The sequence below is a fragment of the Phalangium opilio genome, unplaced genomic scaffold (genome assembly GCF_054372755.1).
Source record: "Phalangium opilio isolate 3A_F unplaced genomic scaffold, DU_Popi_V2 ptg000217l_1, whole genome shotgun sequence".
Classification (NCBI taxonomy): domain Eukaryota; kingdom Metazoa; phylum Arthropoda; class Arachnida; order Opiliones; family Phalangiidae; genus Phalangium; species Phalangium opilio.
In genome coordinates, this window is record NW_028324218.1 from 5178904 (window position 1) to 5231851 (window position 52948).

General features: G+C 35.4%; 6 protein-coding genes and 1 long non-coding RNA gene across 8 annotated transcripts; 2 read left to right on the top strand and 5 right to left on the bottom strand.

The window, feature by feature from the left end:
* Positions 1-239: 239 nt before the first annotated feature.
* LOC149615854 (glucose dehydrogenase [FAD, quinone]-like) lies at positions 240-5678 on the bottom strand. The gene is made up of 10 exons (XM_089856461.1): positions 5545-5678; positions 4050-4460; positions 3293-3424; positions 2814-2935; positions 2569-2739; positions 2338-2491; positions 2147-2280; positions 1672-1843; positions 1368-1584; positions 240-606 (listed from the first exon to the last, which is right to left on the bottom strand). Exons 1-10 carry the CDS (start codon positions 5624-5626, stop codon positions 393-395), a joined length of 1809 nt encoding a protein of 602 aa, XP_089712587.1. The 5' UTR covers positions 5627-5678; the 3' UTR covers positions 240-392.
* A 5943-nt stretch (positions 5679-11621) lies between these two features.
* Positions 11622-14390, top strand: LOC149615855 (deformed epidermal autoregulatory factor 1 homolog). Its single transcript, XM_089856680.1, has 7 exons — positions 11622-12206; positions 12407-12612; positions 12682-12793; positions 13472-13671; positions 13741-13872; positions 13934-14080; positions 14162-14390. The coding sequence occupies exons 1-7, from the start codon at positions 11816-11818 to the stop codon at positions 14327-14329; spliced, it is 1356 nt and encodes a 451-aa protein (XP_089712806.1). The 5' UTR covers positions 11622-11815; the 3' UTR covers positions 14330-14390.
* A 1507-nt stretch (positions 14391-15897) lies between these two features.
* Positions 15898-23985, bottom strand: LIMK1 (LIM domain kinase 1). Its single transcript, XM_089856677.1, has 9 exons — positions 23928-23985; positions 23716-23812; positions 23183-23629; positions 21294-21617; positions 20798-21227; positions 19978-20043; positions 19678-19905; positions 19435-19589; positions 15898-18060 (listed from the first exon to the last, which is right to left on the bottom strand). Exons 1-9 carry the CDS (start codon positions 23935-23937, stop codon positions 17724-17726), a joined length of 2094 nt encoding a protein of 697 aa, XP_089712803.1. The 5' UTR covers positions 23938-23985; the 3' UTR covers positions 15898-17723.
* A 130-nt stretch (positions 23986-24115) lies between these two features.
* LOC149615857 (uncharacterized) lies at positions 24116-34200 on the bottom strand. Of its 2 annotated transcripts, none has more exons than XM_089856679.1 (3): positions 34182-34200; positions 26250-27590; positions 24116-25006 (listed from the first exon to the last, which is right to left on the bottom strand). In XM_089856679.1, the coding sequence occupies exons 2-3, from the start codon at positions 27564-27566 to the stop codon at positions 24443-24445; spliced, it is 1881 nt and encodes a 626-aa protein (XP_089712805.1). In that variant the 5' UTR covers positions 27567-27590; positions 34182-34200; the 3' UTR covers positions 24116-24442. The 2 variants fall into 2 exon arrangements, with proteins under 2 accessions (XP_089712805.1, XP_089712804.1); XM_089856678.1 differs by lacking the exon at positions 34182-34200 and adding an exon at positions 27761-27873.
* Positions 28981-34150, bottom strand: LOC149615858 (uncharacterized). The gene is made up of 2 exons (XM_089856676.1): positions 33922-34150; positions 28981-31468 (listed from the first exon to the last, which is right to left on the bottom strand). The coding sequence occupies exon 2, from the start codon at positions 31442-31444 to the stop codon at positions 29156-29158; it is 2289 nt and encodes a 762-aa protein (XP_089712802.1). The 5' UTR covers positions 31445-31468; positions 33922-34150; the 3' UTR covers positions 28981-29155.
* LOC149615859 (uncharacterized) lies at positions 33497-34036 on the top strand. Its single transcript, XR_016375898.1, has 2 exons — positions 33497-33736; positions 33811-34036. It is a non-coding gene; the product is annotated as an uncharacterized LOC149615859 (long non-coding RNA).
* Positions 34201-34926: 726 nt separating the features above from the next.
* On the bottom strand, positions 34927-44545 carry LOC149615860 (branched-chain alpha-ketoacid dehydrogenase kinase-like). The gene is made up of 9 exons (XM_089856284.1): positions 44222-44545; positions 43670-43957; positions 40265-40333; positions 38116-38226; positions 37610-37657; positions 37407-37526; positions 36881-36979; positions 36527-36822; positions 34927-35728 (listed from the first exon to the last, which is right to left on the bottom strand). The coding sequence occupies exons 2-9, from the start codon at positions 43874-43876 to the stop codon at positions 35419-35421; spliced, it is 1260 nt and encodes a 419-aa protein (XP_089712410.1). The 5' UTR covers positions 43877-43957; positions 44222-44545; the 3' UTR covers positions 34927-35418.
* Between the last annotated feature and the right edge of the window lie 8403 nt (positions 44546-52948).

Consider the following 52948-nt stretch of genomic DNA (forward strand, 5'->3'; position numbering starts at 1 on the left):
GCGGCATAAAATCCTCAAATTTGTTCACTAGCGCCAGGATCTATTACCAATGCTAGAGCACTTCACTTCTAGTCCCTTGTTTTACTTCTGCTCGAATCTATGACCTACCTCACTCACTTTGTGACAAGCTCCAATTTGTAACCAATGACAAACTTATGGTAGGAACATATCTTATAAACTTACATTATTACACTACAATTTCTTAGGCCTAACCGAGACAAATAAATTCAACAGCAACAAACTAGTAGACGTATCTGATTTTAATAAAGAGTTTAACATACTCCAATAATATTAAAACAAGAATATATTGCAACAACCCATTAAAGGTCGACAAGAAAAAAAAAACAATGGATCGTTTAACAGAAAACGTGTAATTGATCAAATGATCCGATTTAGACGGTGACAGATCCGGCTGAACTAACCCTGTAAGACCTACCAGCAGGGACCGTGTTAATCTTATCATCCTTAACAAACTGATAGAACGATTCCTTGATCATGTCTGCAGCCTTCTCGCCAATCATAATGGCCGCGGCGTTAGTGTTACCCGAAACGAATCCGGGTATTACAGAACTGTCCACAACTCTCAGACCAGTAACTTTCTTAACCCTTTAAATAAGAATATTCGAAAATTGTTTAAAACTATAGTTTAAAACATAAACCTATATGCTATAGACCCAACCAGGGCCGAAAATAAGAAAAATTTCTCATAGGACATGTGTCCAGTGGTACCCCCTTTGAATGGAAAATTGATGGGACATTGTCCACTGTGGTGCGCAAAAATTGTGACTCGTCTTCATAGTCAACTTATCAAAACTTCGGAAAAATTTATTGGTTAAAATGTCCCTTAGTTTTTAAAAAATTTATGGGACCTTTTTAAATTTTATTTAACAATGTCCAGTGCTTATTTCCGGCCCTGGACCCAACCAACAAATAAATAAATAAATAAATAAGTTGGCTTGGTCTCGTCTCAATCTAAGGGATAGGATCGTGACTACCAAAGTTGACTGTAGCACCATCTGTCGTTGAGCGACGAAAATAAATCTCTAATTTTTCTGATTGGATTAAAGTCTGACTCTTGGGACAAAACAGGTTATGCGCGTGGCAAAATCAAGCCAATCAGGTTATCCCTTCCTCGCCTCAAAACCCGAGCCCTTGTAAAAATTCAAAAGATTTGTTGGGTGGGTCTATTCTCCATAAGTATGCTTGGGAGTCTCAGTTGGAGGACAAACTATTAAACAACGATGGCGCAGCTATCTTTAATGGACAATGCCAATAAATTTGTCCCATACTTATGGAGAGAATAATGGGGTTGTTATTGTACATTACCAATAACAACAGGTAAGAACTTAAAAGTCAACGGTTTTTACCTGAGTTGAGGATCAACAACGGAGTTACTATCCCCATCAGGACCCATACGGCAAGTACCAATGGGATGGTATAAAGGCGCCGTGAAGGTACGGACGCAACAGTCCAAGTACTCTTCGGAACCAAACTCAAATTTGATATTGCAAACGTTTAAAATAGGCTTAGCGTCGTATCTTTGGAATGGAGGTGCTAAACCAATAGCCAGGGCTAGCCTGAATCCTTAGGTATCAAAACAATCGTAAGATAAGTTTTTATTGGGGGGGGGAACAAAACACGGCAGCCAATAACCAAGCGCCATTTGCCTACCTTCTTTGAGAGTTAAGAAATCTTGCTCGTTACCAAATGTATTGGGATCAATGATTGGTTGATCGTAAGGGTCAGTTGTGTTCAATTCAATGTAACCTACACTCTTTGGACGAAGCAATATTGGTCCTAAACTGTACATGTCGATGCCAGGAACAGGTTGACGACCAAACAACTTTTATCAAAATAAAACATAATGACTCATGGAACCATATGATACGAATAAAGCTCATTAAAAGCTTCAAAATGAGACCAACAACGCCAAAATAGACCCAAAAATTAGTAAATTACGAGGAAAATAAACTACTGATGACGTCAACAAAATATTTTGTGCCAAGTCATCGACTTCAAAAAAACCTCCATAACTTTCTTAGTTTTTGACCGATTTTTATCTACTTGGTCTTATTTTGAAGGTCTTGCCAAGATCTATCCATGCATATACCCAAACATCACCGGATATGTAAAGTAATTGACTTACCCTATCAACAAACAACCCCCCACCCATACTGGTAACGTAAGTAAACTGAATATCAGGATAATCGTCGGTTAGGTTTGCGTATTTCGTTTTAACGAAAGCCAAGCCTTGCAGACCGTAAGGCACAGTAAGAGGCCCTAAAATCGTTTCGAATTAGCAAAAAACAATTCGCAAATATTGCAACAACGATTCACCTTTTCCCAGACGATACTGTTCCATATAATAATCCATGGAATACCATAAATGATTAATAGCCTCGCTAACATTAGCTTGAAAAGTCGCTCCACCAGCAGCAACATGTTCTTGTAGATTCTGACCAACAGCTGGTAGATCAGCTACAACTGGTATCTACAAACATTACAGGCCAGACTTTCAAATACCCGCGACTTAAAAATTACTCAAGACCTTGTTATAAATAAACGTACACCCAATGACTCCAAATGATCCTTGGGTCCAACACCAGACAGCATAAGTAACTGAGGAGAGGCGATGGTACCAGCGGACAAAATGACTTCACGCTTAGCGAAAACCTTGTATGGTTTCCTATCAATTTCGTATTCAACACCAATAGCCCGTTTATTATCATCGAACAAGATCTAAAAAATGATCAACAATATTGTAATACGTCCAAAGGTAAGTGTCCATTCTTCGCAATTGGTATATTGCATACCTTTGTGACATGCGCGTAAGTTACAACTTCAAGATTAGGTCGACCATAAGCCGGTCGCAAAAATGCTTTTTCTGTACTGCAACGCGAACCATCGCGAATTGTGGCTTGGTTTGGTGAAAATCCTAAATTTATACACATTTAGTAAGACGTTTGGGTAGCGACATAATAGCCTGGGTTCATACAACTTTTAGAAAGCGATTTCCCTGACATATTAAGGTTTTTTCCCCATATATTTCCCGGACATTTTCCCCCATACATTTCGCGGTGCAAGGCCACCACCTAGTAACTGCTGGAGTTTCGTTGTAATAACCACTGGATTGGTTATTTTAGTTCCAGCAAACCCCTTCAAAACAAACTTACTCGAGCCTCACAAATTTCCCTGAGCTTTCCTAGAATTTTTAGTCAACAATTTATTTCCCTGACATTTCCAGGTTTGTATGAACCCTTCATTAAAGTAGAAGTGTAGGCGCATATCATACCGGATTGCGACCTTCCGTTATAATCGAGAAAGGTGTAACCAAACGAATAACCAGCTTCAATGAAAACGTCTTGAAGACGAGTCGAATACTCGGGCCATGAAACGGTTAACGGTCCATCCTCGTTATGGTATTCTAATCATGTTTTAACACTCCTTAAAAACTCATTCTTTCCCCCGAGACCAAAGACATTATTCCATTAATTCCAGTTAAGAACAGCAAACACCACAGGGGTAGAGTAGGTCGCCTTCTAGGGCTCCAATAAGCACCCACCGCATGTGGGGCTAGCCTCCCGTCATACGTGTAGTGAACTCTGGGCTTTGTCTGAGGCTGTCTCTTCTTGGAGCAGAGAGAAATGGAGTGGTAACCCCCATACCTATAACGATGCCTCTGTACCCCCACCTACGAAACCGCACCGAAGTCCTCCAGCATCCTTAGTGGCGTTCACGTAGGGTCATAGTAACGCCCCCTCTGTCTTAAAAGCAGATCCTAGCTCTCATACAAATACAATGGTGCTACAACGCGGCAACACTAAACAAAGGCCTACCTAAGGATAGGAGCGCGCATGTGCGAGGTTGGTACACTGTGAGAGTGTCAGTACCGCAGATCGCCCATCATCATCATCATCATTACCACTCCATCTTACCTTACTTCTCCCTGGTCTCTTGGTGCCAGGAAAATAACCCAAGATGGTAACCTCCCACCACTGTGTGTTGGTTTTCCAGCAAGGAATTAATGGAATATTGTACACCAAACGAACCTTCTCGTTCCGAAGGTTTAATCAAAGGTGCGTTGGGCACCCTAAAGCCTTCCGACTTCTTAAAATAAGGCAACAAGTCATCGTAACCCCAGCCTTCATTACCCATACTCTTCCAATGATCGTAATCCCTCCTGTTACCCCTGACGTAGTTCATGGCGTTGATGATACTGGTACCCCCCAGTACTTTGCCACGAGGCCATCTGGCTTTTTGATCCAATACCCCGAGGAAGCAATTCTTCTGAGGAACAGTCGTGTACTTCCAGTCTATTTCTGACCCAATTAACTTGGATCCCAGTAAGGGTATGTCGCTAAAGGCGCTTGGGTAACCGCCGGCTTCCAGAAGTACAACGCTAAGTTGTTCTTCCTCTGTTAAACGGCCGACTAAGGTCGCTCCAGATGAGCCTCCACCAACTATTGGGGTTCGAGAGGTTTTATGGGGGTGTTTATATAATACTTTTAACCATCACCATCTTAATTGGTGTACATTGTACTGGTAACTAAATTATCGAAATTCATAAATAATCTTCAGATTCAAAATAGCTTATTTTCCCATGTATTCACTGACTATTTTCTGAGTTTTTCCATGACTTTTTAGTACAAAGTTTGTCAATTTATATAAAAATCCCCTGACTTATAAAAAATATCATTATATTAAAATAACCAGACTTATAAAAAATATCATTATACTAAAGTAACCCGACATATAAAAAATATTATTATATTAAAATAACCCGACATATAAAAAATATTATTATATTAAAATAACCCGACATATAAAAAATATTATTATATTAAAATAACCCGACATATAAAAAATATTATTATATTAAAATAACCCGACATATAAAAAATATTATTATATTAAAATAACCCGACATATAAAAAATATTATTATATTAAAATAACCCGACATATAAAAAATATTATTATATTAAAATAACCCGACATATAAAAAATATTATATTAAAATAACCCGACATATAAAAAATATTATTATATTAAAATAACCCGACTTATAAAAAATATTCTTATATTAAAATAACCCGACTTATAAAAAATATTCTTATATTAAAATAACCCGACTTATAAAAAATATTATTATATTAAAATAACCCGACATATAAAAAATATTATTATATTAAAATAACCCGACTTATAAAAATATTATTATATTAAAGTAACCCGACTTATAAAAAATATTATTATATTAAAATAACCCGACTTATAAAAAATATTATTATATTAAAATAACCCGACTTATAAAAAATATTATTATATTAAAATAACCCGACTTATAAAAAATATTATTATATTAAAATAACCCGACTTATAAAAAATATTATTATATTAAAATAACCCGACTTATAAATTTCTTAAAATTTTGACCAGATGGACACTCAACTACTTTACCACATTAAAGAGACGGTAAAACAATATCTAAGGTCGTTACCAGCACATGACCCTAATAATTAAATAGTTTAAAACGCTTACGTACCCACAATGTAATCGTACTCCTCATTTTTGGTCACACCGTAAGCCCCAATTACAAAGAGACTTAGCAACAAAAACCAATTCATAGTCGTTCTTATGTCTTGATCTACCCGATAATAAACAAAAATACAGGAGTTATATAAGAGTTTCGTCGCATTCTGCTGATTGAATCAAGTAGCGAAATAAAATAACGACAAAAATATATAGGATACAGTCATACAAACGTAAGCTTCGCGCGACGAACACACCTGGAAGAGGTAAAAACTATACATTTACTTCCGAAGCTTTGATAAATAAAAAACAAGTTGGGGAAACCAAAATAAACCTCTCCAAGTCAAGACGAGGGGCTATCTACCCAATTAAGAGGTTTTTCTTAAATAATTAAATAAATATAATTGATATTAATTATTTTAATCGGCAGTAATTTACCTTAATTCTAGTTTAATCGTTTTAAGAAACATTATTCCTAAAATAATTTTAAACATAGCTATTGTTGACGTTTGAATTCTAGCGTATTCCTCTTTTTACATTTTTTTGGTAAATTTAGGGTATATAAGGCGATTGATTCATCACAGTAAATGATAATAAAAGCCGCAATTGCGTGAACCTTTGGTGGAAACCCTGCTATTGGGTGGCTAGACGTTTCTCATAACCCTAGCCGATCGCAGCGTACATCTTAACCCTAACGATGATAATGGAGTAGAAGCCAATATAACTTTCTGCGAAGGTTTGCTCCGATTTGTCAACTGCGAACGCAGTGACAGACACACAGACAGAACCGTCCAGTGTAATACCTCTCTGTGACGTCATCGTCACTCTAGAAGCCAATATAACTTTCTGCGAACGTTTGTTCCGATTCGCCAACTGCGAACGCGGGGACAGACACACATACAGGTATGTCCAGTGTAATACATCTCTATGACGTCATCGTCACTCGGGGAGGTTTAAAACCAAGCATTGTCTAGTGCTAGTATCTCTTGCAACAAACACATTAATATATCTACACATAATTTTAAAATAAAACCTAATTTATTACCATAGTATAATTTATGGAGAATTCTTATTTTGTAATAAATTCTCTAGCAGGAATTTATTTGTTTAAAAGAAGCGAGAATAAATAACAGGCTTGACTGAATTCGCGCATCATATTTCCACCACAAAACCTTGGAGGAGAGAAGTGACATGGAGTACAAATTCCAAATCAATCCATGCGACACAAAATTGCAACTGTTGCACTAAAAGTGAAACCCGCCTTCCAGGTACTCATTTTAAAGGAAATTACGTAACGAACACAAAAATAAGCAAGTTAAAACCGCAAATAAACTTTTACCAAAGCAAAAACGCAAATATTAAAAATATAAAAAATCTCTATTTAAGTAACCTCAAAATTGAGATGATCTTCCAACGAAACCCTTCGACCAAAAGGACAAAATAATCACCCCGAGCCCAAATTTGAAGACCAAAAATTTATCAAATAATATATATTATCTACTATTTTGAGCCAATAGAGTGAAAGGTACAGCGAAATATTAAACTCTTAATGACGTCATAACGCCTACATCTCATTACTGCCTTTATTTTCTATTGGTTTCTAACCCATAAACTGATAATAAAATTAATATTAAAATATACACTGTATCAAAAATCGCTTAAGTAAGACTCAATAGTAATTTAATATTCAAGATTAATACCAGATACGCGGTAGCGTGAGACGCTAGTAAATTTTGCAAACTAACGAAAAATTTAAATTATGCGCATTTTAGATTCCAAGAAAATCTGGGAAACCTAATTTTCTAATAAATAACACGATGAATCAATATTCAAATTATTTTGTAGGCTAGAGTTATTTCAATAGATTAGTGGCACTCAATGTTATTTCTCCATAGAGCTTAATACTGTTAAAGGTGAGGTTTGCTATTACTCTATTAAATAACAAAATTTAAAGGGTTAATCGATCATTAAATTTGCTGACTTTTAAAAAAACATCTTAATATCCTTTTTCAACAACAAGGACTGGTAACTTTTAACCCTTCCCAATCTAATTAACGTCTTTGTGTCCACATACCGTCCAATCAACGTTGCGGTATTAACCCTTAATTAAGCAGACGACACTGCTTGCCACGCCCCTTCTTGAAAAGGGTTTAGTTCTGATTAAAGTAAGTCTCAGCTGTCGTCTGTGGATTAAACAAATGCCAGTAGATGCCCCCATAATCGAGGGGTGGAGTTTAAAGGCTCTCTAAGCTTAGCAACTAGGTAAGTTTTAGCTCCGCCCTCATATACGATACGAGTTCTGATTGGCTCCTGAATTTGGCAAGGTAAAATCAGTGTTTAGAAGATGAGCCTGAATGTTAGGGGCGCCACAGGAGTTGACATTTTCTTTAAATAGCTTTTGATTTTGTGTGTTTGGAAGAAAACGAGCCTGTTAGAACGTCACCGTGTTTTGCTAAAGTTACTCCATAACACTACCCCTTTAAATCACTTATTAAAATATAACTTTTAGGTCAAATACGGTCAAAAAATAAAAACACGTGTTGCGACGTTAAATAATACAAATTAAAAAATAAGGCTAAATTAGGGACATAGCTAACGGGCGGAAGTAAAAATTTTAAATTATAATTTTAAACATTAAAGCTAGTGTTTGAAATTTATTTTATAAATTAAAATTGGGCGTAATTTTCTTTTTTTCTCTCTATTTTAGTTCCCGATTTTAACTTGACTCTACAAGACATAATATTTCAGTAAGAAAACGGGCTAAACAACGCTGCAAACTAGCGTGGTAACTAAAGTATAGAACCAGGGCGTGTTAGTAAAAAATTTTTAAAAATCGGGGTTATGGTTTGAATGAACTTTTACTCACAAGACTCGACGTGTAATTTTATAATAATGGTTTTTCTAATGCTTCATTCAAGAAAGCCCTGACTCGATACAAACTTAAATTTAAAATTAATATTACGGGCCACCTATTTGAGGTTTTTTTTATGTAACTTAAGACCTTCCATTTTGAAAAGCTAGCCAAACAAAACACAAAAGGGACCTAGCAGTACGGGGAAAACCCCTCCTACCAAACGTCATACCCCTCTTGGCCAATCAGCTTTACTCCCCCACTAGCCTTCCACTTAACAAAATCTCCACCATGTAGATGTAAATGGGAGGAGCCTTCTTCAAGCCCAGCCTTTTTGTTACTTCCCTATAGGTTTTAAAATCATAAGGTTCACGATTTTTAAACATTTAAAAACTAATTTAATTCAAGGTTATATAGTAATTAAGTAATTACATTACTTAATGGCATACAAAATGCATTGTTGCGTAATTTTTCGAAAACACTAATTGCTGTCATAAAATAAATTGCGTATATTTTTTTTAAAGAAAAATTATTTTCCTAACATAATTTTAAAGCGTGCATTTTGGGATATCGCAGTTGCCTTAGCAATTCTCACAAATTTTTTTTTTAATAAATTTCGAGATTGTAATACATTGTTTCGTGAAAATAATAATAAAACTAAGATTTTCCTATTTTTTTTTATTTTTCTAATTATTTAGCCGTGATTATCTTTAAGATTCACAGAATGTACGTCTAATTAAATACACTCAAATATAATTAAAGAGAAATTTAGTGCGATAAGCCAAAATTCACAACGCAAACTTAATTTTAATCATTAGGGGTTCTAGATAACTAAACGGTAGGTCATGATAGTGCAATTTAGAAAATAAAATAAACTAAATTTAATTGACTTAATAAAAAATAGAAATCGGCAGTATTCCTCAAATTAACTACACTTAATTAACATAAATAATTAAACTAAATGACAATCAAATAAAGATGGTGTAAAACTTCGGAAGTAAATGTAGATAACGCAAATGCAAATCAAACTCATCCATTCATTAAATAAAATTTCAAATATTAGTCTAAAAAAATTTAAACAATCGCACTTAATTACAATTAAAATCAAGCCAAATTAAATTAAAATTCCCATTTTAAATTTAGGCAAATCATGATAAAACTAATTAATCTGTCGCATAAATTAAAACATCAGCTATACCTCTAAAAATAATAACAATCTCACTTAATCATAATTAAAATCAAGCCAAATTGAACTAAAATTCCCATTTTAAATTTAGGACACTTATAAACTTCAAAAGTAATAGAAAACGCAAATCATAATAAAAAGATTAATTAATCCATTGCATAATTAAAATATCAGATATTCGGGAAAACAAAAAAAAATTAATAATAATCTCACTTAATTATAATTAAAAATTAAAAATCAAATTACCTTTACGTGTGAAATAAATAAAATAAATAATTAAATAATTTAATGAAGCGATCTTCAAACCAAGGTACCAGCAGTTAACATTGAAATGATTAAAATGCTAGAAGGGTTTAAAAGTGAATCTTTATCTGGGAAGCTCCTGAGACCAGAATGAAAACCCAATTCAAGAAAAAAAGTAAAGAAAACTAAATTTTCTTGACATCGCGCCGGTAAACGTAAAAACAAGAATTAAATAGGTAACAGGTTTTGTTTTTGTACTTAAATAAACATGGCTTATGCTTTTAATATCTATGAGTGTTCATAATGATTGTTACAAGGGGGTCTTTAAGTCTTGTCTTGAGTTTAAGCTACTATATTGCAAGGGTCACGTTGCGGACGTTGGGGGTCAAGCTACTATACAGTGGAAGGTCAATCAGAAATTAAGAGGGGTTTGATTTTTGGTCGTTTTTGAGTCGAAATTGTTAAATAATTTCTGTGACATTTGAATGTTGGAGTATTTTATGGATTACCCCTTTTACAATTAAATTAGTAATCATTGGCTCTTTCAATTTATTAATTAAATTTTTAAGGTATCATTCGTAAAAGCAGTCCAATCATAACTCGAAAGCAGTGTCACTTAAGAAAAAATGTCACAAATGTTACATTTTCGACTTGAATTCGTCAAAGAACACTGGCCTTATTGTTGACAGACCTTTGAGAACACCCTGTACAGCAATTTAGCAATTCATGCAAATTTTATTGAAGGTTCATAATTATAATTATATAATTTTTTATATAATATAATTCAAGAGCTGATTAAATTATAAGCAAGAGATAAATAATATTAAAAAAAAATTAGTTGATATAATTATTCATACGATAATTTTTGAAAATTCTTGACAAATTTCCGAATTAATTTGAAAATTGTTGACAAATTTTAAAGTTAAAATCAGTGGTATTAACCTTAACTAATTTAATAATTACTGGCCAAAGATTAAATTTCAATTAGTAGATATAAGGAGAAAGAAAGAGGTAAGTCGTTTATATAATAATGGCAATAAATGCTATCTTGTCATAGAACCTACCACGATAAAGGGCAGGGTGTTGCCAATATTAAAATCATGATATATCAAAGTCGACAAGTCTGTAGTAACGCTCCCCTCATGTGCCATCATAATCATAACTTATATTTAAATGATAAAGTGTTTATATCCGGTGCTACTACCCTTTAAGACCGTAAATAAAGACTCCCCAGTTCATTGCACCTTTCAATTTCTATAGAAGACTCGACATAAAACAAAGTTTCGCAGAATTTTCTATATTACTTTCCTAGGCATTGACCTTACACACGAGGATAAAAAATTATACTTGGTCGGAACAGGTTGTTGATAATGATTAGGGTTTAAGTACGTTTTGACTAAAATAGATTACAGGCCGGTATCAATCAAAGTGGTCCGACTAGTTTTAAAGAATAAAATTTACAAACGTTGAACTTTAAATTTTTTTTATCCCTCAATTCATGTCTTGGTTTAAAAACTACCGAGGCACATTTTCTTTAAGTCGCGTTTTTAAAAAAAGGCGGGTTTCCTAATCGCTCATTCATTGGCTCTCGCATTTTAAGTTCAATTCAGTTCAGTTTCTCTATAAAACCTGGGTGAAATTGTAATCAATAACTTTTCAAGTCAAATTTGACGGAATTTCGGTTCTAAAAAACTAAAACCGATCTCTAAACCTCAAATTCAATTATTAAAAAAGCAGAAACTAAGAAATTTAATTAATTTATTTGAATCAGAATGAACTCATTTCCGATTTCCCTCCTTTCGGATCCAGCTCGGGCTCGGGGATTCGTTAATTTCCGTAGTAGACGTATATGAAGTCTATTTTTACGTTACTAAAGTCAAGTTTGCGCAATGTTAGCCATTTTACGGCTATAATTAAGCCTTTCCAAACATAAGTTTGTCGCAATTCGTCCATTTATCTCAATTAAAAGCGTTAAATTAGGTTATTTTCATTAAAAAGTTTAAAATGGAAACAGACGACGCTACGTTCGTGTCGGAGTCGGAAAATATCCGAACCTCGCCCGAAGTGATTTTCACGACTTCGTTAACCGAGGAGCAGCAACAGCAATTAGAAAACGCTGGTTTTAAAACAATCGTAATTAACGGGCAAGCAATTGATATTGCCATTCCTAAGGATCCCGTTAATGTAACATTAGAAAATAGCCCCTCAACTTCGTCCGGTTTAAGTAACCTTAGAACTAACCGAGGCGATAATTTCCCACTTTCGTCAACCACAACCCAACAACAATCTCTCAAAAGAACCAAATATAATTGGGATAATTCGGTACACGACCCTGTTTTACCTGTCAGGTGTCGAAATATAAGTGGGGATTTGCATAAAAATAGATTTGGTTCGGGTAAGCAAAGCCTAAAATCTAAACCACTAAGCCTTGGCTGTTTGTTTACATTTTTATCCATACCATGGAGTAAGTAAACTTGGTACCAGGAAGTGTTATAGGCTTATATACGTACTCCATGTTATGATGCAAAATTCGTGCTAGGCCTATTTTAGCCTATTATTTCCAATGCTTTAAGATAAGGAATTTTATACGTACAGGGGGTAGGGGAAGGTGCATTAAAGTTGGTAGCACATGGTACACACCTTCAGAATTTGAAGCCGTTTGTGGTCGGGCCAATAGCAAAGATTGGAAACGCAGCATACGGTACGCGGGTCGAACTTTGCAATGTTTGATTGAGGAGGATTTATTGCAACCACACGCAACATCTTGCACATGCTCCGCGTGTTGCGACGATGAAACTGTGGTACTTAAAAAACATCAAACACTTTCCGAAGCATAAGGGAATAAATTATGAACCTTTACATATTTTAAGAGTGGGCCTGTCAGATTGTTCACACCTTATAAACGTCGCAGAAAAGATGAACTAAACCCCCAAAATAGTTTAGACAACGAAGATAAGTCGAATAGTTCACAAGATAAGGATGGTTAGTATGATTTTCAGCAAAGGGCATTGGAGTATCAAATACTATCTTCTGATTGGCTAGAGCCCAAGCCAATCATAACTACCCATACTCCTGATTGGCTAGAGCCCGAGCCAATCATAACTACCCATACTCCTGATTGGCTAGAGCCCGAGCCAATCATAACTACCCATACTCCTGATTGGCTAGAGCCCGAGCCAATCATAACTACCCATACTCCTGATTGGCTAGAGCCCAAGCCAATCATAACTACCCATACTCCTGATTGGCTAGAGCCCAAGCCAATCATAACTACCCATACTACTGATTGGCTGGAGCCCGAGCCAATCAGAACTACCAATACTCCTGATTGGCTGGAGCCCAAGCCAATCAGAACTACCAATACTCCTGATTGGCTGGAGCCCAAGCCAATCAGAACTACCAATACTCCTGATTGGCTGGAGCCCGATCCAATCAGAACTACCAATACTCCTGATTGGCTAGAGCCCGATCCAATCAGAACTACCAATACTCCTGATTGGCTAGAGCCCGATCCAATCAGAAATACCCATACTACTGATTGGCTGGAGCCCGATCCAATCAGAGCTACCCATACTCCTGATTGGGTGATTTTTAAGAGCTTCCAAAATCCTAGCTCAGATATTATATCCTATATTTTAAATTATGGGTTAAATATCACAGCGATGGTTGTAAGTCAAGACTCATCGGGAGGTCAGTTTCCTGACGCAATAGGCGTTAATCAAGCTAGTTTCATTAGTGACGACAGTGGCTCTGTTATCGTGGCCCCAGTAGCCTCAACGACCACCCAACAACCCGCTCGTAATAATGCGGCGGTTAATCTAGACTTTCAAGAGCAGAGGCACTGGTGGCAAATAGAGGAGGTATAAAAAATTTGCCACGCTAAACGTCCCAAAAAAAACCCCCAAAAAATCTCACTGTACACCATTCAGATGGTCAAAAACCTGGCACGTCAAGTACAAGAGATTCAAAAACAAGTAGAGGCGGTAAAAGCCCAAAGTTTGGAATCTAGAGAGATAAGCTTACAGCAATTGCGATTGCAAATGGAAAATGAGAAGAAAGAGGTATAAACCAGGTTAAACCTCGTGTTTCTCTTACAAAACCTCACATACACAACTTTTAAAGGCCCTAAACACTAGTCGAATTGAAGCCCAAATGAACCTTTCTCGAGCCATATTGGAAGCCCGTTCTGAAAAGGAACTCGCGGTTCAACAAGCCCTCCAACAAGCTAGATCCAATTTAGAAGAAGAAATTGAACCTACCACTGGCAAAGTACGTCCGTCAACCACTAAAATTTAGTTCCCACCCAATTCCTTGAAAACTTAAAACGAAACTTACACTTCGTTTTAACAGTTCTGCGCCAATTGCAATAGAGAGGCATTTTCAGACTGTACAATTTGTAACGGCGTTAGTTATTGCAGTTCATTTTGCCAGAGAAAAGATTGGCCTAATCATCGCAACGAATGCGGAAATTACTTAAATAAAGACGAACAGCAAATTATGGACGAAAAATCGGCATAATTAGCAAAAAAACTTATAAAACAGTATTTGTAAATAAAATATATATAAAGTTCCTACCAAATTTCCATTATTCTGAAACCTACAAAAAATAGGCATAATTATACATCGTTGATCAATTTACGATGGTTATAGGCTTACACTGAGTTTTATAGACTACGATGGTTATAGGCTTACACTGAGTTTTATAGACTACGATGGTTATAGGCTTACACTGAGTTTTATAGACTACGATGGTTACAGGCTTACACTGAGTTTTATAGACTACGATGGTTACAGGCTTACACCGAGCTTTATAGACTACGATGGTTATAGGCTTACACTGAGTTTTATAGACTACGATGGTTATAGGCTTACACTGAGTTTTATAGACTACGATGGTTATAGGCTTACACTGAGTTTTATAGACTACGATCGTTATAGGCTTACACTGAGTTTTATAGACTACGATGGTTATAGGCTTACACTGAGTTTTATAGACTACGATGGTTATAGGCTTACACTGAGTTTTATAGACTACGATGGTTATAGGCTTACACTGAGTTTTATAGACTACGATGGTTATAGGCTTACACCGAGTTTTATAGACTACGATTTTTATAGGCTTACACTGTGTTAACAGATCGGCAACACACATTTTTTTAAAAAAGATTACAAAATTTATAATGCGCCAAAAAACATATTTTACGATAATACATTTCATCATCTAAAGCGGTTGGTTGGTAATAATATATTCAATAGACATCTGAAATTTTACAGAACAGGGAATGGATAATTGGGGGATCTATATAATTATGTATTTATATATATTTAAAAAAAGAAGGGATTTTGACCAGCAAAAAACCTTACGTTTTATGTTAATTTTGTTTTGAAAAAGTATAAAATATTAGTATAAAGATATGATTTTTCTTTTGTATATTACGTTATGGGTACATTAATTTCAATGTTTTGCAAATAATGCATGAAGTTTTTGATTTGTTGTAATGATATTGCATGGGGGATATGTCAGTTAGATTGTCTTCATGTACAAGAAATTACGTCTTTCAATTTTAATTTCAAAGACTAGTTAATGTTAAACATAATTGTACCTTCAAATATTATCAATCAGATCGAAAGGTGCGTACAATTTTCAGTTATTCATTCGAACTAGTCATTATATTGCTTATAAGACGTTTCCGGCGACAATTCATGAGCATTTGTGACATGCATGATTGTCGAGTTTTTTGGACTATTTAGGCTGTTTAATTAACAGTATTTGTAAATTAATAAAGATTAGCCTACGTTACGTAGCTTTGTTTAAAATTAATTACAGTCTCGTTAGACTTTATCACTTTAATTAGATTGTTTTTATAAAATAGTGGTTATTAATCAGTCAGTATTAATTGGATCGTTAAGTACTTGTATGTATAGTACGTAAGTACTTGAACCGTGGTATTCACGGGTATTGCATTTTTGAGATTCGGTATAAGTAAAATCAGTCAGTTATTGCATCATTTAGAGCTTTTAAGTACTTAGCTTAGGTCCTCAAAACAATGGCTTTAATATGCCATCATGAGAACCTTTTTGGTTAATAATGAATACATTCAAGACAGTTGCCATTTTTAGAGATTCTTAAAATCTGTACTATTGCGCTAACCCAACTGCAAAATTATTGGCTGCAAATTACGTAAGTTACGCAAAAGCCATTGCTTAACCATTACTAGTAAAAATTTGTAACTTATGATGGCAATATGCGCAAGAAATTGCGGAAAACGCTGAACTATAGCAGCCAGCCACCAGCATAAAAAGCCCGCTGACCCAACTGCAAAATTAGTGGCTGCAAAATATGCAAGTTACGCAAAAGCCTCCGCTTAACCATTACTAGTAAAAATTGGTAACTTATGATGGTAATATGCGCAAGAAATTGCGGAAAACACTAAACTATAGCAGCAACCAACATAAAAAGCCGTGCAGAAATCGCAGAATAAAATGCAAGTGACTCTTTCGAACAATCAATTGCTTAACCATTACTAGTAAAAATTGGTAACTAATGATGGCAATATGCGCAAGAAATTGCGTTTAAACGGTGGAGTAGAGCCGCCACCAGCATAAAAAACCTTGCAGAAATTGCAGAATAAAATGCAAGTGACTCAATTCCTTCGAACTATCAATATATGTAGCAAACTTCGCATAAAAACGATACGCAATTTATGTTAACCTTGATTAAATACTGCAGATAATGGTTACGATTCGCACTACGCATTTAAACTTTCCGAGTTATATTACAGTGTGACGTGGTCACGTAAGTACTTATCAGCTATCAGGAATGTCACAGAATTGTAGTGAAAGGCTAAACCTTGTATTGTGTTCAAGCGCATAAGCAACAAGCATTAAGCAACGATTTCATAAAAGCATATGAAAAAATACGTAATATAAAAAATATAACCAACTAAAATTTAACTGAAACCATGGATAGGCATAACACATAAATTATTATCCATGTTCAAACAATTGATCAATTATTCAACACGCCGATTCGGATTTTCTAAAATAAACGTAATATATAGGCATAAATCTATTTTGTGTTACTTAATTAACAAAACTTCGTAACACTTCACTTAAAAAAAATCTCAGTCACGGTTTCATGGTCACCAGACAAAAGAAATCACCGGACATTAACCATGATAATTCAAACAACGCGTTAAGTACATAAACTTAATCAAAAACGGATTTATGTACTAAGAACGTCGGATCGTAGCTTTAGCCTCTAGTACCATCCTCGCATACTTTATTGAGAAACTTCGTCTGCTTAAATTTTGACTCCACCCATAAATTCGATCTCTAGAAGTAGCTATATACAGAATTTGTGGGTGGAGTCAAAATATAAGCAGACGAAGTTTCTCAATAAAGTGTGCGAGGATGGGTAGTGAATAGAGTAATGTCAGCGCTACCTATTGCAACGTCACTCCATAGCGTAATCTCGGTAGAGAGGGGAAAAACCAGTTTATCCCTCCCTTTAGGCGCGCTTTTGTAAGAGGGAATACTGAGCGCGCTTGTTAGGGGGGATGACACGTAGCTTGGAGATAGAAGGGAGTGACGTTGCTGTACGTAGCGCCGATACTACTCTCCATGCTCCGTGTCATCCCCCCTAACAAGCGCGTTCAGTATTCCCTCTTACAAAAGCGCGCCTAAAGGGAGGGATAAACTGGTTTTTCCCCTCTCTACCGAGATTACTCTATTTGCTACGTTCAACGTTCTTCTTACATAAATCCGTTTTTGACTTAATTAATTAAAAAGATAATGGAATGATTTCGCGCACAAATAATTAAGTGGCATAGTTATTATTATTTGCCTTTTTTTAAGTACTCTTTGAGCAATTATGGATAGAATGACTAAATACTTTCTTTCCGTGTCATTTTTACAAACGCGTAGACGTTACTACGTCAGCTGGTTCAGCCACTAACCTGGTTTCCGTTGTTACTGACATCGGAGTGTCAGTACTTGAAACTAACCTGTTACGTTCTTGACGCGGTGTTGAAGGTGGGGAGTCCGGGGTTTGTTCGGTGATTGTATCGAGTAAAGGGCAACATGGTTCAGGAGTTAGGGCCTCTGGCGTGGATTCCGCCGAAGAAGAAGGTGGTGTTCGACCACTATAGTTGCATATTTCGTTGATAACCTCAAAGGGTAATGTAGAGCCAACAGCAATGTGCATGGCCATGTTTTGTAACCATTGTACTAGTTGTTCGAAAGGTGGCCTAATAATAGTTTAATATTCGTTTAAGTTAAGTTTAAATACGACTAATACCGATACAATTAATTTAAATTATGTTTAATTAAGCCTAACATTTCGTTATATTTCAACGTAACAACCTAGCTACCCTATATTTTCGCTAAGTCTATTAAATTAGGTTTAAATACGATTATAACCGATTCAATTAATTTAAATTAGGTTTAATTATGCCTAATATCGATATAATTAAATGAAATTACGTTTAATTAAGCCTAATATTTACTTGAATATATTTTCGGTAAGCCTATTAAATTGGGTTTAAATATGCCTAATACCGATGCATTTAATTTAAATTAGATTTAATTATTCCTAATATCGAAAATGTTTATTGAAATTGTGATTAATTAAGCCTAAAGTTTCGTTTAATTTCAACTTAATAGCCTACCATATATTTTCCCTAAGTCTATTTTGAACAACGGCTTTTGTGACCAAGGCTTAGTCACACACGTGCCGCGAATGACGATACACATTTTAGTTGTGTCATTATAAAAAGGCTTAATTTAAATTGAAATGGTTTCTTATTGAACTCTACCCTTTTAATTTTACCATAATTTATTACTTTCCATAACTCAACCCGATTTAAAACTACTACTAACTAACACGATAACTTGTCGCGGTACCGCACCACGTGAGTTTATACATTTCTAAATTTCCCACAGTAAGTTACTACCCCGAGTCCCGGACGCGAGGTTTGTAAATGTCTGAAATTTGACAGAAGCCCTAACCGAGCAATCTTATTGGCTACTGAACAATGGCCCTTCTTTACCCATACGCTAGGCTTAAAATGGCTAAAATTTGGCAGATGCTATAAACGAGTAATCTTATTGGCTAAAATTTGACAGAAGCCCTAAACGAATGATCTTATTGGCTACTGATCAATGGCCCTTCTTTACCCATACGCTAGGCTTACAATGGCTAAAATTTGGCAGATGCTATATAGGCGTAATCTTATTGGCTAAAATTTGACAGAAGCCCTAACCGAGCAATCTTATTGGCTACTGAACAATGGCCCTTCTTTACCCATACGCTAGGCTTATAATGGCTAAAATTTGGCAGATGCTATATAGGAGTAATCTTATTGGCTAAAATTGGACAGATGCTATATAGGAGTAATCTTATTGGCTAAAATTTGACAGATGCCCTAAACGAATGATCTTATTGGCTACTGAACAATGGCAACTGCCAGAAGCTTTTTTCTAATACTATAAGCCTAGGAGGATGTATACTAAAAGCCTGGATTAGTTTTTATCATTTCATATGAAATTAGCGTGGTTTTTGATGATTAAATCAAGTAAAAACTTAACAAAACAATAAAAAGAATTAAAATTAAATGAAATACCTTTTATCTGGGTCCAGATCACAGCATAAAAAAGCGATTTTGTAGAAATTATCAGGACAATCTTTGCAAAATTTGTCCTTAAAAACGACAGTATTCAAACCAAAATCATTTGTTCTCGGTAAATAATCAGGATCAGCGCGTACCCTACCAATAACCTAACAGTACCACAAAGATTTTTATTTATTCAAATTAACTAACGCAATATTAATTAAACACAAAACTAACAATAAGAATCAAGCTTACTTCACACAAAACAATTCCAAATGAGAAAATATCAACTTTCTCGTCATATTTTTTGCCTTTCATCATTTCAGGCGCCATCCAATAAGGATTACCAACAACTGTGTATCTTTTTTTGCGTTCAAACTTTTTATGGCCACAGCGTTTACCAAATCTCTTATTGGGGACCTGATTACTCTGGTCAGATATTATTCTGGCCAGACCAAAATCCGCGACTACTACTGTGCGATCCTAACAATAATTAATTACTAATAATTAATTAATGTAAGGAGATATTAAATTATTTAATAAAAGACGACGTACTTCTTTGACTAAACAATTATTTGAGTTTAAATCTCGGTGGATTATGTTCATGGAATGTAAATATGCCTGAGAAAATAAATTATGATGTTTAATTTGAAAGATTACGTGTTTAGTATTTAAATTAGAGTTAAATTATAAGGATACGCGTATTCCCATTATTTCAAGCTTTAAAATGAGTACAAACACGACACGATTCGCGTAACTTTGAAACTCGTCATGTAGGTGATCAAACTCAACACAAACTCGTCACCAACACGAAACCATAGCTTCCAAGTACTCATTTCAAAGCTCTCAGTGAATAGATTGAGAATTTCAACATTTTAAGGTCAAAATCCCCATAGGATAAGCAAAATGTAAATATGCCTGGGAAAATAAAATATGATGTGTAATTTGGAAGATTACTGTGTTTAGTATTTAAATTAGAGTTAAAATATAGGGATACGCGTATTCCCCTTATTTCAAGCTTTAAAATGAGTACAAACACGATATGATTCGCGTAACTTTGAAACTCGTCATGTAGGTGACCAAACTCATCACAAACTCGTCACCGTGACGAAACCATAGCTTCCAAGTACTCATTTCAAAGCTCTCAGAGAATAGATTGACAATTTCAACATTGTAAGGTCAAAATCCCCAAAGGATAAGCAAAACACGTGAAAAAATCATGTAGGTGACCAAACTCATCACAAACTCGTCACCATTATGAAACCATAGCTTCCAAGTACTCATTTCAAAGCTCTCAGAGAATAGATTGAGAATTTCAACATTGTGAGGTCAAAATCCCCATAGGATAAGCAAAACAAGTAAAAAAGTCATTTACCATCCCTGAGGCAATGTCCCGGGCAAAATTAATACGTTGCTCCCAAGACAGGGGTTCCATTTGATCATGAAGTATCTCTTTCAAAGTACCGCCACTAATAAACTCCGTAACAAGATGAAGCTTTTTGTCCTTATACAGAACACCAATAAAGTGTAGGACATTATCGTGACTTAGAGAGCGGAGTACAGCCACCTCTTTCAGAAAGTTTTTTTGAGCTTCTTCATCAACCCTGTATAATTCCTTCAGCACCATGACTTCCCCCGTTTCTTTGTGCGTCACTTGAAACACTTGACCAAAGAATCCTTTACCTAATAATTTGCCTTGGACTAGATCGGAACCTCGAAAAATACGATGGTTCTTGGGTTCAACCCTGAATGATTTGGTTCTACTTAGATCATATGGTAAGGATTTTCTAGATGAAGTTGGTTCACTGAAAAATGAACTATTCATGAACTCCCTTCATGAACCAGTTAAAGGGGTTAAATGAGACCCTCACCAAGCCTGTAATCTAGGTAACGATGAGGCTCTTTCTTTATTATCTTTCCCTCTTCTCAATTGCCGTGACCGAACTGCAGTCTCTTCTTTTTTCTTATATAGCCTTTCCCTGTCAACAGGTACTCGAGCTGGCCTTTGGTATTTGAGATTACGACTCCGTTGTTGACTATTTGGGTCATGTTCTATTGTCAATTGTAGAGTTTTATTTGTGGATCTTATCAATTCCTCTATTTCTTTTATGGATTGTTCGTTAACGGGTTTCCCATTTACTTCTAATATTTTATCACCAATGTGTAATGCCATAAGATCTGAATTTTCATCAAGGCTAGATGAAAATTAAGGACTTATGTTAATGGAGATGAACTAAAGTGACCACGTCACACTCTCAAGTTGAGATTGAGAGTCCAACACATCTCAGAGTTTCACGTAACAGGGTTCATACAACTTTTGGAAAACAAATTGAAATTTCCCTGAGATTTCCAGGTTTTTCCCCATATACTTCCCTGAGTTTTCTAGGTTTTTCACCGGATATGGAGTATCATATGGAGCAAATGTTAACGAAGGACGGGGGACAAATCGGACTATAACATACTAAAAGGACATCCCCTTATCTCTAGTAGAACCAGAGTTATGAGCCACCAAAGTTGGGAGGGTATGTTTACGAACATTTTGCGTAATTACTCGGCCCCTGTTTGTTGTAGCCCTAAGTTTTTGGTATGGGTGAATGGGGGACAAATCGGACTATAACATACTCAAAGGACATCCCCGTACCTCTAGTAGAACCAGAGTTATGAGCCTCCAAAGTTCGGTGTAATGTTAATCCTATGGAGGGGGAATGTTTATGAACATTTTGCTTAATTACTCGGCCCCTGTTTGTCGTAGCCCTAAGTTTTTAGTATGGTTGGATGGGGGACAAATCGGACTATAACATACTCAAAAGGCATCCCCGTATCTCTAGTAGAACCAGAGTTATGAGCCTCCAAAGTTGGGTGTAATGTTAATCCTACGGAGGGGAATGTTTATGAACATTTTGCTTAATTACTCGGCCCCTGTTTGTCGTAGCCCTAAGTTTTTTGTATGGGTGGATGGGGGACAAATCGGACTATAACATACTCAAAGGACAGTTCAGTATCTCTAATAGAACCAGAGTTACGAGCCTCCAAAGTTGGGTGTAATGTTAATCCTATGGAGGGTATGTTCATGAACATTTTGCTTAGTTACTCGGCCCCTGTCTGTCGTAGCCCTACGTTTTTAGTATGGTTGGATGGGGGACAAATCGGACTATAACATAATCAAAGGGCATCCCCTTATCTCTAATAGAACCAGAGTTACGAGCCTCCGAAGTTGGGTGTAATGTTAATCCTATGGAGGGGAATGTTTACGAACATTTTGCTTAATTACTCGGCCCCTGTTTGTCGTAGCCCTAAGTTTTTAGTATGGGTGGATGGGGGACAAATCGGACTATAACATACTCAAAGGACAGTTCAGTATCTCTAATAGAACCAGAGTTACGAGCCTCCAAAGTTGGGTGTAATGTTAATCCTATGGAGGGGGGTATGTTTACGAACATTTTGCTTAATTTCTCGGCCCCTGTTTGACGTAGCTCTAAGTTTTTAGTATGGGTGGATGGGGGACAAATCGGACTATAACATAATCAAAGGGCATCCCCATATCTCAAGTAGAACCAGAGTTATGAGCCTCCAAAGTTGGGTGTAATGTTAATCCTATGGAGGGGGGTATGTTTACGAACATTTTGCTTAATTACTCGGCCCCTGTTTGACGCAAATTTCCCAGAGTCTTTTGTCAACTATTTATTTCCCTGATTATTCCAGGTTTTCCCTGTTTTCCAGGTTTGTATGAACCCTGCTGCGTAAGTGAAGTTGAACTTACTCAGTAATATGAACTCCCAAACATAACCCATTGCTGTCACTTATATTGAGGCTTTTAAGGTGATCCCGCGATAATTTAATGCTCCTTTGACCACCATTTGAGATGGCGGGTATTTCAACTAACTGAATACTGTGTGGTCGTTTTACAAATTGAGATGTAGGCCTTGAAAGTGGCTGCATATGTCTTTTATAACAAGAGCCACAATATAACTTTGACCTTTCAACCAAGGCGAATGAATCGCCATCCCCGATAAACCCGTTACAACTAGCGCATTTGAAACATTCAGGATGAAATTTATGATCTCCGGCAACCATAACAGGTCCGGAGATAATATCTCCGCAGTCTTGACATGCTTCTCCAAATTTCCCCCAATAGTCATTTTTACAGAATAATAAACCTTCTTTTTCAAAACACCAATTGTTTAAAGGACAATCGCAAACGGAACACCTAAAAATATTTAATTTTTCCTTGGTTTTATCAAAGAAAACGTACGTTACCTGTCCTGGAAACTTCAAATGATGACCAAGGCTTACCTGAAACACTCGGAATGCCATTCGCTGTTGATGGCTTCTATGTAATCGCCGTCTTCTATTTCGTTCAGGCATCCAGCACAAATTGAAGGCGCTTCGTCTGTTTGGTTTCATATAAAAATATACGTCAGAGAGAATAATTTGAAATTATAATTACTACAATTGCTTAATTAATTATTTAGTAATCGTTTAAAAAAGAAACATTTGGCTCGTACCGATATTCATGCTTCCGCCATGGTATTTCGTAATATTTCCGGTATTGTTTGAGGATATGACGTAACTTACTAATTAGATCAATGAAAAGTTGTACTTTTTGTCAACCGGGAAATTTGAACGTCAAAAAATTTACGACACTCTTTTGAACTTTGATTTCAAACTTTTATAACAAGCCAAATTCTTAAAGTTATGGTTTATTAATGATGTATTTTTATTTATAAGAGCAAATGAGAACAAAATTAGTTACAGAGGACAATTTTTTACAATATTTTGTTGCAAAGTTCAATCCACCTTATTCCCATTCGCCGGAAGTAAGGCTTAGCTCGGGATTCACGGGGGTGAGTATTTGAGTAACGGGAAAAAATTGGTCTGTCGTCCGCTACAGTACATATATTTGGCTTTTGTAGCAGACGACAGACGAATTTCTTCCCGTTACTCACCCCCATGAATCCCGAGCTAAGCCTAACTTCCAGCGAAAGGGAATAAGGTGGATTAGATTTCAGTATTCTTAGGCCTAGTCACACAAATAATCGGGAATGATGACTTCTTGTTTGACTGTAGTTGCATCAATAGGGGGTAAAGTTTCGGCCACCTCAGGAAGAACAACTTGCGACTCATGGTTCAGCTCATTTTCAGTAGGCCACATTTCTACTGGTTCACTCTTCACAGTGACATTTTGATCTAACACGTCATGTGAAGTTTGATCAATTCCATCTTCCTCTTGCAAATATGATGGATTTCCCATCTCATCATCACGGGCAATTTGATCTAACCCGTCATGTGAAATTTGATCAATTCCATTTTCCTCTTGTAAAAATGATGGATTTCCCATCTCATCATCACCATCGTCATAATCATAATCATGAGTGAATTCCCTATCATACATCCGATGTCGTACAAACTTCCGGCTATAAGAAGCTGGTAAAGTTTTGTCGTGTTCTATTAGGAAATGCTTTCGCAGTGAACTTAAATTTTGACAAAAAGCACCGCAATGATCGCAAACTATCGGTTTATATTTTTTATGGGTCCTCTTGTGATTACGCAAAGTGTTTTTGGAATAAAAGCCAGCCTCGCATTCGTCACACTCAGGCCCGTAGCCACGGGGGGGCACCAGGGGGCAATGCCCCCTCAAAAATATATCCTGCCCCCTCAAATAAGATTTCGGTTTGCCCCTAAATGCCCCCTAAATATTTTCCAATGCCCCCTTATCAAATTAACTTTTTATTTTGGTACACAAATATTAAAACTATTTAGAATGTATATCAACATATTTTAGACTTTATTGTCTTTATCTGTGTATATTCCTGATAAACTTGAATTTTTTTTAGCTTTTGTCGTTATCCTTGATATATATCGCTGGTTTTGTCATCCAGGACCAAAATATTATGTCGGGGTACAGCGAGGGGTCGGGCGTTTTGGAAAAAGTGTTCGGGATTTCGAAATCCAATTTGATTTCTTCGGATTCCGTTTGATTTCAGAATTCGATAAAATGCAATGAATTTCATCGAATTTTGAGATTTTTCCCATGATTCCGTCGGATTTTGCTATTTTTCTCGTTATTTCGACGGATTTTGCGATATTTCCATTGATGTCGTTGGATTTTGAGATTTGTTACGTGATATCCTCGGATTTTGAGAATTTCCCCTTGATTTCGTCGGATTTTGTGATTTCTTTGGATTTTGGATTTCGTGAATTTTGTAATGGATTTCACGATTTCTTTACTGATTTTGTGATTTCGCTTCTGATTTCGTGATTTTTATGTTGATTTCGTGATTTCTTAGTTGATTTTGTGTTTTTTTCCTGATTTTATGATTTCTTTAATGATTTTGTGATTTCGTTGCTGATTTTTTATTTGATTTCAAAATCAGCATTGATTTCGGATTTCTTAAGTTGGATTTCACGGGTAGCGTACGGGAATTAATGAATGACCGACCCCTCGGGGTACAGACTTACATTTGACGCCTCAACAGCGACTTGCGAAGTTGCGAGGCAAGCTTTTCTTGCCCTACTCGCGTATTTTCACTTTAACGACGAGCTATGTCACTTGAAAGAAAGTGAAACTTAACTTCCCTAGCCTACGAAAAAGATCTGACTTGAAATTTAGATTTAGAATTGTTTATTAACAATTTATTTTTTTTAAACTTTTTAAAAAAAGTTTGATTTTCAATTGTTAAATGAGTGTCAATAATGAAATACCTTCGGAAATATTTATTGTCTGACATTTTGATATTTATGTTATTCTACAAAAAAAATTCCATTTGCCATGCCCCCTCACAGAAAAATACTGCCCCCTCTGCGTAACGTTTCTGGCTACGGGCCTGGTCACACTTAAACTTTCGCGGTCTCCTTTCTTTGGGTTTAACTTTCTTCGCTTCTTTGTGTTGTCTTTTGTGTTTGGTATATAAATAATTAGAGTTGAAAAACTGTCCGCATATTTCGCACCATTTGACAACATCTTTCTTTACTGGTTTGAACTCCGAGACATCGTGCGTTTTCAAGTGTTGCTCGTAAGTGTATTTTTCGCGGAAAGCCGCTTTGCACATTGGACAATTGTAGTCGTATTCATTACAGGCAATTTGATCATCTAACCCGTCATGTGAGGTTTGATCAATTCCTTCTTCCTCTTGTAAATTTGATGGATTTCCCATCTCATCATCACCATATTCATTACGGGCAATTTGATCATCTAACCCGTCATGTGAAGTTTGATTAATTCCATCTTCCTCTTGCAAATTTGATGGATTTCCCATCTCATCATCATGATAATCATTACCGGCAATTTGATCATCTAACTCGTCATGTGAAGTTTGATTAATTCCATCTTCCTCTTGCAAATTTGATGGATTTCCCATCTCATCATCATGATAATCATTACAGGCAATTTGATCATCTAACCCGTCATGTGAGGTTTGATCAATTCCATTTTCCTCTTGTAAATATGATGGATTTCCCATCTCATCATCATCATCATCATAATCATGAGGGAATTCCATATCACCCTTCCGATGTCGTACAAACTTCTGTCTATAAGAAGCTGGTAAAGTTTTGTCGTGTTCTATTAGGAAATGCTTTCGCAGTGAACTTAAATTTTGGCAAAAAGCACCGCAATGATCGCAAACCATCGGTTTATATTTTTTATGGGTCCTCTTGTGATTACGCCAAGTGTTTATGGAATAAAAGGCAGCCTCGCATTCGTCACACTTAAACTTTCGCGGTTTTCGAGTTTTCTTTACGTTAGGTTTAACTTTCTTCGCTTGTTTGTGTTGTCTTTTGTGTTTGGTATACAAATAATTAGAGTTGAAAACCTGTCCGCATAATTCACACGATTTGATAACATCTTTCTTTACTGGTTTGAATTCCGAGACATCGTGCGTTTTCAAGTGTTGATCGTAAGTGTATTTTTCCTGGAAAGTCGCGTTGCACATTGGACAACTGTAGTTGTATTCATTACAAGCAATTGCGCTTGCGCTCTCGGGATTTTCTCCAAGTTTCAGTAGTAGTTGATTATGAAAATGTAAATGCATGTGTTCATCGTATTCACTTTCTTCTTGAAATATTTCGTGGCAAACTTGACAAGGATACGACATTACGTTTGAGTCCAAAAGGTGTTCCAAATGTGTGTTGTCATTCAGGGACATTGTGAAATTTTTCAGTCAATAACGCTGTAATGAAAATTAACCAACATGATTTTACCTCCGTATCCACAAAACCAATCAGAACAAGTTCGTAAGCTTGACCATACAATCAAATGAAATTATCGAAAATTATTTGCATTCTTTAATACATATTACAATGACCAGTGTTTTAGTATACAATTAAAGCTTGACCGCACCGAAGTTATTCCGAATCCAAAACATTCGGTATTATAGATTCATGATTTTCAACAGATTCAACTAAAACGGATGGAATTAATAATGGTTCGAATTCATGAGAAGCATATTCGAATGGCTCAATCTTAATTGTGTCTTCAATTCCATTTTCGTGTTGGTTACGTAATTCATTGGAGTCTTCGTCGTTAATGACGTAAAATGACGTATTTGAATCATCATCATCATGAATATAATGAGATGACGTATTTCGTTCATCATTATGAACATTATGCGATGACGTATTTGGCTCATCATTATGAACATTATGCGATGACGTAGTTGGCTCATCATGATGAACATTATACGATGACGTATTTGGCTCATCATTATGAACATTATACGATGACGTAGTTGGTTCATCATTATGAACATTATGCGCTGACGTAATTGGCTCATTATGACAATCATCATGCGATGACGTATTTGAATCGACTCTATCCGATGATGGTCTTTCCTGTTGTGTATTACGGTTTGATGACGCTTTTTGACGTTTATATTTGATTCTCTTCGGTGCAATCATAAAGTGAGCCTTTCTATAATGTTTCCTAAGCGATGGCACACTTGGGAAAGATAGATGACATTCGGCGCAAAATATTTCTCGACCCATTTTGTAAGGTAGTCGAGGATGTGGCACCCGTCGCCGCTTAGGTTTACGACGAGGTTTTTCGTGGCTCATCTGATGTTTCTTTAAAATGTCCCAGGATGGACAAACGCAATTACATTGACCACACTTATAAGATGTAATTGGTGGCATGATTGATTTCGAAGCATTCGAACCACCATTGTACAAGTTGCTGTCGCATTCCAAGTGTTCCTCGTGAAGTCGTTCGTGTTCACGAAGTAATAGTTCCGAGTAGAACCTAAAGTGACACTTGCTGCACTGATATTTTCTCTCAATGATTTGAACATCATTATTTGTGACACTTGGTACGTCATCAAATACAATTTGTGGTCGTTTATTCACTGTGTTATTAGCATCTTCAATGTCTTCCATTTTTAACACAGTCTGTAATAAAAACAATATACCATAACATAACCCTTTAGGCCTGTATTGAAGATACTTTATGCGTTATAACTTAGTATACGATATACTTTCTGAAATGAATTACAATTTTACCATCAAAAGAAGATATTTTATGGATTATAACTTAGTATACGATATACTTTCTGAAATGAATTACAATTTTACCATCAAAAACTTAAGTCTTTATTTGAATCTAAATCAATGTTTTGGAACAAAAGTAAGATTGTTTGTTTGTTATATAAACAAATACGAAAAGAAATAAGGTAGTATATGATTATATTTAGATGAATTGCGATATATTTTATATGAATTGTAAACTGTCACGCAAACTACGCTAGTCGTCTAAAGAATCTGGAATTATGACCTCGTCTTTGATAGTTTTTGTTGACGTAACTGCTTTGGGTTGTTGTTGTTTTGGTGCGATTCGAACTTGACCCACGCCAACTTTATTAGGCAAGATTTTAACAGGACCCTTAACTGGGGGTTGTTGAGCTGATCGCATTTTCTGTTGTGACGCGGCCCTTATCTGCGTGCCAGATACCATTCTAACTTGCTGCCCGGATGGTACAGCCTTAAGTTGTGGTCCGACTTTAATAGGCCTTACAGGTACTCTAACAGTTGGTGTAATAATTTTAACTGGTTCTTCGCGTACGCTAATTTGTAACCCAGCTGGTATTTTAACTGTGGTATCCTTAAGACTTATCTCTAACCCCTTAGGTATCTTAATCCCGCCTTGCACGCTAATTGACAACCCTTTCGGTATCTTTATACCATCGATCGTATGTTGTATGTCATTATCGAGTTTCGTTTCAACCTCGAGACCAGGTGGAATGCCGTAACTTGGGCCTGATAATGGATTAGTTAAAGTATCGTAACGTGACCAATCCGGGTTGAATTGGTTAGCGACATACTGTTCATCCGAGAAACTAAATCGCCCCTTCTTAGCGGGAACCACCACATTGCTTGTCCCATTCCTTCGTTTATTACCAACTGATGGATGCATTTCTAATAAATGTTGCATCATTGCACATTCGTGTTGACAGGGAAGTTTACATATTTTGCATAAAACCGGTTTGTAGGGCTTGCTGATAGTTTTATGTTTATTAAAGTCAATCTCGTTCATGTACTGTCCATTGCAGACGCTACACCTCAATATCTTAACCTTACCAACAACGGAAGGGGAACTGTTCATCAACATCTTTTGAAATTGCATCGAAGGGGTAGCCTGATGTACGTCCTTTACGTGTTTGTGATATTGGTAGTAATTATGGAAAAATTCGTTGCAATGATCGCATTTTTTGTTAATTATACGTTTGCCACCTTGAACTGGTGTAATTACTCGATGGTTACTGTTATTTTGGGGCAATGGAGGGGGTAGTTTAAGTTGCCTAACTTGTTGCTGTACAATTTGCCGGGATATTTTTGGTTGTATTTGTAAAGGTTGTTGAGGTTGTACGTGGTGTACCACACCGGGTGGAAGTTGAATTCTTTGTGGTAGTTCAAATTGTTGCTGAGGAATTTTCTCCGCTTCGTAAATGATAGAAACTTCGGGTTCGAATCCTTCGTGTTCTTCTTGAACGTGTTTGTTCAATTGATAGTAATTGAAAAAGGGTTTCTGGCAGTAATGACACTTTTTGAATACAACCTTCTTCCCAGAAAAGATAGCTTGTTTAACTCCAATTGGTAATGGATCATGGGTATTAATGTGTCTCCTAAACGCATCTTGGGAATACAAACCAAGTCCGCATATCGGACAAGGAAGTAACGATGTCGCTCTGCGTCTTTGATCAGGAGTTTGGGTTTGGGGCAAGTCTTCAACTTCGTTCACTGTTTTATGAGTTTCCATGTGTTGTTGGTAACCTTTATTCGATTCGTAAGTTTTACCGCAAATTTCACAGCGTATTCTAAAAGATTCGAGTTGAAATTTGACCGGTTCTTTTCGTGTACGTTTGGAAGCTAATGGTTGATGGAATTTCTCAACATGGTGTTTCATATCCTGGGAATTTTCGCATTCCATGTCGCACTGGTCGCATTTGATGTAATCGATATCGGACGTAGGCGAATCTCGCGATTTTCTCGCGGCTCTAACGGGAATTTGTTTTTCGACGAATTTGCAAATTACAATTCCTCTGAAGTTGTTCTTCAAAAATTCTTTGTACTTTTCGTAATGGGCTTTACGAATGTGTTTGATGACCGTTCTACGGGATACGAATTGACTTTGACCACAGACGTGGCATGGATATACTTTGCGTTTAACTGTTTTTACACGTTGATTGCTTGTACCACCGGTATCAGCATTATCATCGTCTTGATCATTTGCATCGTTGGAATTGTCGCCATCCGAATTTTCTTCATTTTTTGAACTACTTCCCATTAAATACTTCAAATCATCGGAAGATAACCCCATTCTACGTTGAACAAATTTCCGGGGAAGTTTACCATCTTCATTATTATCAGTTTCGGAGGTTGCGAATCCATGTTCTATCGTTTCTAAGATGTAGTTCATCGTTACTTCGACACCATTTTCAATTTCTTCCGTGAAACAATCGTCACTCGTATCTCCGTTTGTTTGATTATCCATTTTTTCAGGAGTTGATTTTGGGGAATCTTCAGGCGAAAGCATTTTGTATGAATTTGGAAAATTTACCTAGAAAATAAAAAACATTTTTTTGCACTAATTTTTTTTTAATATAAAACTGATGATTAATTGCATTAAGTAACAGACGTGAGTGTTTTGAAATTCGAAATTTATTTATTTTAAGTGAAGTGATTATATTAACACCATGAGTATTTTTATATGAGAAAATTCGCGATTTTTAGCTAAGTGTGGTGTTCTGTAGGGAAAATCCACTACCACCTTAGAGATCGTAATGTTAAATAATTGCAAAAAGAAATACATTAGTTCTATGGCATGATAGTTAACAGCGATTTTCCGACTTCGGATGAACATTAAAGAAATTTGTATGGAAGTATTGGGAAAGAAATAATTCACACGGTTAGATTACGGCAACTCTCAAGTTTAGTTTTAATTTGATGGACGCCTGTATCGAAGCCGATTTATTTGAAAGCGTATCTTATTTGAAATATTTTCTTTATAGACCGGTTTGTTGGGGGAATCAGGGCACAGAAGCTAGAATGAGAGATTCATTTTCATACGGAAAGGGCATTATGTGCAAAGGCTGGTTATAGTTGTTCTCCTGACCCTTCAATGTGTATCTATTCTATAAGATAGTTTTCACACATGGAGGTTTCATACCATTTACACCAGGAAGCCGGGCTATCTGGAGGACAAAAGCAGACGGTTTTTGTCCTCCAGATAGCCCGGTCTCCTTTTGTAAATGGTATGAATCCTCCATGTGTGAAAACCATCTATATCTAGTTTTTATAGGTTTTTATCTACGTGTGAAAGATTTTACGATTATGATCTGTGAGTGTGTATCATTGTTTGTGGAGGCTGGATAGACGAAAAGACGTTTTTAGCTACGTGTGGTAAGATCTTAATGTACCCCAACCATATGGTATTACCTTAGCGAGTTAGAAAACATGAATACTGTACTACATTAGCACATCATACAAAACTAACACGGCCTCCCCACCCCCAAACCACACGTAGCTAATACGGAAATTGATTTTTACGTGACTTGTTTTCAATAAAATCTTATATTTAATTTAAACAGAGTTTAGGTTTGCATTTGCCTCGGCGTATCTCGTAACTCTACTAATGTTGTACATTTCATCAGCGTGAAACTTGGATTAGGTTCCTAAATGAAATGTGTTCGGTAAACACACATCTTGGATTCTTGGGAGACAATTGTTGATTTAAAGGTGACAAGTTTTTATAATCAGTAATCTTAATTTTTTATAACAAATGTGCGTTATAATTAGTTTGCCATTTCTTTATTGTTGAAACAATTTTATTGTAAAATACCCGATTTTCAAAATTATTGACAAACAAATGACAATTTGTGAAAGAATTGAACTTAGAAAGAAATGAAGCGGAAGGTGCAGTTGAAAATGAAGAACTACTTTTATTTTGAGACTAATGGTTTAATACTGAAAAGGTTTACTGAATAATTACAAACAAATAGGATTTTTGAATTATTTTTAGCCACCGTTAAGTTTGAGGGACTATTATTAGCGGCATGGATTAACTAATAATTCCAACGTATATCCACACATTCAGTAAGTATTTCGAGCTAGTGATGTTTCAGGGTCTTTGCGCGTGACGTCAAGTTACCTATCCCCTTTTCTCTCCACTTGCCGGCTGCCCGCTCTGGCCACGTTAGGACGCCATGTTGACATCCCCTGAAAACCGGTTTTCGCCCCCTATTTCTTCTCCCTTTTTACTCTCGCGGAAACACGCTATAAACAGTGTGCACCAAAGGGGGCTAGATAAACTTCCTCCCCCATATCTTAACTTTAACCACACTTCAGGGTTGCCAAATGACTGGCAACACTTGTATACACAATATCTACATGATATCTTTAAATCAGAACTTCCTACCTCTGTTTAATAATAATTAATGAATGGTTTTGACTACAGGGGCTAGAAAAATCCCCACCCCCACTTCAATGTAGTGTTCTTAGTCAAGTTTGTAAATTACTGATTCAAACTGAACTGCTAGCCTTTCTCTCTGACTAAAAAAATGCCTGGCAACACTGGTCTAATGGCAAAAAGCCCCTTTAGTGGTGACACTTCAACTAAGTTACATGTAACATTGAATTGAAAGGCAATTATGACATTATAAACAGTTTACAAATATTAACTAGGGCTGCTAATTGACATTAAACTATACCCTTGCATTTGATACATAGCCTGGTGAAGTTTATTAATATCTTTGTTCCATGTATCATGAGTTTTTGGCTCAAAACATTAGAGAACCCATATTACTTCATTGGTAACGTAAATGGCAATGTAATTCCATTTATAATCATGATTCAAATCATTTATTTTAACAAACAACAATTAATAATTCTTCACATTACAAGAGAATTGACCAAGAAATCATTGAAACGCTTTAACCAGTACCGCAGACGCCAAAGACCACCCAAATACTACACCACTAACGCTAAAGAAATACTAAAGAAACCTCAACTTACCACTTAAGCCTTGGTCATTCTTTTAAATCCAAATAAATCTTGAATAAGTCCATGGAACGTTATCCAAATTGTATTCAAATGTTCTAAATAAACTTATAAACAATGCTGCAACAAATTATTATAGTAATTTTTAGTCAAAACCGATTGACAATCGAATAAATGTTAACCCTAATTGCACCTTCACGAACAATTAACTCAACTGCCGCTTTTTTCGACATCAATGGCTGCACGCACGGTCTAGTGCGTTCAAGGCTACCTACCGAAACAGAAACCTATAGGGTAATTGATGATTCGATTAATTTGATGACAAATACTGTACGCAGCTTTAGGGCATTAATTTTCAATTCCGCCGCTTGGACCGCTCCATCATGGCTCTATTTATATGAATGTTTATAAGCATATATTAAAAAAATTTAAATTTATATACTAAAAAAAATAAAAATTATATATTAAAAAAAATAAAATTTATATATTAAAAAAAATAAAATTTATATATTAAAAAAAATAAAAAATATATATATTAAAAAAAAATAAAAATTATATATTAAAAAAAAAAATAAAAATCATATATTAAAAAAAAATAAAAATTATATATTAAAAAAAAATAAAAATTATATATTAAAAAAAAAATAAAAATTATATATTAAAAAAAAAATAAAAATTATATATTAAAAAAAAAATAAAAATTATATATTAAAAAAAATAAAATTTATATATTAAAAAAATATTAAAAAAAATTAAAATTTAATTATATATTAAAAATAATTAAAATTTAATTATATATTGAAAAAAAATTAAAAATTAATTATATATTAAAAAAAATTAAAAATTAATTATATATTAAAAATAATTAAAAATTAATTATATATTAAAAAAATTAAAAATTAATTATATATTAAAAAAAATTAAAAATTAATTATATATTAAAAAAAATTAAAAATTATACATTAAAAATCAATAAAAACATTACCTGAAATGATGAAAAATACACAATAATGTCACAAATTATTTTAGAAACCTTTAAAAATCCTTTATGTATACACAAAGTTACAAAAACGTTCCATAACAAAATAATTTCTCAATCTCCGACACAAATTAATATTTGTTCAAACAAAGCTCGTTTCTAGGGTTAGTTTAGGGGTACAACTATATAAAATCATATTTAACATAATATTTATGTTACTTATGACCATATTAAAAATATTCCGGTGTAAATGGCTTAATAAAGTTTAGCATATAAAAATAACGGTGATTGTTATCACAAATTGGCAGTAATTTCTGGAAGTGCTATAGTATTTAATCTAACTCTAATTTTGTTCATTTAATAGTCCCAATTTTTTGATCGTAGAAGTAGGCCTAAAAGTTTAAAATTTAATTAAGTTAATTTAATTTAATAACTAAATTAAAATTATCCCCAAAATGTTTTGATCGTATAAAAAGTTTAAAAACATAATTTTTCTAACCAAGACTGAAAAAATATTAATAATTTATATTAAATTATATTCGAAAGCTTTCGTGTTTTCCGTCTATATGACGTAATCTGAGATAAACATCGGTTCCAATACCCTGCATAGATTCGAGTGTGAGACTCCCCCCCAAATATTCAGCGTAGGCCCGAGACGTTGGTAAACCAAAGCCAAAACCATGCATGGGTCCCGCGGCCGGCCCTTCAACTGCGTCCATCATAATCCCCCCAAAGATACCGCCGTCTAAACGATGGTCGGTACTTTCACCGGCTGTCGTGAAATGGTACTGCATAACGCGGGGTAGAAGGTGATGACCAATTCCACCTCCACGGTCAGAGATTCTTTAAAAGGGTTAAGATTTGTAAGGACTTGGTGCTAGAGATGTGCAACTACCGTAATGTTTTTAAAAATTGCATAGATTACAGCAAAAAGTGTCGATAAATTATCGGGAGAAAGTGTCGATAAATTACCGGGAGAAAGTGTCGATAAATTACCGCGAGAAAGTGTCGATAAAGTACCGCGAGAAAGTGTCGATAAATTAACGCGAGAAAGTGTCGATAAATTAACGCGAGAAAGTGTCGATAAATTAACGCGAGAAAGTGTCGATAAATTAACGCGAGAAAGTGTCGATAAATTAACGCGAGAAAGTGTCGATAAATTAACCCGAGAAAGTGTCGATAAATTACCGGGAGAAAGTGTCGATAAATTACCGCGAGAAAGCGTCGATAAATTACCGCGAGAAAGCGTCGATAAATTACCGCGAGAAAGCGTCGATAAATTACCGGGAGAAAGTGTCGATAAATTACCGCGAGAAAGTGTCGATAAATTAAAGCTAAAAATTGCCGATAAATTACCTTAAAATTACCGGGGAAATTACCGCGAAAATTACCTTTAAATTACCTCGAAGATTACCTTTAAATTACTAATAAAATTACCTCGAAGATTACCTTTAAATTACTAATAAAATTACCGCGAAAATTACCTTTAAATTACCTCGAAGATTACCTTTAAATTACTAATAAAATTACCGCGAAAATTACCTTTAAATTACCAATAAAATAATGCGAAAATTACTGATAGCAAAATGCTCCAAAGAAGCTAAAACCTGAAGAAAAAAATGTTAATTACAACATACGTACCTTATAATAAAATCAATATCATTATTGGCAACTGTAATTGTAACAGGAGGTAACCCGGATTCAGGCAAATCCAAATGAGATTCAATCGTAGCTCTAACTGCATTCTTCAACAATTCTGGGATAATATAATCCAAAGGCGTTTGAATGTAAGGGAATGAAGAATTTAAATGTCCATTCAATCGAATGGGTGGAGCTTTGCCATATTTGTGAACGGAAACTTGTCTAACAAAATCAGACCATTTCTCCAAAATTTCTTTGGGTTTCATCGATACATTGATAATGCCCACGTAATTAGTCTACAAAATTAGACAAAACGATTAAAAAAATCAAGAAAACAAAGGTCTAAACTTGTACCTTTTCCTCGTGAAGGCCCAAATGATGTTCGGCTAACATCCTAAGACCTAATCTCGAGGTCAAAGTTCGATCTAAGAAATTACGGACTAGTTCTTCTTTCTATAAGCGATACCTAAATATTACTTCCCAAAACTTAATTGAACCACCAGGGATAGATTGAATTTTAGAAGTAGGAATGGAGAACAGAGTAATGTGGGCGCGCGTCAAAGTCCCGGACCCCCTTCCACGGGATGGGGGGGGTATGAAAGAAGAGGCGGTAGGGTCATAGCGATAGAGGTAAAAAGGAATTACGTATTTTTCGCCGCCGTCCCAGTCAGCAACGTCATCAAAACGTATAGTTTAAGTGAGCAGATAATTTAAACTGTTCGTTACGTGTTGGATGGAAGGAGGGGCTCTATACTGGGTGGTCTATGAGTCGGACTGATGAAGTAAATACTAACCGTTTCGTTCTCCATTCCTACTTCTAAAATTAAATCTATCCCTGACCCTGATTGAACTAAAAGTATAAAAAACGGGGATTATTTACGTGTATATGCTTTCTACATTCGCGAAAACCCGATGCAAGCATGGTAACCACGTCTTTATGATCATCTAATAACTGCTGTAACATTTCGCAGTACCGTTTTTCAATGTCAAATGTTGTAATCTACCAAATTAAAACCGTTCTCAAATAAATATCCCTTAATGATTAACCGTATTAAATCAACGGATTCACGATATGATACCTACAGATGGAAATTCCGAAAGCATGTAAAATGCTCGAACATAAAGTTCGTGCTAGAAGAATTAAGTTAAATTGAAATATATTTATATCATCGTTGTAAAATTAAAAGTTCAGTTTTAAATAAATGGTAAGGTCAAGAAGTGATATCTAGTTTATTAGGGAGAAGGTATAAGATGCCTAAGTATTCCCGCGCGCCATAGTCCTGCAGTCCCCCTTTCAAAATACAAGGGGGACGTAAAAGGAGGCCCCGGGCTATTTCGCCTCCTCTCCTCAGTCGGAAAATATGACTGTAATTTTTTTCTCATTCGCGTCGCGCTGACGTGCACGAGTTTTCAAGAACCAATGAGATGCTGCGATTGTAATTTATAGGTGGCGGGGATTAACTCCGGACACGTCTACGTAACGTTTGGACTGGAGATAAAGCTGCATGGAAATGTGGTGTGAATTTATGCCTTCTCCCTAGTAAACTAGATATCACTTCTTGGTTTTAACTAAATGGTGAGGTACTAACAACGGCAATAATGGTTGGATTGCAACCGACGATAAATGGTAAGCTACGAAAACCATTGATTCGATGAGCAATTCGAACCGGTAGCTCTTTATGTAGGTACTGAGCACTACGCTGAAATTTATACAAAAAACATTATATTACATTACATTCAGGAAATGTGAAATTTCACACGTAAATATTATTATTATTAATTGGCTGTTTATGATAAAAAACATTCATATTTAGAGTTCGTTAATTTGAATTACCACGAATACACATGTATGAATGTATCACTGACAAAACGTAATTATAGTTACGTAATTTATATAGTGTGTAATGGGGAAATTATATATAAAAAGTTACCCATTAGTCCATGAATCATTTATATACATATAAAAAAAACAGAAACAAAACAGCTGCGAATATGTGATGGTGTCAAAAAAAAAAACGTAGGTGCATTGCATCAGAAGTACGATAAGGGACTAGAAGTATTGAGGTAACCAAATTCTTCACTTGGCGAAAGTGAATATTCTTGATAACACACCAAGGGTTGGCCCTCTGGTAGCGGTTTCTGAATTTTCCCTCCAAAACGTGAGACGCTCGTGGCGGTAGACGGCCGAACTAGATTCAAGCACCCACATCCGTGTTCCGCGGCTTTAGGATGAGGGGAACGGGGGTAGGAAATATTTTTCGAACTCGACCAATTTTTTCTCTCTAGTCTAGGCGCGACGGAAGCGGCATAAAATCCTCAAATTTGTTCACTAGTCCAGGATCTATTAGTACCAATGCTAGAGCACTTTACTTCTAGTCCCTTATCTTACTTCTGATTGCATACATATCTATGAAAAAGGTAACGTACGATAACAGTTTCTACAACAATATTTTTGCGTATCTTCTTGTACTAAACTTGGTTTTTACAAGCAAAATAAAGACACGTGAAAGAATGAATTCTCAACGTACGTTTCCGATAAGGTTAACAATATAAAGCGTACACCAAAAATAGACAGACATAAAATCTAATCTATTGTTTACAATAGTAAAAGCTTAAAATTCTTCAAGACATTTTTCAGTTCTATTTCGTGAGTGTAGCCTAGATAAAATTCACCAGGATATGATGTACGCACGTGCTACAAGAGTGCATTTAAATTATTTATGCATTTTTAAATATTAGCATAATTATTAGCTTTTGACCTTGTAATGCAATTTATATCTTACGATATATTTAAATATGTAAAGATAAACAACCGGCTTTGAATATAAATCCTCAGTAATCAACCAGGCATAAACCTTGACTGTCTTGACGTGGGACAAAAATTAATCCACAAGCGCATGCAATGCATACGCCTTTGCAAATAGTTAAGCAGCGCTAATAGATATAGTAATGATGAGGGAACTATTTAAAATGGCGTATGTGCATGCATGATTCGGTTTAGTAACCCCAATTGCTATAATAAATGTTAAGGGATGTTGTTGGGGGAAGAATCATGTTACAATTACGAATTACCCATCCCGCTTTGAGGGGGTGGTACACTTCTCACGAAGAGAAGAAGTATTATATACTTCTGCTTTAACCTAATTTTGCATAAAACTTAACCCCAATGCATTATTCAATTAATAATAAGTAAACAGTCTCAAAAAATAACGTAACAGACAAAGGTCATACCAAGAAGCGATATCTAGTTTATTAGGGAGAAGGTTTAAGATGCCTAAGTATTCGCGGCGCGCCATAGCCCGGCAGTCCCCCTTTCAAAATACAAGGGGGGAGGTAAAAGGAGGCCCCGGGCTAATTCGCCTCCTCTCCTCAGTCAGGAAATATGACTGTAATTTTCGTTATCATTCGCGTCGCGCTGACGTGCACGAGTTTTCAAGAACCAATGAGATGCTGGTTGTAATTTAGAGGCGGCGGGGATTAACTCCGGACACGTCTACATTTGGATTGGAGATAAAGCTGGAAATGTGGCGCGAATTTATACCTTCTCCCTAGTAAACTAGATATAACTTCTTGGTCACACAAATAGCGTCCCCAATTTTAAAAGATGAACTATATCACTTGATAATGGGTTCAAAATTCAAGCAACAACGTACATCATAACCAATTTTGTTTCTTTTCTAATTTTAGTCAGGGTAATCAGTGAAACGCGACACCCTTTCAACAAATATATACTCTTACCAATAAGTGACTTCCATCTGGACTTCTTCCCGAATATAAGATAGTTCCTGGTGTCAGCCGAACTGAAGGCTACATTGAGAAGATAAAAGATAACAAATAATAATTTATTGATTACAATTCTGAATTCGAGAAAAAATGTCGTGTGATTTTCTTTATATTTGCTGCAAATCGTTTAAAAGATTGTTTAGAATTTATGGCTTATTGTGCAACAGTTAAAAGATTTTTTAGAGATGTGTAGATAAATAAATAAACCACAAAAAAATAAACCCTTTCCCAAAGCAACTGATTAATAACTTCATAAGTTTGTTACTGGTAAGACGCTGACAAAGGCTTAAAACAGACTATATAAAAAGATTATAAACTTATGATAATGTAGTTTGAAATTTCGTCCATTTTTTTTGTCGGAATTCTGTAGACAGGAATTAGATTTATTTTGATATTATTGTTCAGCGTATATCATTAAATTTTTGGGTTTTATTTGCAGTATTTGTTGTTAAAATAATTGAACTTTTGTTGACTGTTGTTGCTGTTAAAATTATTGAACTTTTGTAGACTGTTGTTGCTGTTAAAATTATTGAACTTTTGTAGACTGTTGTTGCTGTTAAAATTATTGAACTTTTGTAGACTGTTGTTGCTGTTAAAATTATTGAACTTTTGTACACTGTTGTTGCAGTTAAAATAATTGAACTTTCGTAGACTGTTGCTGTTAAAATAATTCAACTTTTGTAGACTGTTGTTGCTGTTAAAATAATTGAACTTTCGTAGACCGTTGCTTAATTCAGTCTGTTGTACATAGAGGTTGAATTGCACTTGCAACACTTTCCCAACACTAATTCACATAATTACAAACACTTATTGTTCACTAACTCAAAATATAACCAGGGATAGATTTAATTTTAGAAGTAGGAATGGAGAACGGAACGGTTAGTATTTACTTCAGTTATTCCGTCTCATAGCCAACCCAGTATAGAGCCCCTCCCTCCAACCAACACGTAACGATAAGTTTAAATTATCTTATTGGCTACTCACTTAAACTACGTTTTGATGACGTTGCTGACGGGGACGGCGAAAAATAGTGACGTAATTCCTTTTTACCTCTGTCGCTATGACCCTCCCGCCTCTTCTTTCATACCCCCCCCCGTCCCGTGGAAGGGGGGTCCGGGACTTTGACGCGCGCCCAGCCACATTACTCTGTTCTCCATTCCTACTTCTAAAATTAAATCTATCCCTGATATAACTTATGAAACAATAAATAAATAAATAAATAAAAAAGCAGTGAAAATAAAATAAACCACGCTGTCTGTCTACAAATGGATTTTTTTAACTCTGACTCATTACAAAAAACCACTTTCTTTCATTACACATCTTACGGGTTACCATAATATTTTCTCCGGGGTATTACGCGATGCAATATCATTTGCTACGCATACATAGCTTTCCTTCGCAATCCAGTTAGAACTGGTTTAAACCAGTTTTAACCCTTTAGACACAATTACTAGTTGGCTGTAATTTGACTACATGAAATGGGGTCACAGACACAGACACCACCGGCCCATAACGAAATCACTTTTTTCAAACGCTGTAGGCCTAGGAGGAAAGGGTTAGTTTGTTTGTTTGATTGGGTCTTTTCCGGAAAAGCGGGAAAGCTAAGAGTTGTCTGCACGTGAAGACCACGTGCTGCGGAGTTAATTTATGTGAAGGACAAAAGTAGGTGTTTTGCCAGGGGAAAAGTGGAAGTTTAAACGTATTTTCTGGAATTTTGGTGCACATGTGAGATGTGACGCGTTTTAGTTTGGCATTCATAGAGTGTAAATGTAATAGTGTTTTAACGTTATGAAGCATATGTTGCTTTTAGGAACATATACATTATATATTGAACTATATTTTTAGCAACATATACAACACAAAAATGTTTTTCCCATTTAAAACCCAAAATAATATATTTTTCTTTATTTAAAACACAAAATAATGCAGATTTCTTCGTTTTAAACCCAAAATATTGCAGATTTCTTTATTTTAAACCCAAAATAATGCAGATTTCTTTATTTTAAACCCAAAATAATTCAGATTTCTTTATTTTAAACCCAAAATAATTTAGATTTCTTTATTTTAAACCCAAAATAATTTAGATTTCTTTATTTTAAACCCAAAATAATTTAGATTTCTTTATTTTAAACCCAAAATAATGCAGACTTCTTTATTTTAAACCCAAAATAATGCAGATTTCTTTATTTTAAACCCAAAATAAAGCAGATTTTTTTGTTTTAAACCCAAAATAATGCAGATTTCTTCTTTTTAAACCTAAAATAATACCGATTTCTTCTTTTTAAACCTAAAATAATACCGATTTCTTCGTTTAAACCTAAAATAATGCAGATTTCTTCGTTTTAAACCAAAAATAATGCAGATTTCTTCGTTTTAAACCCAAAATAATACAGATTTCTTCGTTTTAAACCCAAAATAATACAGATTTCTTCGTTTTAAACCCAAAATAATACAGATTTTGTCGTTTTAAACCCAAAATAATGCAGATTTCTTCGTTTTAAACCCAAAATAATACAGATTTTGTCGTTTTAAACCCAAAATAATGCAGATTTCTTCGTTTTAAACCTAAAATAATGCCGATTTCGTCGTTTCAAATCCAAAATAAAGCAGATTTCGTCGTTTTAAACCCACAAAAACTGAAATTTCTTTATGTTAAGCCCAAAATAATTGAAATTTCTTCATAAGAAGCACCAAATAACTGAAATTTATTCATTTTAAACCCAAAATAATATAGATTACTTCATTTAAAACCCAAAATAATATAGATTACTTCATTTAAAACCCAGAATAATATAGATTTCTTCATTTTAAACCCAGAATAATATAGATTTCTTCATTTTAAACCCAGAATAATATAGATTTCTTCATTTTAAACCCAGAATAATATAGATTTCTTCATTTTAAACCCAGAACAATGAGCATCCAACCATTTTAAACCCAAAAAAATGCTAAGTCCTCTATTTAAAATAACAAACAAATGCAAATATCTCCATTATAAACCCAAAACAATGCAAATATCTCAATTTTAAACCCAAAACCATGCAAATTTATATTTCTCCATTTTAAAGAAAAAAAATAAACCTAAAACAATATAAACACCCTATTTTTAACCCAGAATCATAATAAAACCCTTAAATAACAAAGATAAGTCAAAATAAAACAAAAACCACACAGCAATTATCCTTTATCAATAACAAAAGATATTTGCTTATCTTAAACACAGGCCAAGATAAATCATATTCATAAATAAGTTAACCACTTCAACAGTCATTGTCTTAGTCAAAGTTATCACTTAGACTAAAATAAACCCCCTTAAACCACAAACATTCCAAAAATAAAACAAAATAAAGTAGTATTTACCTTAGCTGCTGAGATATCAATAGCTGATTGATTAAAGAACGATTGAATTGATCTTTGTCTGTTATCCTTAATGTTGATTGTACTGGCTTCTGGTCCATTTTGAGCATAACTCATAAACTTCATAACACCAATCTCATTTCTGAGACAATTATCCTTAAGTTGTAATAACCGTTTACAGTTCTTAGTTACTGGATTTAACTTCGACATGGTTTTAAATTATATTTTGTTCGCGGCAATTTAGTGTGATAAAAAATGATCAAATAACTGGCAAATGGCGAACGTGTAGACCTAAAACAAATTTGAAGAGATTTAGCTAAGGCTAGGTAAATGTAATATCCTTGAAACATAAACCATGCGCTTTATGGCTAGCTTAATTACAATTAATAATTAAAACCGAACTCTAATTACTCAAAACGAAACAAGGAAGTAATAAATAAATAAACAAAAACCGGAGAAATTATATGGCAAGCAACCCAGACACTCTCTAGTCTCTCTCTGACATTTCTTTCCCCGCCAAGGCTTAACTTTAAATTCGAAAATATTAAAACTTACTTAAGTTAAAACGTCTGTTCATATATATGTTTTGTTTGATAGCTTTAAACCCGACACAAACACTATTAAAATTAAGTAGTAGTACAAACAAAACTTTCGAAATAATTAACGAAAGTACACAGGCGGTCCACTGACCTGCAATTCTCAACCCGTTACATTCTGAAATGGTGTACTACACAGAGTTTTGAAAGGCTCCAGCCTTTACGCGCGCTATTACAAATGTGACGTCATTTCCTATCACTCCTAAGCCATTCACGGCGCACGTGATGGCACAAAACGTTTCATTCTTCCGTTCCTCAATGTTACGCCAAATTAATCAAGATAACGTTATAGTGCATCATCTATTGGCATTGAAATAATGTTTGGAGTGAAGTAAACTTGACAAAAAGTGTATTTTTAAATAGTATTTATCAAGTTAAGATTATACTAAAGGAAATCATGTTCAAGGATTGATGGAGTAATCAGACGAAATAATTTTCATACACGTGATTGCGAAATGAGAACGAAAATGAATTTTTGCGCCATCTTCTGACTAATATTTTATCGACTTAAATTAGCGTGATTTAAGAGAGATTTTGTTATGTATTTAATCTAAATCGAATTAAAATCCAAATATTTTAGATAAAATGCTTAATAATATGTTGTTAAAATTATAAGCATAGATGTCGCTTTAAACATATAATAATTAAAATACGCTAGAATGAACTGAACTGACTAGAACTAAAAAAGAAAAAAGCGGGAAAAATTAAACTTCACTTGTGTATAAAGACAATTTTACCGAAAAAGCTTTCAAAACTTAATAAATATATTTGAAATGGAGTTGCAAAGCAAAAGGTTATTAAATTAAACGGGACAAAATTAAAAATACGTTCTGCATAAGTTAGGGTGAGAAAATGGAGTCCCTGACCCAATATTAAATGCCTATTAGACTGGTCTGCCTTTTGTTCCGAATTGCCAAACCAAAGAAATAATAATGCTGGCAAAGGAAAGTTTCTTGTACTTGCTAGACAATTTTTCCTGAAGCGTAACGCAACGTTACAGTTATGCTGGTACTTATTTCCTTTGCTTTATCATTGCAGGAAACATTTTTTGTTGCAACTAGCAATAGCATAAAGCTTAGGTTAGATGGCCTTCGAACAATACCATATTATTCTGATTATAGGCTTAGCGTGTCTTATCTTTTCGCGCCTACAGACGGTCTGGGTATCGATTATAATTTTTTTCATTCAGTTCAATTAGTTATGTCAGATGCCTTCAGGGTGTCTGCAAGAAGTTATAGTAGCGAATTTAAGAAACTAACCGATAAAACCTTGAAGTTCCAAGTGTTATGTTTGAATCATCAGTTGAAATTAACTTGGGCCTAATTTGATAATTTTTCCCGCCAATTCTGATGTCGTCTAATCTTTCTAGCTGTTATTTCATTGGTTGGTAGTAACTCTAGTTCAGGCGCACGCGCAAGAGACAGAACTAAATTTGCGATTTAAAACTGATCATATATAATGATTATTTCCACACAAAATCTTCATTTGAATTTTAATGATGTATTTGGTATATATTTTTCTTGAAATATAACAGGGATAGATTTAATTTTAGAAGTAGGAATGGAGAACAGAGTAATCTGGGCGCGCGTCAAAGTCCCGGACCCCCTTCCACGGGACGGGAGGGGGTATGAAAGAAGATACGGGTCATAGCGACAGAGGTAAAAAGGAATTGCGTATTTTTCGCCTTCCCCGTCAGCAACGTCATCAAAATGTAGTTTAAGTGAGCAGCCAATAAGATAATTTAAACTTTTCGTTACGTGTTGGTTGGAGGGAGGGGCTCTATACTGGGTGGTCTATGAGTCGGAATAACTGAAGTAAATACTAACCGTTCTCCATTCCTACTTCTAAAATTAAATCCATCCCTGAATATAATAAAACTTGTTAGATGAATATTTGGTATTCTTATAATGAAGTAGGCATATGAATGATTGTTTACGAACTATACCATCAATCAAAAACCTTAGCCTATATATTACTATTATGTTTTGATATACATCATATTCGGAAATGAACCAGTTGAAGTCAAATTGTGTGGGACTCAAGATGTAAGGTTGGATCATATTTCTAAGATTTCTTATTATTTTTTTTACCAAGGAAAGTGTAATATATTTACCAAAAGATTGTTGAAGGTCTTACTTTATGTCATAAATAACACAACAAAAATAAGTTCAACACTTATATTGCCATTTAAATATCTCAAAACCCGAATACTATAGAAATTAACATGGGAGATATATAAGGGCGCACAATGATTCCTATTAGATGTATTTATTCCTGGGTTTACTTATTATTGATATGTTACTTATGGTTGGTTATATTGATTATGTTACGATTCATAACCAATCCACGTCCGGCTGGATTCGGAAGTTCGCAGCTTTCAACATTTCTAGGGTATCGGGTCAATAGTTTTTCAATGGCACAATATCCCAGATTTACCAATTTATCCCAACGGAATAACGAGAATATTACTCAATAATCAATCTTTTTGATAATATCAATATTTTATTATTTCAATCAATAATTCTAATTTTAAGAATTTGAGGTGAAGATTACTTATAGGCTGAAAAGACGCCATGTATTATCTACCAGCCCCTGTAAAAATGTTTAACCCGCAATGCATATGTGTTTACGAAGAAATCACGTGTCAAAATACAAGTAAATTCGTCTATCACATAATTTAAAAATTTTAAAATATCTCCGTTTTTATAAATTTTATTTCCACAAATTTCCCAATCATCCTTCATTGTTTGTACACTTCATTATGACACACTAATATTTTTGGCCTTTATATTTTTAAAAATGCCGCGTGAAATTACCAGCGATAGAGAAACAGGCGCCATCTACCTGCAGGTAACACATCAAACGTTACTAACAGACAGACAAAGTAGAATAATTCCTATTATAATTATATTAAGTAGCCTTTAAAGAACCCAAAACAGGCTTTTTTCAGACTAATTAACAAGTATGGCTTTCAATTAAACAATAAATGCCCTCCAATAAGCGCCATCTACCTGTAGCTTCAAACAAGCGTCACTAACAGACAAATTCGTATATTACTTACGATAATTATGTTATGTAGCCCATAAAAGGCCCCGAAACGGTTTTTGAGTAGCATTAATAAATATTGCATGAAATTAAACGATAACTATTCTCCAAAAAGCGCCATCTACCTGTAGCTACAAACAAGCGTTACTAACAGACAAATTCGTATTATTCTTATGATAATTATGTTATGTGGCCTATAAAAAAACCGAAAACAGTTATTTGAGCAGCATTAACAAATATGGCGTGAAATTAAACTATATGTGAAAAATTCAATTCAATTGAGCAAAACCACGATACAGCGTTCAAATAACCTAACTATAATAAATGGCAACTAGAATTTGAACTGACTTTAGGGGCCAAGGGAAAAATCCCAAGGACCTTTAAAAGGGACTGAATGACCCCAATTTCTTGGGACATGTAGATGCCACTCATATGGGTCAAACGCTGTCATATTTTTGGGGATTACGAGGGACACATATAAGTAAGTTGTGAAACACGAAGCCCGTTTCGAAATATTAGTTTAACCTAGCTCTTGAAGGAGGGAGGGGGGAACCTCAAAGGAAAACCAATTTCGTTTGCTATTTTTGGAAACATTTTGGAACCCATAGGGAATATTGAGTAATACAATTTTATATTCGGTTGATTTTTCCAATTTTTCTTCTTTTTTTAAATGTATATATTTATAATACATTTATAGAAATGTATGTAACATAAAATTGGAAGTAGGTAAAAGTGTTACAGTTACAGATTACAAGACAGCATTGGTTAAAAATTTATCAAATGCAGCTAATAAGAATGATTGTATCTCCATATATCCCATGTTAATTTCTATGAATTCGAGTTTTGTGGGCAGGGCTTGAGAACTTACTACAAGTCACGCCCCCTCATAATACTGATGGAGCCTTTCAAACTGTTATTTCATTGGTTGTGTAGCAACATAAGTTCCTAGGCACAGCGAGATAAATTATAAATTCGCAATGGGTAAAATTTGTCATACATAATGATTAGTCTCTGAGCTCCTCCCACAAAACCCGCCCAGATACGTTGAGTCAAAATGGAAATGGCTACATAATGATTCCTATTAGCTGTATGTATTTCGCGAGATGAAATTCGTCATATATAATGATTAGTCTAGCTAACTCCTCCCACAAACCGTCCCAGATACGTTGAATGAAAATGGAGCCCTACACAATCATTCCAAGTAGCTGTATGTATTCCTGACGAATTTAATTAGAAAGGTTTTAAATTTATTAACAAATTATTGAAGAGTTAAAGAAAGTAACTACGAATACGTTTGCGTTACACTTTCTGTAGCTTTCATTTATCTTTGAAACAAAATAGTAAATAATAAAAGGTCCAAGTTTGGGACTCTTGTTATTTTCTATACGCTTTGATATTGATTAGTGTACTGTATAGTCCCTTAGGACCAAAACAAGGTCTTCTGGTTTTGGCAGATTCTAGAAGTTTCCTAGTGATATATTATAGCCTCCCTCTACGACCAGGTATCATATGACACTCGGAAAATGTTGCCCGCGAGAAAACAACAAGCCGCAAAAAAGAATAAAGAAAACAAGTCGAGGAGAGACCATAAGTTGATAAGATATGTTCCATAAGTATGACATGACAGCTCGAGATATCTAGTTCGAGAAGGAGAACGACGGAAGCGAGAATTCAATTGAAGTCCTAAGTACACTCGGTGGTGGTTAATTAATTTTGCAGCTATGGACCTAATTCCATCTAGGCACTCCTATTTAGTCTGCATTACTAAGCCCCCTTTGACAGCAGCGCCCCACTCACTCACTGCAGGCCTTCCTCGCTTTAACTCCTCGAATCTATGACCTCACTCACTCACTCACTTCAAAATTATAAGCCTTTCAGTTTGTCATGACCAGATATTAATTAAACAAACTTATGGTGAACATATCTTATGAACTTATGGAGAGACGTAATGTAATCGACTCACTCACTACATGACAAGCTCCAGTTTATAACCATTGACAAACTTATGGTGAACATATCTAATGAACTTATGGACAGACGTAATGTAACCGACTTACTTTCAAAATAGAAACGTATCAACGTTGAAAATACGTGAAAATTGCATTATTCAAAAATGTATTTACGATGTTTAAAAATGAAAACCATCTTGAACCTTACCTATAAACAGCATTTAATATTTAGAAGTATATAGTGAATTATTTGGAAGGGATACCACGAGCTTGAACTTGTTTCATTTTCAATCGAAAGAGGGTATAAAATAATGAATATTATTAATTGGAACTATGTTTCTATCTACAATATTAAAGAAGTTGCGAGCAATTAAGTTAAATCTGTATTGGATGGCACTACGTGTTAGGCCTCTCCGCCAAAGGTGGGCATTTTCTAATACTTCATTGTTAGAAAATTCACACTCAAAGATAAAGACGTCTGTGTTTACCATTTAACTCTTCCTTTTATGAAGGAATGAATCATGTTAAGCGAGAAACCATCAGGATCACTGCTCAAAGTTTATAAGGATTGTTAAAACATTCTATATACTCGAAGGGACGATCCATGCCGCGAGATCCATATGACGTTTCTTCCAAGTGAAGATTCATGCCGCTAGAACTTTATGAAGTTTCTTCAAAATGAAGATTTATCCCGCGATATTCACATGAAGTTTCTTCAAAATGAAGGTTCATACCGCAATACCCATATGAAGTTTCTTCAGAATGAAGAAAAGGCGATTGGCATATCATAATATTATGACACTCTGATCTTCGAATTAATATATTCAAAAAAGAACGGATTTCGTTATTGCCAATAGGAAGTGGGGAGAGAAAAATATGTGGTCAGGCGCTTCAACGATCAGCGAGATAATATATACGTGCCGTGACGTTTATCGTGGCTCATTCATAATGATTCCTCAAGCTCTCTACCTCAGGAATCTAGCGAACACTTAGAGAAAAACACTACACCATCATTCCTCGTAGGCTGGTAGCCGTATGCATTCCTGGTCTTATACGGTAAAAAGTTCACTTGATTTTGCTCATCACCCTCCCTACCACTAAAGTTGAAAGGGAAAGTGAAGAGTTATGCGATCGGCTTTTATATCGATTCGTCTGCTATTTATAAAATCAATCTGAACAACTATCTTCGAATGATTTTAAAAAATCCTAGTATATTCACATTTCATTGATAAATTAAAAGCTAATACACATCCGACCAATCGCATAACACACGGTCTACCAGCTAAGTATTATCCGCAACACTCATGATTTAGCGCGAGATCTCATAAACCTTGCATGCTCAAACGGATATTTTGTTACCTGAAAGTTGGGGTAGAACCTTTACTATATCAGTAAAAATCTGAACCTATTCTCATTTTAAAAATCACTGGCAGATGTTTCCTAAATGGTTCACTAAGCATTTAGCACTATGCAGGTAGATCTTATAATTTTGTCCTGAATTGATAAAAAACTTGATTTTCCACTTCACCTTACCTTTAATCGAATAGCTTGTTTTTATTTTCTAGATTAGCATAAATTCATATTGTGACGTCAGATCCTGGGCTTTTGACCTAAAATAGGGTGGGGTTAGGTTGTTTGATAAGCCATTTCGCGAAGAACGTATTCAGGGCATGCGTAAAATAAGATTAAAACGTGAAAACAATTGTTCGGACGAAAACATCGCTCTCATTCGGAACGAAATGGCCTCGACCAAAGGTTCTACGGGTTCAGCAAGGAAAGAAAAAGTAACGGAAACGACGCCAACCGTATTCGATACCGATTTCTCACGCAAATTCCATTCTGGCGAGTATGGGAAACGTAATTTGCAGGACCATTTTTCTTACCGTGGAAGTCTACCACAAGAAAACGGCCTGGCATCAAAATCTGTTGTACTTGTTTGTGTGATTTGCAATGCTATATTTCATGGCAATAACCCAAACAACTTTGAAAGACACCCAAAGGTAAGCAAGATTTGTTTTAGGGAACTTAAAATCCGTCTGATATTGGTGAAACTTACGTTTTCTGTTAGCCTTGGGTTCAGCGCTTGCATTGCATTTGCTTTTTTTGGGGTATCACAGTGTTATGTTACGTTTATGGCAATGTTCAAATTATAGAATTTAAAGGTGTCACCGGCGCTGTTAGGATGGACACCGCCCTTAGTTCCGGGGAAAACGCCCCGCTCTTTGGCCATAACTTATGGCGCTATCTTCGCAGCGGGCGGGTAAGCATTATGCTTATCAACAATTTGGCCCCCTGGTCCCCCCAACCAGCGCCAGTGATTCCCTTTAAGAGAGGTAGGGTCACTATAATGAATTTCCTTTAAATGAAGTAAAATAATTACTTATGCCAGTAAAACTTCCTATAAAAACAAACTGGGCGCATTGTCAAACCAAAAACCGCGACATGAGAAAAGGGAGATTAGGTTTCTACTATGTTTAGGTCAGTCGACATTTCACAGCACTGTCTGAAACCGGGCGCGGGAAGAAACGGCAATTAGAATCTGTATTATTTGTGGTATGTCAAGGTCACTCGACAGTTATTAGCACGGTATGTGGCAGGGGCGCGGGGGAGGAATGTGAATGAGATGTGTTCCACTAAGGTCACGGTGCTCGGGTCGCAAAATGTTTCTACTTTCTCTATCCCTTTTAGTGTATGCAGTGTAATAAATATCAGAGCAACACTTATCATTGTGGACGGCCCCCAATGCTGCGGTGGGATGACGTCAATATACTACAGTGTAGATCTCGTTTACAGGGTGTAGATAATTACGTGTCATTGTAAGAATTTTAGATAGTTGAAAGAGTTTAATATGGAAAAACCTTGAAAAACATTGCAAAGTCACAGATCTTAGCCTTGGAAGTCACCAAGTGACGTCCGAGGCTAAGATCTGTGACTTTGCAATGTTTGTAGCCGCCCGCTTTTCCCATATGAAACTTTTTGAACCATCTTAAATTCTTACAATGACACGTATTTATTTACATCCTGTATGCGAGGTCTGCACTGTAGTATGTTGACGTCATCCGACCGCAATATTGGGGGCCGTCCACAAAGATAGGTGTTGGTCTGATCTTTACCACACTGTATAACATCCTGGCTTATAGATGCATTTATATACAGATTAAGCATGGCATGATTTTGAGGGAAACCGAGAAGAAAAAGAAACGATCCGCTTCAGCTTCGTTTCTGACTACGTCCTCTTTCAAACCACGGAAAATGTTAAAGCTTGACCCAAACTCCGAAGAGCAACTAGCGTTCCAACAATGTATGCTGGATATGGCCGCAGTGGACGGTCACACGTTTGACTTCGTCGACAAATTGGCGTTCAGACGGTTCACCTCAATATTTTGCCCTCAAGTGCATGTACCCACACGCCGTACTCTAGTGCGACATTTGGAATCAGCTGTGGAGTCTATTAAACCGAAGATTTCGGTACTGTTGGGAAAGGTTTTAGAAAAATCTCTACATCTAACGCTTGACATATGGAGCACTAGACTTCGGGATTCCGTTTTGGCAATACGGTGTCACTTTATTGACGAGCAATGGTGTTTGAAAAACCTGCTCATTGGATTCATTCACTTCGGCGGCAGTCATACGGGCCAAAATATTTTAAAGGAGGTCAAAAACCAGTTGCTTAAAGTGGGAGTGAAACCCAG

What these genes read in the sequence shown, in the direction of transcription:
- LOC149615854 (XM_089856461.1), bottom strand. Translation starts at nt 5,626, where the DNA reads ATGAATTGGTTTTTGTTGCTAAGTCTCTTTGTAATTGGGGCTTACGGT. An exon ending in ATCATTTGGAGTCATTGGGT is followed by an intron (nt 2,492 to 2,568) that starts GTACGTTTATTT and finishes TAATGTTTGTAG; the next exon opens with ATACCAGTTGTAGCTGATCT. An exon ending in GGGGGTTGTTTGTTGATAGG is followed by an intron (nt 1,844 to 2,146) that starts GTAAGTCAATTA and finishes TTTTGATAAAAG; the next exon opens with TTGTTTGGTCGTCAACCTGT.
- LOC149615855 (XM_089856680.1), top strand. Translation starts at nt 11,816, where the DNA reads ATGGAAACAGACGACGCTACGTTCGTGTCGGAGTCGGAAAATATCCGA. An exon ending in TAAAAATAGATTTGGTTCGG is followed by an intron (nt 12,207 to 12,406) that starts GTAAGCAAAGCC and finishes TTATACGTACAG; the next exon opens with GGGGTAGGGGAAGGTGCATT. An exon ending in GTTGCGACGATGAAACTGTG is followed by an intron (nt 12,613 to 12,681) that starts GTACTTAAAAAA and finishes ACATATTTTAAG; the next exon opens with AGTGGGCCTGTCAGATTGTT.
- LIMK1 (XM_089856677.1), bottom strand. An exon ending in TTGGGAGTTCATATTACTGA is followed by an intron (nt 21,618 to 23,182) that starts GTAAGTTCAACT and finishes ATTTTCATCTAG; the next exon opens with CCTTGATGAAAATTCAGATC. An exon ending in TTGGAATTGTTTTGTGTGAA is followed by an intron (nt 19,590 to 19,677) that starts GTAAGCTTGATT and finishes TGGTACTGTTAG; the next exon opens with GTTATTGGTAGGGTACGCGC.
- LOC149615857 (XM_089856679.1), bottom strand. Translation starts at nt 27,566, where the DNA reads ATGTCCCTGAATGACAACACACATTTGGAACACCTTTTGGACTCAAAC. An exon ending in CGCGAAAGTTTAAGTGTGAC is followed by an intron (nt 25,007 to 26,249) that starts CAGGCCCGTAGC and finishes CCTGAGTGTGAC; the next exon opens with GAATGCGAGGCTGGCTTTTA.
- LOC149615858 (XM_089856676.1), bottom strand. Translation starts at nt 31,444, where the DNA reads ATGCTTTCGCCTGAAGATTCCCCAAAATCAACTCCTGAAAAAATGGAT.
- LOC149615860 (XM_089856284.1), bottom strand. Translation starts at nt 43,876, where the DNA reads ATGTCGAAGTTAAATCCAGTAACTAAGAACTGTAAACGGTTATTACAA. An exon ending in TGGGCCTTCACGAGGAAAAG is followed by an intron (nt 36,823 to 36,880) that starts GTACAAGTTTAG and finishes CTAATTTTGTAG; the next exon opens with ACTAATTACGTGGGCATTAT. An exon ending in GATATTGATTTTATTATAAG is followed by an intron (nt 35,729 to 36,526) that starts GTACGTATGTTG and finishes ACCCTTTTAAAG; the next exon opens with AATCTCTGACCGTGGAGGTG.